The sequence below is a fragment of the Furipterus horrens genome, unplaced genomic scaffold (assembly GCF_987537825.1).
Source record: "Furipterus horrens unplaced genomic scaffold, mFurHor1.1.pri manual_scaffold_2, whole genome shotgun sequence".
Taxonomy (NCBI): domain Eukaryota; kingdom Metazoa; phylum Chordata; class Mammalia; order Chiroptera; family Furipteridae; genus Furipterus; species Furipterus horrens.
In genome coordinates this window covers 211,448,557-211,520,645 of record NW_028327172.1, presented here as the reverse complement: position 1 = coordinate 211,520,645, position 72,089 = coordinate 211,448,557, and positions in this window count along the sequence as shown.

Sequence of the window (72,089 nt, the reverse complement as noted above, 5' to 3'; positions counted from 1 at the left end):
TGATACACTGTCATTTGGGGTTTGATATTTCAGGGTGAAGACTCAGCATTCCAATTCAAATAGTTCTTGCATTTTAGAGTTAAGCAGAATAGAACAGACCATCTAGTCTAATGTCTTTTATATATGACCAAGTTTACCCCTTGCAACATCTTTCATGTATAAGTCATCAAGCGAGAGATTTTCTCTTCCAACTGGATCCAATAGTCCCCATCACAGACTCATGAAGTTTTAGCGCTAGTCTGCAGTTTGTTGATATCTGGTCGTACTTCTTGTGCAGCTGAAGAAACGGAGAGGTCAATGACACTTGAAGGTCACATAGAAATTTACCTGCAGATTTGGGAGCGGGAGTCTGCTAGTCAAGGATTTTTTCTAGATTATCTCATTTCCTCCCATGATGTGCTAAGCAAGCCCTGTGCTGTGAAATATGAACAAATGAGGCAGAGAAGTAAAATATTGTCCTTCTTCTGGGAGAAGTTATGATCTCAGATGACAAGATGTCTTAGGAGACAAGATTGTCTCTAAGTGCAAAAAACAAAAACAAAAAACAAAACACTAAGAGCGACTAATATCCTGTGTTCTCTCCCTTGTTCCCTCCTTAGATATCCATCTTCCATGCACTCAGAGATCCTTCATCTCAGCTCTAGTCTTTATGTCCCAGAATTGTAGTTGTTCAGCTAACTTTCCTGTTTATCACTTGTTTTTATATTATTTCCGTTTTGCAAACCAGTGCCTCATGTTTTAAGCTTCAGGATTCGAAGCTGCCAACAATACAGAAACATCAGAAATTCAGAATGCTTTGAGTAGAAAGAAATGAAGAAGCAGCTTACACAGTTTGATATGCTCTAACATGCCTTCCTCACCCTGGCCTCTGCTTGCCCTTGCCTTCTCTCTTAAATTTACAATGACATTTTAATTAAAAAGTTGATAAAAATCAAATAGACATAGTAAGTCCAAGAACATTTAACATTTGCAGACAAAGGCTGCATTTTTACTCGGATGGAACCTCTCAGATTGCATGATTCATTTGTAGGAGTTAAAGGCAGGCGTTGCCGGGGAAGAGACTCTCATAAGAAAATGATGAGTGAAGTCACCCTTTTTGGAGAATAACAAGAGTTGCAGCTGAGGGAGGGGAGAGCCTGCCCCTCACCACAGCAAATGCCCTATGAGTGACCACAGCAGGGTGAGGCCGAAGTCAGTGATATTGGTAGAAATCACTCATCTCTGGGGATAACAGGAGGCATTAGGTCCAGTCTCAGCACCAGCTGGGCCTTGTTGGGCTAAACTAACAGTATCAGTCTTGAGCGCGTGTTAACAAGACCTACCTATGTTAACAATAGCCAAGGCAGCAAGGGTAGAAACTGCAGAAAAAAGGGCTGCCAATGGGGTCCTCAGGAAGGGATGGATCTTGGCTGTGGCAGGAAACCAGTAAGACCCACAGAAAGAAATTGTCAACAAACATCCAAAATTTAATAGAGAAAGGCAGGGAACACACGGCGAAGGTGGCATCGTCAATCCCAGAAATTTTGCTGCAGGCAGGGAGGAAGGACTTGGAGTGGCATATATGTTTGTGATTGTCACCCACTCCCTTGACCATCTCTTGAGCTTATGTACCCAGGAGACTCGAGCGTTATAAAAGAGAGGGTGGGAGTGAAGAAAGAGGTTAAGACAGAAGGAAGGAAGGGTGGATTACTATGTGGGATGTCCCATCTACGGAGCCCTGTGATTGGTTAAAATAAAACAGCAACAATGTTTCCCACATGTCTGTTCTAGGCACAGTGCTAGACACAGAGGACACGGATACAGTGGAGCAAAGCCACGTGGGTCTGTGCACAGCTTCTTCTTAGCTCTTATGTTATATTACAGTTGTCTATGTGCACGTCTTTCAAAGTAGACTGAGTTCCTCTAAGGTAAATGCTTGTCTTCTGCCCTTTTTACAGCCTCTTTTTTTCTTACTGTTCAGAAATCTGTGAGGCTGGAGGACAGGCACTGTTTTCTCTGCTTTGCAGACAAAAAACCCGGACACTTCCAGTGGACTCAGTGACTTTGTCCAAATCACTCGGCTTCTTAGTGGCAGAACCAGGACTTCAACTTAGTCTTCTCAATTCTCTGTTCTGCCACTTGTGACCTGACAAGGACAAATAGGTGGTGTCACCTTGTTCTACATGTGACCAGCCACTTCTGAACTCAGAGCAGGGGTCAGTAGCTGAATTAGAAGAGTCTAAATACCTCGAGGGTCCTTGGTGAGGCTGAATTTGATGACAGCTTTTAAGAAACGGGCATAAATTTGGGAAGAAGAGTGTTGGAAGCATGCTGAGAAGGTGGTGTGACACGGAGAAAGGGACAGACAAAGGAAGAGCCACAGGAATGTGGCAGATTATGTTAATTATTTGCCTTCTCTGAGTGACCAAGCATGGAGCAGTGGGAAAGACGTGGGACCAGGTGCCAGAACAGCTCAGCACAACCAGCTGAACACACATTTTAGAGCTTGCAAAATAAAATCACATATATGATGGGCTTCAAGCACGTTTGAATTACTTATTATTATTATTATTATTGTTGTTGTTGTTGTTATTTCAAGGTCAGGGAAGTGTAAATTTCAGAGTGGAGATTTTGTTAATGGTCATGTTCCAAGGTCAACTAGCAGAGACACAATAGGCCTAAGACTACAGACCTGAAACCTGTTTAACTTGCTGACCATGCCACATCTGGTTTTAGTCCTTGTTCTCTCACCTTGGACAAAATGTGAGCTTAACTCTCTCTCAGATGTAGGTAATAATGCCATCCTATATGCCCATGGCATTGCTTACAAAATAGATATTGACAGTGAAGGTGGAAGTGCTTTGTAAAATCCAATCCAATACACAGAACTAGAGGGTATTAATATGTTTCCCTTTCTGTTCATGACCTTCAACTTTACTTCATGGAGGGTCCATTTTTATTGAATTTATTGGGGTTACATTGGTTCATAAAATTATATCGGTCTAAGGTGCACAATTCCATAATACATCATCCGTGTACTATATTGTGCGTTCACTACCCCAGGTCGCGTCTCTTTCCATCACCATTTATCCCCCCTTTTACCCTCTCGTCTGGGGCCACGGTTTTCCTCTGCAGACAACGTGGGACTGGTGAAAGGAATGAGCTGAACCTGCGTTCCCCGTTAGTACAATGCGTCCCTCCGTTCCAGCGCAGGAGGCTCTGGCTGATTGCAGGGCTGTTCTCAAATCGGAAATGTCAGGATGTCAATGTGAAAAGTCAGATCTCATGGGCCAAGCTCCTCTTTTGGCAGGGAAGGGCATACAGGTTGGCAGTGGCGAAATGCAACGTGCCCAAGGTCACGCAGATGGTTAATGGAAAAGCCATGTCTAATAAACCATCTGTGTTTTTCTTTTTGAGACCTTTAGCCTCTCTTTAGGACTTTTCTGTCCACATCCCTGTATTCAAACAAAGAAGAAAAAAAAAAGGGTACTCAGACCTCTTGTTTTAAACTCTCAACTTTTGTACAGGTCCAGGTGCAGGCACGGGGTGGCAGGGAGAGAACACTGATTAATCCTATCACCTCTTGGGAGAGTATAAGGATGTTTTTTTGTTTTGTGAGTGTCAGCATTTTGTAAGTGTAACAGGCTTCTTGCTGCTTCTAGGAAAGGAGAAAACTAGGGAGAGTTACAATAGGAAGGAGACGAGAGTCAGGAAGCTGCTAGCATAAAGGAGTAGGTGAACCTAGTAACAGCAATAACAGATAACATCTGTCGGACACTTAGTGTGTGTCTTGGTGTGTGTTTACATCAGCTTAGCTAATCCTTGTGCAAACCTATGAGGCAGTTATTCTTGTTTTCTTTACAGAAAGAGGCTTAGCCTGAGGGAGGTAGACTTTGGGTAGCATGACAAAGCCATAAAAGGAAAAGGTGGGATTTGAACTTGAGTCCTCCAGTGCCAGAGCTTTGATGCCTGTGTATTACACTATGCTGAGGTCAAGAAAGGGGGAAGCATTTCTGTTGGGGTGTCCAGAATTTTCAGGTTCAAGACATCAAGATGCTAGTAGCTGTTAGGGGCAGAGGTAGCCAGGTAGCCACGTAGAGGATGATCCAGAGGCTTCAGGGGTTCACTCAGTCTTTCATTTGATAGGCACTATCCTCTGGGTTAGAGAATTTGGGCAAGAGAGATACAGCTCCCACCCGTGTTTGACTTTTCTTGATATTTGGCTTTTTGTTACTTATGGCAAGAATTCTGAGATGACCCCAATTGACCTTCATCCTTGCTTCGTCTCCTCTCCTTTGAATATGGGTAGAACCTGTTAATATAATAATGCGAGGTTAGAAAGTGGGGAGAGATAATACTGACTCTTCTGAAGGTTCTTGGGTGCGGATAAAAGGGAAGGAAAAGAGTGATGGTTAGAAGGGTGGATACTGGATACAGGATGTATCTAGAGATACAGAAGGCAGAAGAACCTCAATGAAACAAAATTCCTGATGAAGGTGAGAGCCTAAGAACACAGGCTGAGGTTAAAGAAGAGACTGTCCATGAACCGAAGCCTGACAGCTTTACCTGCCTTCTTACCACTAAGTATGATGGAAGCTGGGGAGGCTCTCATCCAACCAAAAGAATGAGACTTTGCAAGCCACTTAACATTGTGATAAAATATTCAGGATGAATATTGATGTGTATGCTCTTATCTTTCTGCTCATTAGCCTCTAACTGAACCTTAACTGGGGGGCGATTGCCTGAGAGACATTCAGCCTCCCGGTATAGTTCTCTTTCTCCTGGGCATGTGCTGGCTTGCTCTCCCTTCTCCCCTTGCAGTTAGGCATGGGGTGTGACTTGCTTGGGCCAAGGAAAAGTCAGTGTTTCACTTCTGGGAGAAACTTTAGAGCCACTTCTCACAATTGCTGTGTCACCTCCTCTCTGCTACCGTCACCTGCAATGGTGTAGAGAGGGATGCTCTGATGACCAGGGCTTCAGGGTAGGAACAGTGCAAAGCAGTCCTCAGCTAATCTATGGTGAGAATTACTGTGAAGGAAAAATAGGATCCTGTTATTTTCACCTGTTAAAATGTGAGGATTGTTTATTACTGCAGCATAGTCATGACCATCCTGGCAAATATTATACACACATGAATAGTATTGGGCTCCCCATTAGTGAGACATCCCAATACTTATTGAAGGACACCATGTTAAGAGAAGAGCTGCAAAAACAGAAATAAGATGAGAAAAGCAGTAGCAGGAAAAACAACCGTGGGTCGGCCCCTCCCTCTGGGTATCCATGGCAATTATAGAGTGCTACACTGGCTTTTCCAAGAAGTCACTGTTCTCTAACAGCAGGGACTGTCTATCCAATTTCCCATATCATTTCTCTGCAGTGTGTCCTCAGGATGGAAGAACACCCCACTGGCTGGGTGTCTGATGCACTCCCTCACTCCCTCTGCCCCGAAGGGAAGTTGAATTATAAAATAGGGCCAGCCTTCTCTTGGGCCGTCATGCAACAATGGCATCTGGAGGTGAGTGCTGGAAAATGTCTTGGGGCTTTGGGAAATGTTTTCAATTCAGCATTCTGTGATTATTGTCCAAAGATTCCTGATAGTTCTTTAGGAGTCACTGAATGCAAAAGAAAAAAAAGAAAGAAAGAAAGAAAGAAAACAAGAAACAGCCTTGCATTTGGATGCTTCAGACTAACTAGTAAACAAACAAATGTTGAGAAAATAATTTGTGGACTTAGTAAGGATAATGCCTACAATTACAATTATAAACCATGTCGTCATTGTGGTCGTCGTCGGCGGCAGTCGTCCGTCTTGAGAGACAATGGTGTAGCTTCTTAAGAGTCTATCTGCACCGCCGAGAATGGCTGTGCAGTCCAACTCGGGAGTGACACGGTATCTGTCTCCTCCCGTGTTGAATCGACATCTTGCGATGACACTGGAGTGTCCTCTCCAGTGAAGCTGAAGCTACAGAGCCTGGGCAGGGTGATATGGAGGGTCTGCTGTTGCCCAAGCAGCAGATCCCCCCTCTCTTCGCAGCTGAAGGGTCCAAGGGAAAGACGGAGTCAATACAGCTTGGCTTCAGGTGCGCCGCAGGAGTTGCCGGTGTTGACTACAACGTCAAACCGCCTTAGGGACTCCGGCTCCGGATTTTCTGTCGGGGTTTACTCCCTTAGCCTTTCCCCTGAAGAGGTATGCCGCAAGGCAGCGGAGGTTTTTTGGAGTCAGAGTTTTCCTTCTCTGATGTGCCCTGACTGGAAGATCGAACCAGCGACACTTAGCTCGCAGGCCGAAGCTCAATGCACTGAGCCAAACCAGCCAAGGGTATAAATCATGTAGAATATTAATAATTAGTGTAGTCATATGTATTCACATGTATTAGGGCTCAGATTCATTTAGTAGAAGACTACCTGGGTGTCTGACAACTGGATTTAATTTGAGCTCCTCCTGTAGCCTGGGTAGGGTTTTTCAAGATGATCTCATTCCCATTTTCTTCAAATGGGTCAAATTCCTTAGTTAGCGTCTTTCTGACAGGCTCCCTTGCTTTGTGTGTAGCATCATCTCAGTCCTACATTTGGCATGAATCCTACTCTTCAGCTGAGCAGCACACCTTGAATGCTCCTGAAAAAGCAGAGGCAGTTTTCAGATTTCATGCCTGTGTCCCTCCTGGGTCACCTTTCCTTATGCCTCTTCTCTCTCTCACTATCCATCAAGATTTATCTCAAGCATCATGTTCTTGGAGCATGTTCTGTGACCCTTCTCTCGGAGCCTGAATTTCTTAGCGTTCCCCTGTCCTCACTCTTAACCTGTCATTACTCCTTGTAGCTTCATCTTCACACCACAGTGCGTACCAACAACCGCAGGAGTCTCAAGAAAGAACGCCCAGCAATGAACTTTATGAATGTTCTTTATTGAGTTACTGCAGCACCTCCAACACCGTTGAGCATAGTCTACATTATCCTGTTTTTCTTACAAAACCTTTAAGCATGGAGTGCGTATGAGCTTAATGAGGCGAGGCATGTTCAGTACCGGTCAGCTGCACCAGGTCTCAGCCAGTTCAAGGCAGCACTGCAGCGCAGTCTAGGTCTGTCTTCTGTTCTCTTACTTAATGAATAGGACTGAGTTCTACTTTGTTGAGGCCAATTATCAGATAAAGCTGAATCAGCATGACCTTCAGGGTGTTGTCTCCACGATACTCTCGTGCGTACCCCTGTGATTGATCAAATCTGTGCTACATTTGCTAACACCCTGAAACTTTTCCTTTTCTTAATTAAATTTGAGGATTAACTTGAATTGACCCCAGAAGGATGGGTACTAGCACCATGATGTATCACACGGGGCTATTTTCCTGCTTGTCTCTATAAAGTCTTTATAATTGCCTTTGAAATCCTCAGCGACCTGGTCTCTATGTATGGATTTGGGATCTCAGCTGCTTACAACAGTCGTCGTCGGCAGCCGTCCGTCTCGAGAGACGATGGTGTAGCTTCTTAAGAGTCTATCTGCACCACCGAGAATGGCTGTGCAGTCCGACTCGGGAGTGACACGGTATCTGTCTCCTCCCGTGTTGAATCGACATCTTGCGATGACGCTGGAGTGTCCTCTCCAGTGAAGCTGAAGCTACAGAGCCTGGGCAGGGTGATATGGAGGGTCTGCTGTTGCCCATGCAGCAGACCCCCCCTCTCTTCGCAGCTGAAGGGTCCAAGGGAAAGACAGAGTCAATACAGCTTGGCTTCAGGTGCGCCGCAGGAGTTGCCGGTGTTGACTACAATGTCAAACCGCCTTAGGGACTCCGGCTCCGGATTTTCTGTCGGGGTTTACTCCCTTAGCCTTTCCCCTGAAGAGGTATGCCGCAAGGCAGCGGAGGTTTTTTGGAGTCAGAGTTTTCCTTCTCTGATGTGCCCTGACTAGGAATCGAACCAGCGACACTTAGCTCGCAGGCCGACGCTCAATCCACGGAGCCAAACCTGTAGCGCTTGTTTGAATACAGATTACTGAACCCAGGGTTTCACGGTCAGGAGTGTGAGCTGGGGTCTGAATATTTGCATGCCTCTCCTGTTCCCAGGTGATGCCACTGCTATTGGTCCACAGACCATGGGTCACCTATTGAAAACCAAAGGGAGCTCACCCCGTGGTCCATCCCACAGAAGCTGGCTTAGATGCTGCTTGCTCCTCCCACTTGGAGAAGGTAGCAGCCACTCCCCACTTCCTCATCCAGGCTGGCTTGTTTTCCTAGAAATTGAGAGCGTGTTTTAGAACATGTGCAGATAATTCTATTCATCGCTTCACACTGTTATTATCTAAATCCGGGCATTATTTACTTCTTAAATGAGAAAATAAATATTCTTATTGCTAACTCCAATTTTACTTGGGCTATCTATTAAAATGTCCTAAGTGAAAAAGGCCTGCCTGCATGTGAGCTTCTGCAAAGTTCCATTTCATTCTCTGTTCTCGTGCCTCCTATTAAATCAGGGAGAGTTTCTCTCTAAGATGGGTGTTGTGGTCCCCTTCCCTCCAGCCTCGTTGAAGTCCTTATACCGTCAACGGAGCCCTTGAATTCCCACCTTATCAGCCTCTCTTTTCTTACCACGCGCTCTTCAGCATGTAGGCATGCTCAAGTGTCTCCCATTCTTAAAATAATAAAACCCTGAAGATGCTCTTCTTGGCCACTTCAACCGCAAGACTGAAGACAACTTTTGACAACCAGATTCTCCACAGCCCGTGAATTGCTGACACTTCTGAGGGGCCGCACAGTTACCGAGCGGAGTGCCGGTGCTTTCAGACATGGCGATGTTAACCTCCTTCTTCTGGGAGGAAACAGAAAGAGGGCCAGCTTAGCAAATGGTGGGGGAATATAAAGAAGCATGCTATTGCTCACATAATCCATGGTGATCTACAGAACATGCTTAAAGGTATTGACAGGGGTTTCAAGAAGAGAATAACATCTATCTATGCTCTCTTCCCCTTTGCAGGACTTCTCAAGAAAAAGTCTCTCTTGCATACATCTAAAATGTGTTCGGTTTTAAAAATAAACACACAAAAATGCATTTGTGAGGTTTGCTTGAGGCCAGGCATCGCTTGTGCATATTACAGGCATAGAAACAGAAGGTACTTACTGAGGGAAATGTGAAGGGATGTGAAGGTGCTTCTGTCCAGGCAGCCACATCAATTGTTCTTCCCCATCCCCTGCGCCTCTTATTTAGGCTATCAGAAGGAGTTACAACCTACTGTCTCCAGTTCTTCATGTCCGGTGTTGAATGGGCTGTAATATATTCTCTACCCACAAAAGCATCACTGACAGCCTTGAGACAGTCAGAAATAATTCCTTAACTTTCAGACTTAGTAGATTTACGTCAACCTCTCATTTTACCTAGTTGACGTATTCCATTCAACCCATTGACTATTCTTTCTCTCTCTCTCTTTTTTAGAAAGCAATATTTTCTGCTTTCTTTGCCTTTTCTCTTTTGACCTTGGTCTTGGCTCTTCTGTTTGGCTTCAGACCTTGTGATCTGCTTCTCCCCCTTGCCTGTCATTGAGATGTTTGTACTTCACTGGATTTTGTCCCTTATTGCTCTGTATGAACTTCCTGGACCAACTCTTGAGGCTTTCACTCCATCAGTAAATTTCCTCCCAGTCCTGATCACTCTCTAGGTCAATGGTTCACCCTAAGAGACTTTTTGAAATGTTGTGAGAATAGTTCTGATATCATCATGAGTGGGGGAAGGAACGTACTGGTTATTCTGAAGTCAGGAACCAGGGAGGATAGGCATCCTACAAAGCAATGGGTGGTCCCTCTCACACCATGAAGAATTGTTCCATAATCTGCATGATCTTCAATGTCCATTCTGGCATTGATGGAAGTAAAAAACCTGACTGTAAGCGTGTGAACCCAGAATGTATGTCACTTTCCATTATTCCATAGTATTTTTTTGTTAATTTTTATTATATTTTAGATTTCCAGGAATGCCAGAAATGTACAAGTCAATAAACTTGTTATCTTTCAGGACTTTACTGTGAGTAGTTGATCAGATCATCATTTTGAAAAATTAGATTAATGATAGCAATATTATTTATATGATTTGAGTCTCCAATGTAACACACCCACATTAGTCTGCATTCAAAGAGATTCTGCTTCTTTATATCAGTGGGTCTCATTATTCCTCATTTCACAATGACAATATGAAACAAAAATCAATATTCAGCTGGAAATCATGCTAACACTGTCCCCACCCCCAGCCTATTATTCTTGCCTTTTCTCCACATGACTGGTCTTGAGCAAGAGAGGAGGGGAGATACATAGTAAAAATTCATAAGTATTAGAGTCACCGAAGTGGTACTCATTAATTGCCAGGCATTGTTTTAAGAAGCTGGCATATTTTAACTCAATCTTCATGCTAACTCGAAAAGAAGTCACTATTATTTCCCCCATTTTATAGTTGCACACAATGCAGAGATTAAGTAAGTCTCAAGGGAACAGAGTTGGTAGATATAGATCTGTGATTTGGGAGTCCACGTCCTTAAGTGATCATGCTACACTAAGAAAGGCAGCACCATTGGGCTTGGGCAGGAGCTTACAATACAGAAGATTTGTGAAAATGGGGAGGAAGGTAAATGTCAGCATTCCAGAAAGTCCTAGAGAGATAATACATCACATCAAAGAAGGGTCTATAAAGTCAACTTATTTTAATTGCAGTTGGCTGTGGACGTAGAGAGCCAGGGTATTACTAATGATTACCATGTAAAGCTACAGTCCACCTGAGCTGAGCTTCTTGCTACATAGCTAAGAGCTTGGTCAAATAAAAAGTGTGCCTAGCACTGTGTTTCACACCCTCAAGGACTCTCTGCAGCACCTTTTACCCAGTCTCCATTTTGCATCTTTTGTGTTGATGTATAATCCCCTATTCTGCTGCTGACTGAGCTTCTCTTTCCTAGCTCCGAAGGATTGATAACTTGGTTATGAGTTTATCAGAGTTGGTTTTTCTTTTAGGCTCTGCCCTCTATAGTCCAAAGGTCTACTTTTCCCATCCCAGATTTCCTGGACCCCAGTCAACATGCAGACCTCTTAACTTCCCTTTAACTGGGCTAGGCAAAGAATACCACCAGAACTGCTTCTACAGCCACCAGAATGAGAAATGCTGGAGTGAGCATCTCTTAAGATTGTTTTCTTGCTCTAATAATGAACACTTTATTTTTTTTTTCAGTTTGAAAATGGTCCCATAAATTAATTTAATAGTGTTTGTGACAATATGTAATAAATACCATAGGAAAGCATAATTCATTCTGGGTGTGTTAGCTCATTAAAATGAATGCTTGCTAGATTCTCGAGTAAGCTTTGGAAACATGGTGCTAACTCATGTAAATTGCCATGACAAATGTGCTTCAGGACCAATAAAGTGCTTCCTGATTCATTAATAGTCAGATCCAACATCTCCCCGTTTGTTCCTAAGAAAAGTCGAGTGGAGATCGATGAAAGAGAAATTGCTCCCAGACTTCTGCCAGCCTTCAGGCATTCTGATTAGCATGTGTGGCTTGGTGGCTGTGTTTTGGGAAGCTGTGCACCTGTGATATTGCCCTCGAGTATTTGATCCTGCAAGCTCAGGAAGGCCTCCGAGCTCAGCACATTCTTCCTGCCAGCCTCCTTCTGGCTCGAAACAAGCTTTACTGGGCTCTGAAGGTAGCTGCCAGATTAAGCTCAGCACAGGTGAGTGGCAATGGAGTCAGTCCAAACAGTAAACAAGCATATCTCCCGTCTCAGAAGCATGCAGGAGCCACGGGCATAAATATGCAATAAAGCTGCCCTGAGGGGGCGGGGTCAGGCTCATGCTCCATAGTGTATTTCTGTCCCACACAGCCTCCGAGACCCAGGCGCGGTCCTGATCGTGGCTGATGGGGTTTGTCCAGGAAAAAAGCTACCTACCTCTCCAATTACTTAGTAGAAACGTGATTTGGAATCATACGAATGACCGGGAAAGAGGTTAGAGGCATTAAACTATACCTTTGTTAGCACTTATGCTCCCCAATTTTGCTTTTTAACTTTACTTTATGCAAACTGCTTCAGAAATAAAAGATTGAATGACTCGTTCACCAAAACCATATTGTCCTGGGAAATCACATCTCTAGGACCTCAGCTGGCTGCGAAAGGTCTTCTTTCTTACCTTTTAATACTTTTACAATGTACAAAATTGACTTTCTTTATTGAACCTACTATGGATGTTGCCTAAATCTGTATAGCAGTTTAAAGTGGAACACACAGGCTCATGAGCATTCTTTGATTAAATTCTTGTGAAAAAAAAAAATTGAGAAGGTGTATTGCCCAGTGTACAAGTGAGAGAAATGCTGCTCAGTATGGCTAGGGAAAGTGCCCACTGTGAGAGAGCGAGCAGGTAATAGACAAGGACATTATTAACTCACGGCTTCTCATTTTAAATCTCAGCTCATGTTATTCTATTAAAATGCCTTTTGGCAAGGAGAGGAGAGTTTCCTCTTTCCTTTGGTACTTCCTCCTCTTCTTGAGAGTAGACCCTGATGAGCAGAATCTGTTCACCTTGTTGTTGGCTCATCTCATTCTGTCTTTGAAGAAGTCAGTCAGGTATACGCCAGATGACAGTCAACGAATGGCCAACTTTGCTGCCTATTTGGTGCCGAATTTGCTGTATATCTGGGAGAATCAAGGGAACTTCAGCTTGAGTTAGTCAAGTTATTTTATTGAGTGCTTGTTATGCTTCAGGTATTAGAATTTTTGGAGTAAACAGACTTTTATGAATATATACATCCATCCGTGATCTACCTCCCTATCCTATTATTTATTCTTCCATCCTACTGTGCATCCTACTATCCATCCATCCATTTACCCAATCATTAATTAGTTTAATAAGTGCTAAATCACATGCAGTAGGGATTCCTCCAAAGAAAGAAAACAAAGGAGGGTAAAAATAAACCTTAAAAAACAACACAAATAAAATCCTCTGGGTTAAATATATTAAAATTAAGACTAAAAGTATCTTTAAATTTTTAAATTAACTTTAGAAAGAGGGGATGGCGTGGAGAGAGAGAGAGAGAGAGAGAGAGAGATTGATCTGCTGTTCCACTTACTTACGTAGTCATTGGTTGATTCTTGTACGTGCCCTAACAGGAGATGAAACCTGCAACCTTGGTGTATTGAGACAACACTCTTACCAACTGAGTTACCCAGCAGCCAGGGCCAAGAGTTATCTTCTTGAAAATATATTGCCCCCATTCATGCTTTCTTCATCCAATAGGGGCCAATTACTCATATACTATATCCATAGTGTATGTTGAGTTGGTAAAGTGATCACAGCTAGAATTTCCTTGTCATATTGGACTGCTTTCTTCACATTACTGTATTCTATATTTCATGCCAATGAGTACAGCTGTCCACCAGTATACTGCTCAAAGGTTTCTTTCCTTCTTTTCTGAAGATACAGTCTCAGACAAAAAGGAAATACTTGAACAGTCTTAAGAGGCTTTCTTAAATGCAGATGTACTGCTATTTCTAGTTATGACCCAGCACTCAGCCCGTACCAGTATGCTTCCTATTCAGCACAACGGAAGCTTTAACAAAAATAAAATATGCCTCATAAAATGCAGGTGTAAAATCAATTGCAGCAAGTCAAGTTTAAAGGAGAAAAACACTCCACCAAGATTTATTGGCATTGATATTTTATTTTTATTAGAGTTATACTTTAGTTCCACCACTTTGTTTCTGTTATTAAAAAATTGTATAAAAATAAGTCTTTTCGCAAATGTTCTGGTTAAGCAAGGAATTGGCACAACTCTGTAAATTCATTGTTGTAAATACAAAATAGTTACAAAACATCTAGGAGGCAACTAGAAAGATCTAATATTATTGAGTTCTGACTAAGAATCAGGCATGAAGTACATACCCATGATTGAATTTATTATCTTCATGGCTGTTATTTAAGTTGTGCATCACTGTTACCCATCGTGCAGTTTAGCAGTTGGGGCATGTGTAAATTATGTCACCAATCCAAGGGAACTGAGCCAGTCAGTGGCAGAGCAGGAATAAAAACCAGCTTGTCTGACTCCTGCAATTGTTATTCTCATTAAGGAATCTTCGATTCATCAAAACTCACTCTTTACCTAATATGAAAATAAATAAAAGCTTCCATTTCCCCTTTCTCTTAGGTTTTTTTCTTCAGCCAGTAAAGAACCATTTAGGGATTGGTTAAAACATTAGATATCAAAGTAATCTACCAGCTTCCTTGAATCTAGAAAAGTGTTAATACAGTCATTTCAAGGAGTAAGTGAAATGAGAGAGTTGATGGGACCCTAGACATGCTATTTGGAAAGACAAATTGAAAACAACAACAACATGATTTCTTGGCTACAATAGTAACCCATTCACACTTAGATTAATGTGGCAAGGGATTGTAGAAGGCAGAAAAAGTTTGGTTGAGACTATAGGTCAGTTTGTCAAAAGAAAGGGACCAGGTCTGGAGCAGGTCTGCCCTGAGCCAATTGGTAGTGTGTGGGTTCTTCACTTTGTGCAGGAAAGATTTCACAATACGAGTCCAGGTGATTTTAAAAATCCATGTATTAAGCTGGGGACAGTGAAACAAAGGAAGGGCTTAGGATAGAAGAAGCCACAGGAGAGAGCCTAGGCAGTCTGCTCTGGCTCTCTGGAAATGTCAGAGAAAAAGAGGGCCTTGGAGACAGGTGCAGAGGATAAGCCTGGGAGAAGCTGCCACTGCCTGCTGCTCCCTTGGTTGCAAGTCTTAGGAGGACCCTTAGAGTTTAGAAGGAAGTAAAATGTTCATGCTCAAGAAAAGGCATGAGCGTGTTCCAGAGACAGCCCATGCTGGTACTCTTTGTTTTGAGGATCTTTACCTCTTCTGTGGGTCAGGAATCCTAGAGGAGGTCTTAGGAGAGCATCTTAACAGAATATTTATTAGTTTTTCTGGTGTGCCCTTCACTATGTTGATTTATGAAATTCAGTGTATAGGGGCGTTTGGGATCCTTCTCTGGTCAGCTTCACTGCTTTATTTTTATCTTGGGTCTGTCTGGCTTTAATTGAGTTTCTGTTATTTTCCCCCCTGACTTCATCTGTCCTTCGGTTTGTCTGGCACAAACTGGGTCTCTGTTACCTATCTTCCTGACCAGTGTGACTTAAGCTATGTATTCTCTGGTCAGGCAGGAGAGTTATAAACCATTTGCTCTCAAGTGTCCTTGGTCAGGGAAGATAAGGCCTTGCTACCCATTAGCCAGCTGTAAGTTGCTCAAGCTGTTTGGCCTTGTTTAATTATCTTGTCTCCGTGTTCCTATTGCATTGCCCAGGAATTTTTGTAGCTTTTTATTATTCTGCCTCAGACTGAAAAGACTGAAGAAAAGAGGGGGAATGAATCTAACTTCCGAGTGTTTATTTTGATGTTACCCTTCAGGCAGTAGCGAAATAAAAGGTAATAAGCCAACAGATAAACAAACCTCATTTTCCTCAGCAGGCAGGGGACAGAGCCCAATCTCACTTATGTTTGACTCCAACTTAAGGTCATGTTCTTCACCACGACAGAACTGTGACTATCAGCTCTTCCTGAGTAAAGGGGTGGGCTATTAAAGCAAGCGCACACCCAGAAAAGCAAAGTTCTTAACAGGATACCCTCCAGTTTTAGTCACAAGGAGATGGAGATTTTAAGCAACTCATCAAAGCACGGTATATATACAGTGGCCAAAAACAAGTGGAGAAATTAGGGTGGGGAGTCAGATGATAAGTGACTTACCAAATATGAACACAGGTGATAGATAGCAGATGTTCAAACTCAAAAGGAGGTACCAAATCCAGACTAATTGAGGTTGATGAAGATAAGAGGCAGTAAGAAAAAGAAGGGGTTTCTGGTGGAAGCCATTTGTGAATGACCTCTGGCTTGGCTCCTCTGAGGTTCCCTGTGCAGCTCATAAAGAAGCAGGTCTCAAAGTCTCATATCATATACCAAGGGCCGAAGACATTCCATGCAACCCAAGTTCCAATAACCAGTTCTTCCCTCCTCATTCATCTGACCAACCTGGAGGGATGGTCAACATGAGGCCAAATCCATTCACCTTGAATGTGCTACAAAGGATACAGAGTGCATGCTGATCAAAAACAGGTGAATGTACTTTTCTCTAAGGAATGAGAACTTTTGGTCTGAACAGTACAAGCTGAGCTCAATTACTACAGGAGAACCTAGAGTGAGGGAGAAATTTATGAAATGACTGTGCGTCCCAGAAATGTACTAGTGGACTCTGTTTTTCTTATCTCTAACATTAAGGAAGCTAGAGCTCTGAATTTTGTCAGTCCAGTTCATTGAAGGTTTTAATGGAGAAAATGATTAAGGCTGAATTTTATGAATGTTTGGACCTATTTGTTTTGAAAAAATTGAAACAACTTTGTTTATTGAATTTAGATGGGTGGCTAAATTAGGGAAAAAATTTGCAAAAAGTTCATTAATATGATTTTTTTTTGGATTAAAGAGTATAAGGGATCTGACGACTTTGAACAACCCAAATCTTTAAGCCTCCAGTCCCAGTTTTACACTGCGATGGCACAGACCCGAACTTGCCAACTTGATGCTATAAAATGAAAATGTATATTTCAACTCTGATTTGTTTGAGGAGCTTCAGGCACGCAGGAGCAAACTGGACATGTGGCTGGAGCAGATGGAGACTGAAGAATGCACCTAATTCCCATTGCTAAACTGCCCTGAAGTCATTGGAATCCCAGCTGTCAAAGAATTGTAGAGCTATTCAGGGGAAATGAAAACCCAGTGTCAGAAACAATTCATAGATCTGATGGACATGAATCATGTCTTCTGTTTCTGTGTCTGCCTCTAGACTCCAGCTCTCAGGATGTCTCAGTCATTTAGCATCTGCCTCATCTTTGAGGTTGAAGTTCCAGAAAATTGTATTGGACCAAAAACAAAATATGGCCACCAAGAAGTTGGCATAGCACAGGAAGTTGGGAGATGTGTACAAAAATCCAAGAAATATCCAACAACTTGTTGTTATGTGACCAGATTCTGGAATGTTGGATGTATCAGACTTTGTGAGAATGTATTCCCTTTCAGGAAAGGACTAGAACTGGGCCTCAGAGTCACCTTCCAGAATACAGGCTTGGAATTAACATGGAAATGGCACCTCACAAAATATGTCACTTTCAACAATTGTATCCTGATTGACTCTATCAAAATCAGTCAATTATTATTATTCAGCCTACAACAGCACACTTTTTTAAAGAATAAGATTGGTTTGGTTTATTTAGACTTTGTATTACTGTGACAAAACTTATTTGTTTCATTAGCTAAGAGTCTAATACTTTCCATTGTTGTTGATCAAAATTTCATGAAGGTTTTTGATCAAAAGAGCTACCACTGACTAAAGAAAGTCCATTTGTGGGAAATTGCTATGATTTGGTTGAACAGCCAAGACATCTGACCATCACTACTGAAGAAGTCAAAATGATGACAAGTCTCTATTTGCACTTTCTCATATTGCCACCTATTGAGAGCCTTTGGGCTACCCAGATGTTGCAGCATTTCCTTCTGTGTTCTGAATCTGTTTTATTTTTTCTTTCGTCTTTATTTGCTTTTATCTTAGAAAGATCTCTATTTTCTATCTAGTTTGGTTTCAGTTTCCTTAGTCAGAGACCTGACGAAACTTATTTGGTTTTCTAATAACACGTTCTAGTTCAAAACAAAGGCCATTCAGAGGCCATCATCAGAATCTTAGTCACTTTGAAACAGTCACTGTGTTGCCATGGAAATGTGTCATCCTAGCGTGGAAGAACAACCTGGATGTCATAGACTGCTTCGTTGTTTTAACTACAATGGTGCCAACGGAGTGAGTTACAGCATCTTATATAATGCAAACATCATTCTTTTTCTCTTTGCAAGTCGGGGAAGCCATTGATCATATTTCATCTCTATCTCCTAGTGAGATTTAAATTACACTAGCAGGAAAAATTTATTACTCCAAATGATGAAGATTGTTGGAGGTAAGGAGTGATCATTCAGAATCAGCATTAATGACGGTCGGAACTTAGACACAGGGAGATGAAATTCTAAGCCCCTGGTGTGTTCTGAAATGTTAAATAACTTCCTTTCGTCCATGGGTGCCTTTCTGAGAGGGTCCAGGATGGATGACTGAGGAATAAAAAAATGGAAATCACTTTTAAAATTAGCACAAGCCTGAACTGGAAAAGAGAGAAAGAAAAAGCAAGAGATACACCCTAATGAATATTGAAAACAAACCAGAAGGTAGATTTATTATTTACTGTTGAGGCTTGCTGACCATTCTGTCAAAGTTATCACAGATTGAAGTACAGATATAAGATTTTTCTAAATGGGTTCATGAGACAGGTAGGTACTTAAAAAATGTCATGTGACACTCAAGAGCACAGAGCTTGAAATTGATAATTATGTTCTGCTCCTCTGCAACTGCAATTAACCAATTTTAAAACATCATGTTGGACGAATGCAGACATACTTCACAGAGTTGGCCAATACTCAAACCATGGGCACAGTATGGGCACAAGTGGAAGAGGGCAGAACCCCCATCTCTGGCTGACTTTTCTCACTTTGCTGCTGATCCAAGTCTTGAGTTCATTCATTTTTAAGAGATTACCTGGATCCCTTGCACCAAAGAGCTAAAAATATTGGGTTAGAGCTCTGATTTACTTGGTGAGTGTTAGATACCTACTCCTTGATGAGTTACTGAGGCCACAAGTTAGGTATCCTGATAAAGATGTTCACTGCAATGTTACATGTCATTGGTAACTGGGGGGTGAAAAATAGTATCTCCAGAAACATGATATGAGAGGTAACTCATTGGGTAGCAAACACTCTTGTTCTTCATGTAATTGAAGATGATTTCCCCTCTTCTTCGGTTGTTATTAAGATCTACCTCTAGAAAACTATGTCAAACACTATGGTGTTGTCCTTGTGTGCTCTGCAAAGTTCAAGAAGCAGGAGTCCTGCCTGTCTTGTTCATTATTAAAAATCCCCACCTAGAATAGAGCCTGGCACTGTGGAGCCTCAATAAACATCTTTTGAATGAGTAAGTTGATAAACAGCTGTCTGTATTCTAGTTTTCTACTATTTTCTCCATTTTGATTCATTTACTTACTAGTATTTTACCTTGCTGCTTTTTAAATAATTTTGAAAATTACCTCAATTCAAAAGGACAAGAAAGGGAATTACTGGGGTTTACATGTGACGATAAAGAATATGTTTCTTTGCATCCCGAGTTAAGAATCATTAAGAGTGAGACGCAGGAGAAAGTCTGGTGTGGAATGTGACTTTAGGGTTACCACCCAATTACCTTGTTTATGTCTCACCTCTGAATGCTGCAGATTTGCCAGCTTAGCCGTTGCCACAGATGGGCCACCACAGGCATGCCCTGGAGAGGGCAGAGCAGAGCCTTCCCAATTTCTTCTCCCATGGTCACTGCTCGGATAACTCACTCCTGTTCTGGAAGCAGTGAGAGTCAGAGGTGGGATCGACACTCTTGTCTAGTACAGGTTCCTTTACATGGAAACCCAAGCCTATGAGGATGGAAATGTCTCCCTAACAGGTCTAAAGAAAGCAATGGAGAAAATAGAGAATCCGCTGGGGAAAAATAATAAGACAAAACCAAGTTTTGAGCTTGTACTCTTTTGAAGTATAAACCTTTTCCTCTCTGCACCCTCCCCCAATTTCACGCCATGTCAGCAACTACTTTGTTCTCTATTTTGGCTTTGTACTCTCAGGGTCTTAATTTCCTTGCTCTTTTCCTGGGATGAGTGACACTTAAAAATTATAAACAAACTGGCCAAGGCATTAAATCCATCATTTCCAATTCAAACATCCGTTATCCTAATGTAGCTATAATTTTAAATAGTTTCAAGACCATGGAGATGAGAGGAAGTCTATGGTCATCATTGGGGGGGTGGGGGTGGGGCGGGGCTGGGGGGAACCTATCCTGTGGATATGAGAACCTCTAAACCCTTTTTCTTTTTTCTGATATTTACAATGGGGGGGCATAGTTATAAAATGAAGATTATGTCAACTCAATCAACAGAGGGTCATGTATAGTACGTTTACCCCAAATAGAGTAAAATGAAGATAGACTCATATAAATATTTTTAAAAATATACTTAAGAGCACAAGGTAGGACCATCAAAAGATGGCCCAGAGTCAACTGCCTGATGGCCAATGTATGAGGACAGAGAAGGGAACTAAAAACACCCACTTTCTTGTACAAAAATTCCACCTGTTATAAAATAACCACGAACAGGAGCACACACTACAATTTATGAGATATTGAAAAGACCCATGAAAGACTTCATTATTTTTAAACTCTAACTACTTAATTAAAGATTTTTCCTGAAAGGTAGAAGAAAAATTATATACGAGTCAATCAAGTACATGAACAAACATCTAATGAATACTATTCTCTCACAGACTTTAAAGTCCACAAAACATATCTTTTCTAAGTACCAGGGAGGGTCAAATAAACAGCTAGTTAAGCAAGAAATGAAAACAGCTACAAGTTAGGTATAGAAGATGATAGATACAAGAGTTCTGTAAATTTTGCTTCAGATTTTTTTCTGAAAAGATAAATACAAAAATCATAAATTAAAATGTTCAAAATTTTAATAAAAAAATGTTTATCTTTAGAAGCTGATATTAAGTGCTAAATTCTCCAAAATTCAGCAGTCCTCATCTGGAAATTAGATATTACTTAACATGAGATCAAAGGGCTCTTAGAAAATGCAGGCAATAATGTCAACTAACCTCTAGAGGGCGCCCTATAATCCAGATCTATTCATGAAGTCACAGCAGATATCACAGAGGGAACTACTTTTGTTTTTTTTTGTTTTTTGTTTTTTTTAGTTGTTTACACAGATGAAAAGATTTTCACTTGGCGAGACTCATGGCTAACTTGCTTTTGTAAATGACACAAAAATTTTGACCGACCTTCAGGCATCATTTGTTATGTTCCAAATTTTAATTCAGTTTATTTGGCATCTCTGCCGTGTGCTTCAGGCTGTCCCATGACCTTGGTACCCAGAAGCAAACAGGGCACCGGGCACAGAAGTAGGTGACCAAGGAATGCGTGTTGATTTGAATTAATCCTCTCTTTTAGTTCAAATGGTGTTTGGAAAATGTTTTCAGCACAGGCTGAAGCTGACAATAATAACATATTTGACTTTTTTTTTTTGTAGCTTATAATAAAACCCACACAATTTCTTGCGTATTAACTTACGCCTTAAAATATTAGCAAATCAGGTTTTATTATCATTTACATAGTTGAGATGATGAAATTCAAGGGACTTGATGTAATAAAGCGGAGATTCCAATGTAGCTCTTTTGATTTCCATCTTAGTGACCTTGCCATCGACTCATTGATGCTTCTGACTACCCAGAGGAAGTGACAAGTTGCTCCCCTTTCTGAAGTCTCTCCGTGGATAGAATCATAGAACCTTAGAGAGGGAGAAAAGGCATCAGATACGATCTCAGCTAACTTACTATGAGGGGAACTAGGTAAGGAACTCCAGGGGTCAGCTCCTGGAAAGACTAAGGGCCTCGTGCCAAACTGTTCAGCTAAGCCGGTGCCAGAAGCAGAGATCATAACCAGAAAAGAGAGTGGTTTTCTTCGTTGACAAACCAAGCGAGTTAAATGTAACTGCTAGGATGGTACTCACGTCAGGACATACCTGTAGAGAACTGAGAATCAAGTATAAATGAGAAACCATCATGGGTGAACACAAGAGGAAGTGGTCAAGAAAGAATCTGGTGGACATGGACTTGATGGGGTCAAACTGCAAAGTCCTAGTTAATTTTCCCCGTGCTGTTTTGATCTTAATGATGCAGCATTCCAGACCAGAGGAGGAAGAAGATGGAAATTGTTACTCTGATAAACAAGATCCATTGCTTCCTACTCATCAGCTGAGACCTGGCAGTAAACTTGGGGCGTCATTGCCGAGAGAAATGTATGTCTTGAAAAAGTGACACATCTCTCCAGTTGGTAATAAGCATAGATGGGCGGGGCTGTTTCTAGGCAAAGCCTTAGAGTGATGTGGGATATTAGGGCTGAAATGGACAACGGGCACAGAGAAGAAAGGATGAGTCCCCGATGGTAAGTGATGCTAATCTTGCAATACAGTAGGGAAGAGCCTCTAATGCCTGGGTTGGAACCTTGTCTCTCTCACTAGCTCTGTGTTTTGAAAAAATATTGTGATATTATTCCAATTGAGTTAATAGGTAGTACTTACTTCATGGGTTATTATGAAAAAAAAAGAAGTTTTAGCTTAAACTAGGACTTTTTAAACTTTACAAAGTCTTAGTTTAAATTTTAAAATATTTATATAATACAATATTCCCTCACTTATCGCGGATATTATGTTCTAGACCCCCCTGCGAAGTGGGAACCTTACATTTATTCTACACTCTTAAACCTACGTAACTTTAACAACACACGTATACAGTACCACAGAATCCTGCGATATAGAGAAAAATCCGTGATAAATAATTAAATATGATATTTTTTAAAATCCCGCGATACAGTGAGGCCGCGATAAGTGAACCGTGATATAGCGAGGGACTACTGTATATGTGATTCATTCAGACCAGAAATCCCCAATAAGTTTAGTTATTTTTATAGGACAGGGACCAGGGTGGATGAAAGCGACCTGGGAACGTGTAGTAACTTGCATCAGCAGAAAACCAGACTGGGCGTCACACTCCTAGGATATGGATAGCTTTCTCTTCAGGGTCAACAAGAAAAATCTGGGTGTTTTAGCATGACTTTAAGACTCTATAATATATTAGTGAGTTTTCTACCCATATCTTTTGTTTACCTCTACAACTGACTGTCCCAAGGAAAGGCTGGCACATGTTCTAATTTACCCACTAGTTCAACCAAGAGTTACTGAGCATCTCTCCTGCACCACAGATTGTTCCAAGCATTGAGATCCAGGAGACAGTATTCACTGTCCTCCAGGAGCTGCCATTCTAACAGGATTCACTTGAGTAGTTACCGACACTCATGTTTATGTTTCCTGGCTGTTGTGGAATTATTGGAGCGTGGGGAAGGGGTTTCATTGTTCCTCTGTCTGAGTGGTGATTCCAAGCCTTTTCAGACACTGGTTTCCTTTGGATATTTTTGGGAAAAGCTGAGGTCCATCCTGGTCCCTGCTACCTGTTCAGTTGCCAGAAAGGGACCCATGAAAGGGAGTCCAGATATCTCTATGCCCCTCCGTGAGCTGAGCACAGGGCCCTCACTCCTCCCAGCTGGGGGCCACGTCCGGCTGCCCTGAGTCCTGCTCTTGGTTTCTGGTGCCCTGTCCTGAAAGCGCCCACCAGTCATAGCACAGATTGGGATGCACTTCCTCAGGCCCCAACGAACCCATCTGCACCTTGATCCCACTCTGCTCTCTCAAAATGACTGTCTTCTGGAGCTCCTTGTGGGCCGCCGGCAGAATCTTCTCCTCTTCGTCGTGTTTTTCTCCAGCGATGGGTGCCTTCATAATTTCTCTGCCATGAGCCACATCTGGCACTCTAGCAGGACCTAATAAATATTTGTCAGATGGATGGATCCAGGCAGTGTGCAAGATGATCTGAGGGGTATGTGGATAAACAATTTATGTTTTAATAAATTAATGCTTAGTGTTCAAAACAGATGGAACTTGAATAAATAGATGAGTGATTTTTTTTTTTTTTTTAAAGACCAACAGCTTTAACAGTGGTACAAAACTGATCAAAGTCTGGGAAACAAGGACCCCGTGGCTAATAATACAAGTCTGTAGTTTGGCTGCGTCTTAATCCTGGTTCAGAGACAAACAAGCTGAGTGACCTTGGGACCCTGGGAAAGAAAGGGCTGTCTGGACCTCAGTTTTCATATTTAAACATCGGGCTAATAATAGTACCTACCTCACAGGGCTTTTGTGATGAGTAAATGAAATGGAAAATGCATCATCCACAAAATGCTAAACCCTGAAGAAGACACTTGCGAATGTTCGGTGAACCATGATTATTATTAATTATTGTTAGAATAACACAACTATTACCTTGACCACGACTACTTCATATTTTAAGCACTATTGAATGGAGGGCCCAGGCTGCTGCTTTATTCTCAAGGAAGTGCAGAGGAGCTGGGGCAGACCCAATGGTGTACAGGTGGGTCCCATCTGTAGACATGTTGAGAGGAACCTGGGACACGGAAAAGAAACTGAGGCCTGTGCAGCCGTCCTGTAGCTTAGCTAATAATGAGCTGTCTGCTAGGCAGTGGAAGGAGGAGACTGAACCCTCTTCTGATACCTCCAAGACTACTTTGCTGTGCCAATACATTTTAATTGATAAACTTCATTCTTAAAAAAAGAATGACCTGGCTTTCCTGAATCTTACATAGACAAGTGCTCAATCCATATTCAGTGATAAGCAGAAATTCTGCAGAGCAATAAGAATACACATACATAAGGTGAAGTTTTGTTTAATTATAAAACCTGAAGTTGGTTAGTCATTCCATTGCAATCTAACCTGACCTAAACAAGGCAATGCATATATACCATAGAAGCGTTTCTCTTCTTAAAATGTCTCATTGCCATTCACAGGCACAGGTAAATATAGATATTTGTTTTTATGGCCTTTAGTTCTGAAACATAAAAGGTTTTATATTTCTAACCCAAAGACAGTTTTTTCACAGTGTTTCTGTGTATCTCACATTCTGCTTTCCAGCCATGTTTGGGGAGGAAAACTGCAGCGATTTCAGGAAAGCCTAAAGTGTTTTTCAATTACCCTGAGTGAGTTCCGGAGACGGGCGAGGCTGCATTCAGCTCCTCTGAACTTATACAATCGCTCAGCGTGACAGCAGTTACTCTGGCTGGGATTTCAGCCTCTCGGTGGCTTTTGAATTCTCTGTGGTTGCTCTCATTTCGTTTTGCGTTGCTATTGTTTATTGCCCTGAGTTTCCGTGGAGTTTACCTAGACTAATTTTGTAGCAATCACGTGTTGTTTGGTTGAAGTTTTCCCAATCTTAGAGTTTCATTATGCAGAAGAGGCACAGCCTCCACTCCCTCTCAGTGACCTTAGGGTGGATTTGGACAAAGGGCTCTGAGCAGATGAAATAGGGGGGTACCTTTCACGCATATTCCTCCGCTGGCAGGGTGGCTTTGTGGGTGTTCAGCCTGTACAGTCACAGAGATCTCCCCCCTTAGGAGCACCCTGTCTTTTGTTTAATGCTGTGTTGTCACCATGAAACGTTTAGTCATTTTTAACAATCCCTTATGAGTTATAAAGTCATGGACTGCCCCCACACCCAGCTTGAGGCCACCCGATGCTCCATCTGCTTGAAATGTCACTGCCTCCTTCTTCCCTTCCTGGGGAGCCCTTCAGAGCTCCTGGGTCATTCTCTCTGCACAACTTTCTCTTCCTTCTCCAGGCAGATTTAGTCACTTAGTGTCTTTGTGTTCCCATGGCAACACATGCACTCACGCACAGTTCTGGAATTGCACTTTTGATTCTGCACTACATGTGCACATGTGACTTTCTATCCATTTCAACCTTGAGCTCCAGGGCAGGGATCAGGTCTGAGCTGATCCTTTTGTTCCTCTGGAGAAGTTCCTGATACTGACAGTGCTCCCGCAATGTGTGATAATGAGAAAAGCTTCCACAAGATTCACACATAGTGCTTCCCATTTCCCCTGGGCATGGCTCTCTCTGCACAAGATACCGCTCTACCTCCCTTCCGAGTACATGCAGGACCCTGTCCACCTTGTAATGCCCAACGAAAGGCCCCTCCTTCTGGAGAGCCTTCCTTGAATGTAAAAGAAAAGGGGAATCATTTTCTCCTCTGAGGTCTCTCAGCACTTAACACATTGAATTGTGAGTGTTCGATACAATCTGCTTCCCCCACTTAACTGAGGGCTCCTTGAGGCTCATGTTTTATTTAATTTTGTAACCCCAACTCTCACGCGATAACCAGAACAAAATAACAACAAAGAGGAAAGAAGCAAACCAGTACAAAGAAAGCCAAGAAGAAAAGAAAAAGAAACAAATCATATAGCTGCACGATACCCAAGAAGGTGACATGATAGAGGAAAATTCCAAGTGGACGATTCAGTTTTATTACCTGACAGAGCATAGGCTGCTTACGTGCCTTTTTCTTTATCCTGCAGGGATCAGAAGAAGAATAGGAGACCCCTAAGCTAACTGATTTTTTTAGTGCAAACTTGACTTGTCTAGTGGTATCAGTTTTATGGGTCCAGTTACACTAGAACCCACACTTTTTCTCCAGATAGGCAATAGAAGTTTTAAACTTTAAGGTAAAGAAGTAGCTCCCTTAAAGTCCCACAAGTGTCCTGATTGTGTGTTCTTGATGCCTTGTTGAAGATCACTTGACTATATCTGTGTGGGTTTATTTCTAGGTTATATTGTGTTCCGTTGGTCTATGTGTCTGTTTTTATGCCAGTACCATATTCTCTGAATTATGGTAGCTTTTTAATACATTTCAAAATCAAAAACTCGCATGCCCTTCATTTTGTTCTTCTTGCTCAACATCCCTTTGGCTAGTCGGGATCTTTTGTGGTTCTATAAGAATTTTACAGTTGTTTTTTTCTATTTCTTTAATAAAAGAAATGACATAAAAGTATATATTTTAAGCACCACTTCACATACTTCCTCCAATAACCCTATTTTGTAGGCACTGCTATTGCCGTGTTTTTGGTAAGGAAACTGAACTTGGAAAAGCTGAAGGTCAGATTCAGTGTTATTTGGCTGATAAGCAAGATTAGAACGAAACAAATGCCGTTCTGTCCCCAACACACATTTTTGTGTTTTTGGCTGGGAGATGGGGTGGGGGGTGTTACTTTCATTAATAGAGTGAACTTCTTTCATGTGAAAGATTCAGAAGGCAAAAACCCATTTGCAGTGAATAGGTGCCAACTAATTCCAAAAATAATCTTTTATAAGTCTCTGCTTGCTAGCGAGTGTTAACTGTTTAGTAGCAGTCATTTTTAACAAGTCCATAACATCGCCATTACATGAATTATCCATGGCTTATAAAATGATTATTTAGTCAGTGGAAAATTAAATCTGTCACTGTTTTCCAAATCTGAGCTAGGACATTCATCAGAAGAACTGTTAAATTTTTAATCAACTGTACCGTGGCTGATGTAGCTAGAAGCCTAAATTGCTCTTTCCCTGTCATTCCCCTTGCTGCAGAATGTAGTGCGGAATTACCATCTCTACAATGCTAATTGATTTTTTTCCTTGCTGAGCTTTAGGACAGAGGCACGTGCCATCCAGCATTGAAATAAAAAAGTTGTCTGAGCTTCAAAGACACACTTTGCATATACTGAGTGGTGATTTACTATTTTAAACATTTTAGATTTTCCTCCCTCTGACTCAACCCCTTAGACTGCGGTGGACCTCAGACTGAGACCACATTCTGTATATTCAGACCCAAGCATTACAATTAAACAATTATATACTGTGTTAAAGGATGGTAAGTGTTATGAAAACAACAGTGTAACAAAGGGTGACCTCCACTTGTATATCCATAACGCAGCCCAATAAAAGGGTGGATTTTCTAAATGCACAGGAGGAAATAAAGCTTCATATGAATATATTGTTCTTGCAGCCATGAGGTAATTTAGACAGTTTCTTACTTTCTTTATAAATCTTCCTTTTTTCAATGCACTTTACATTCCTCTGATTGACAATCAAGGGGTAATTTTATATTTTTCTTTAGGGAAACTCATTTATTTAAACTTTTCTTTGCATTCATTTAAAAAAAAGTACCTTCACCGGTAAATAGAGGCAAACAAGGGGAGGCAGGGCCCTGAGAAGCTTACTTCTCAGCCTGCAGCTCTGTGTCAGGAGCACAGCTGGGGGCAGGGATCAGAAGATCCAGCGCTTGCCCCAGGCCCAAGCTGGCATCACGCTGTGGGTTTCTGCACTGGTCTCAGCCCTTCCGGGCTTTCTTGGGCCTGACTCATCACGGACAGTAACGTGGTTATCTAGATCAGTGCTAGCAGACTCTCGTCGGCAGCCATCCGTCTCGAGAGACGATGGTGTAGCTTCTTAAGAGTCTATCTGCACCGCCGAGAATGGCTGTGCAGTCTGACTCGGGAGTGACACAGTATCTGTCTCCTCCCATGTTGAATCGACATCTTGCGATGACGCTGGAGTGTCCTCTCCAGTGAAGCTGAAGCTACAGAGCCTGGGCAGGGTGATATGGAGGGTCTGCTGTTGCCCATGCAGCAGACCCCCCCTCTCTTCGCAGCTGAAGGGTCCAAGGGAAAGACGGAGTCAATACAGCTTGGCTTCAGGTGCGCCGCAGGAGTTGCCGGTGTTGACTCCAACGTCAAACCGCCTTAGGGACTCCGGCTCCGGATTTTCTGTCGGGGTTTACTCCCTTAGCCTTTCCCCTGAAGAGGTATGCCGCAAAGCAGCGGAGGTTTTTTGGAGTCAGAGTTTTCCTTCTCTGTAGCAGACTCTACTGTGCATGTAACTCACCTGGGGATCTTGGTAAAACGCAGATTCTAATTCAGTTGGTCTCCAGGGCAGCTTGAGATTCTGCGCTTCTAACATCCTCCCAGGCGACGTTCCGGGAGCCACACATTGAGAAACGGAGGTCTGCGCTAAACATCTGGAATGGACCCATCGAAGACGGGAATCTTGGCAGCAGTCCTGGGCCTGGATCGCCACGTCTCGGCGGGGTCCGTACGGCTTCCAGCAGGCCTGCCTCCGCGGGAGCACCCGTGGAGAGAGGACGTGCCCAGAATGAATGCGGTAGAGCGTGGCAGAGGCAGCATGGGGGGGGTAGGCAAGCAGATTAGACAGGAAGCTCATGCTGACATCAGAGAGGAAAAACAGAGGCGACTGTTTCCACTTTTCCTTCCAATGTGCTCTGGTGTGGGGCTCCGTCCGCTGGGAGGAAGGAGTGCCTTTTGCTCATCCTCATGATGGGGTCACAGTATGAGACCAAGATGCACCTGATGAAAGCTCCTCATGGTTTGGTCCCAACATTTTTGCTCCCACCAGAGTCTGGAGATAAACATTCACTGTCTCCCTAACACACTCTGTATGTGGAAACCTTCTGTACTTTTCAGTCGCTGTTCCCGCTAACTAGAATGTTCTTCTGTTCCCTGCCTGATGAGGTCTTGTGCATCTTTCTAGATAGGATGCAAATGAGAAGCGTGCTCTATCTTCTGCTGGGCCATTCCCCACCAGGGCAGAAGTAATACTCCCTCCAGTGGCTGGTGCTGCTGTGGTAGCATCTGCATGACTCTTCTCGCTCCTGTTCTCACCCATTCCACCCACCCTCCCACCACAATCCATTCCGAGGTCTGAAACATGCAAATCGGAGGATACAAATCCTCCCTAAACACTTCCTGGCCCACAAGTGGCCACTCAAACACCTTAATAAATGTCAATTTTCCTACCTTGGTCTGTAAGTGCCCATGTGACAAGTCCCTGCCTGCGTGGGGACCCTTTCCCATACTCGAGTCCCCTCCCACACAGAGGCCCCGGTTCCACCATCTCCCAACTCAGCCATAAGCTCTTCTTCCTCCTTCCTCAGGAGCTTCCCTTGCCTGGCCTTGGTCTCTCCTCATTACAGTCTCGTCTTATTCCACCAAACCTAAAGCCATGTGGTCACGGGCTCTCTCTGGGTATTGGCATGTGTTGCTCCCATCACAGTCTTTATGAGGACCTATTGCTTTCTTATGTGTTTACTGTCTGTCTTCTTCCACCAAAATAACTAGTCCCACGAGAGAGGAGACTCTGCCCAATGTCTAAATAGTGTTTGCTGCTTGGAAGACTTTCAGTAAACATTGGTTGTATCAGTAAATACTGAAAGTATTTTTTAAAAAAATGACATCCCCTTTAGACAGACAGATCTGGGTTTCAGAGCCAGCTCTGTCTTATGCAAGCTAGCTACAAACAGCCTTTAAGCCTCGGTTTTCTGTTTTGTAAGATGGGAATAATACCAGTATCACCCTTCAGAGCTGCTGGGGAAAGTAAAACGTGATAGGACACATGATGTGTAGCAGCACAACATGGCATGAGGCATGAGCCCAGTCAATACAGCTATGGTTTTCATTACTAGCAACAGCCCTTTCTTAACACAGGAGGAACAGCCAGGATGGGTGGGAGCCAGGGTGTGTGAACCCACATGGGAACCATGGTCTTCTCTCCTAGCTCTAGGAGACAGCGCAAGAGAAGAGTGTTTATTTAGCGAAAGTTAGTAATTATCTGATTAATGGCCATCCCACAGAGGGCTTCTGTTCCAAGACGGTGGGTTTAAGTGTTTCTGGACTCAAGGGGAAGATTCTAACCTGCTGCTATGTGAATAGGGAAATATTTAAAATTGGATGTATGGAGTGGGAAGGTAATTATGTGTGTGGCAAACATATGGCAGAGGCTATATTTCTCCTGCTGAAAGAAACAAGTCCAAATATGTAACATACACACATTCCCTTCCTTATAAATACACAGATTGAACGATGCTGCAGCAACATTTTGTTAAGTACCAGAATCCCGGAGAAATCGCTCGGAGCACGTTATCAGAGGAACAGATGGCGGTGTCCCTCCTGGTCTGAAGGTATTTCTGGCTGTCATGTGGTTATTCTATAAATAAACCCCACTGAGAGGCAATGGAAGGTAAGCAATCAGTGGTACTCTCTGACTTTACAAAAGAAAGCACTGGGGAAAAAAAATGAAGGAATGGCTATTTTGAAAATGAACATCACAGAACCTGAGGGCTGGAAGGGGCCTTGAAAAGCCATCAGTACCATCTGCTCTTCCTAGGTGAGACCTCATTCAGTTAGATTCAGCTTGACATTCCGTTCCAAGTTCTTCTGAGGATGACTCCAAGATTCAATCATAGCATCTGTGGCATTGTTCAAAAATCCTGACCTCCGGGACTCCCCCTGAGCTTCTTCCTCCCATCACCTGCTCCCCTGAGACTTTTTTCAGGGCAGGAAGCCCACAGTCTGGTCAGTGTTTCTGCTGGTTCTCCTGGAGCCTGAGGTGGGGACCCCTGAAGGAAGGTACTATTCTCCAGGTACCAATTATTCCCCAGGCAATTTGCATTTAATATGCTTTGTTTTGCTCTTCATGTTTATTATTTTTATTTCACAATTGAAGCTTTGTAGTTCAAGATGTGAACTATTCAACCAAGGTTACAAAGGGAGAAATGGGAAATCATAGGGAGCATGCCTTAGGTTCCCTACCTCTTTGTTATGTCAGCAGAGCTGTGCCGTGACCTCATCCTTTCTTTCTAATTCTTCCACTTAATACTTCCACACAAGGTCCATGCCCAGAACCAAAGGCACGACCATTTACTCTCCAAAGCAGAGCAAAAGAACTCTGCCATGCACGGGCAATGAACAGCTCTAGAATATCTTTCTTTCCATTCATTTATGCACTCACTCACTCACTCACTCACTCATTCACTCACTCACTCATTCACTCACTCGCTCACTCACTTATTCACTCATTCACTGACTCGCTCACTTGCTCACTCACTCATTCACTCACTCACTCACTCGCTCACTCGCTCATTCACTCATTCATTCACTTGCTCACTCACTAACTCGCTCACTCATTCACTCACTCATTGACTCACTCATTCACTCGCTTGCTCACTCACTCATTCACTCATTCATTCACTTGCTCGCTCACTCACTCACTCACTCACTTGCTCACTCACTCACTCATTCATTCACTTACTCACTCACTCAGTCACTCACTCGCTCGCTCACTCACTCACTCACTCATTCACTCACTCACTCACTCATTCATTCACTCACTCACTCGCTCAATCATTCATTCACTCACTCACTCATTCACTTGCTCACTTGCTCACTTACTCACTTACTCGCTCACTCACTCACTCATTCATTCACTCACTCACTCAGTCATTCACTCACTCACTTGCTCACTCACTCGCTCACTCGCTCACTCACTCACTTACTCACTCACTCACTCATTTACTCACTCATTCACTCACTCATTCACTCACTCGCTCACTCACTCACTCATTCATTCACTCACTCAGTCATTCACTCACTCGCTCACTCACTCGCTCACTCGCTCACTCACTCACTCGCTCACTCACTCACTTGCTCACTTACTCATTTGTTATTCGTCAACATGATAACGAGAGTGAAAGACCTAAGCCAGCTGGCTGAAGCCAGAAACCACTTGTCATTCTTTCAATGTCTCTATCTTTATTTTTATCTAATCTTGTTTAGTTACTTGAGCTTCTGAACTATAGTTTCCAGTCCCATGAAAGAGAGAAATTACCTGCCATGGAACTGGTCATGGTTAGAACAGACTGCTGCTTGTGAAGTGCTTGGACCTTTTGTCATTACTAACACTTACCCTTTGTGCAAAGAATAAGGTCGGGTGGGCGAGGGCTCTTCTCACATTACAAACCCCCTTGGAATGGAAAAGAAGCTTTCCAGATTCCTAGGGCTGGATCTGGAAGAATTTCTCACAGTTTAAGCTCTGTTGGCCTCACTCATTGATGTGTGCTCAGAACCAGAACGGGAACGGGGCCAGTTCAAAGCAGGTGCTTCACAGGTTTCTGGTGAATTCACATAATGATAAATGTAAACTGAAAACAATACCACTTTTTTTCAGAAAATTATCTCCTCCTTTTAGTTTTTATAAAATAGATGTTTTCATTCAGAAATATTAACTCTGCCTTTCTTATTCACTTTGTGAACATTTTTTGACCCTGGCATTCACATTTGTTCTAGAAACACAGACTCTGGGAGGAGAAAGGTATCAGGACCCTACCTGAGAGGAGTCCCAGGAGCCTGAGATGAAGCGCTCTGGGTCCCGGTTTCCTTATCTGTAAAACTTTGCAAATTGAATAACTAACTTCTAAAAGCTTGAAAAACATTCTTAAGAAATGTCCCTCTTTTTTCTATTAAAATAACTTATGTTCCTGGTAGAAAAATAAGAAACTGCAGGAAAAATAATTCTTCTGAAAAGACCACATTTCTATTTCTATGTGCTCATTTTTTTGTCCTTTGTCCCTGCATTTTAAAAAGAACGCCTTAAATATGAGGAATCTTAAGCCTTTGTAAAGGGTACAGATTAAAAATATTTTCTCCATATACTTCAGCTGTCGTTTCTTTAAAATTATTATTATTTTTTTTTACAAATTTTTCTGTAGTCAACTTTATCAGTCTTTTCTCTATTGCCTCTGGTGCCCGAGTCATAGTTAGAACGTCCCTACTCTGAAGTTAAAAGTCAACCATATAGTAAATGTATGGTTCCAGTTTTTCATATTGAGATTCTTAGTTCATTTGGAATTTATTCTTGTGTATGCTATAAGGTAGGAATCTAGTTTTATTTTTTTTCCAAATGACGACCCATTTCTTCCAGTTCCATGTGTTTAAAACTCCATCTTTGTCTGGAGTTTGTCTTAATCACTGTGTTCTCAGACATCTGCTTTCTGCTGTAGAGATTTAATTATTAATAGAAGTGAGATCTTAGATTTTGCCTTTGTATTTGCCCAAAGAATACTGTTACAGTACAGAGCTTTTATAATTTGCTTGCCAATGAAGTTTGTTTCTCCTGAATACCTCACATAAAATAGCAGCCTACCAAATGGAATGCTGTCGGCTGCCACAGCTCTTCCTACAAATCATGGCTTGGGACTTTGGGACAAAGGTGTGGTGATGGGAGAGGCGTCTCCACCAGCCTTTCACTGAACATTCTTTGCTGCTGTTCATAGTGGATGCTGAACTCTCTACTTTCATAATAGGATACCAAGGCCCTTTCTGTATGACAACATTTACCACCCTTTTCCCCACCGAACAGTAGCCTATAGGGTGTAGATGATGAACAAAAGATATCCTGTCTACCTTGTTAATGAGTGTATCTTCAGGGTCTAGTACCGTGCCTGACACACAGTTGGCAGTAAATTAAATCTTTGTTTAATGATTATGAGAACGACACAGTAAAGAAATGAGTGGTGCACTACTCTTAAATCACTTCAAATTTGGTGTTAAAGCCTCTATAATACCAGGTTATTAGACACATCCATTTATTAAAGTATTTAAATAAAAAAATTAATATTTATGCATGTATGCTTCCACTATGAATCAATTATGTGTGGGTCTTTGCACTGTGGGTCATGTATTGCACCAGGACATTTCACTCTGTTAGTTCACTTTCTCTTTGTTACAACCCCAGGGAGTAGATATGATGAGCCTGTGGGTGAGGGGAATTCAGAAAGTTTCAACGATTTATGAAGGACGAGTCAACCACAAAATTAAGCCAGGTGTTTGGGCTTCAAATCCATTCACCTTGAGCAACAAGTATTGCTCAGGCATTAGGATTTTGTTTTTTCCCAACTATAGAACCTAGGAAAGATGATGAGGGTCACTACTATTCATTACCATCCCTTGCACTGGCTGATGTGTGATAATTTCCTGGTATTTACCAACTATTTCTTAATAAGGTGTCAGAAGTTTGCCTTGCCTCCCATTATTATTAACATACCCTGATCTGTATCAGGTAATAAATAATTCAGACTGAATTTGGCAAGAGCAAATGTTTGTCCTTTCTCATTTTCTGTTTTCTTGGGAGGAAATTATTTTCCCTCTTTGATTGTTTACTGAACAAAAATTCATTTACATTATTTTCTAAGCCAGCTGTGTGGCCTGGCCTATATTTCTCCATTGCTTCTGTGAATAAATTGTGCAGAACTTACTTGCTCAGGAGCAGGAGATCCTGCTAAGAAAATGTTCAGTTAGACTCGTACGATAAGCACAGTAATCTGACGTCTGGGTCAGATTTAGGAAATCAATTTTCCCCTGCTTCAAAGGAAATGTTTTTTTATCTGAAAGAGAAACTATCATGTACAACTTGGAAAATGGAATTCTTCATTCAGAACCACTCTAGGTTTTCAGACGGGTCCAGAGTTGTATTGAATACACGGAAAGATAAGTCAAAGGCAGTTTCAAATAACGGATGATAACATTTTCTTAGTTGGGGCTTACTGAGCCCATCCTCATAACAACATGAAAAAAAAAAAAAGCAACAAGAAAACCATGCACTTGTCTAAAGCAGTTCATTGTTGACACAATGTGGTCCTGCATTTGGAGGCAGCTGTGATGCGGGGAGAGGAAGACGGAGAGTTGGATTTGGAGACAGACCTCTTAGGCTCAGTTTCCAAGCAAATGACTTAGTCACTTGACTGAACCATGCATCTTACCCTCTCTGAACCTGCAACGTGTTGACGCTTCAATGAGATTCACCTACAAAAGCTTTCTGTGTGATCTAAAACACTATGCAATGCAGCACGTTTTATTCCTACCATTTCTCTTGTATATTTTTCTTCCTACTGACTTTGTAAGGTGGGTAAAGTTAGTAACACCTACGGAGTCTTACCTGAGACAAGAGCCAAGTGAACCTTCTGCTTCTATGCGTTTGTAAGGAAGAAGCAGCAATGGGAGAGCGAGGGAGCTCAGGTCGCCCTGGTCAGCCCTTCAACAACTTTTAACGCATGTGTTTCTGTGCCGAGTCCACTTCTGGGTGCTGGGAAAACATGGGGCTGAGTATGGTTCAGGAACTATCAAAGAATTAAATCCTAATCCCTCCCTGCAAGGCACTCACAGTTTATTGGGAAGGAAAGGTATCTGCACAACAAAAAGGATCCTTGCCAATCTGACCCATCTAAGAGGCTCTCAGAACAACGGACATTGTATTACTTAGGTTTTTCAGATTTTTGGCCGAAGTTTCATTTGCTTTAACTTGTCCTAAGATCAAATTCTCTCCTGAGTTTTTCTGCCACCTATACCAACTGGCCAGGAATTATGGGGTCAACTTTATTTTCATACAACAGAGAGAAAGAGAGAGCAAAGCAAACTGTCACTTCACTTGCGGTCCACTGTGTGGGGATGTGCGTCTTCTGCTGTTCCCTGGGGTCGTCCTCAGTACCCTTTGCCTCCCTGAGGTATAGCCAGGGACATTTGTTTCTTGGTTACCGCTCTCTGGGTTATACTCACGCTTCTAAAGCACAGGAGCCTTGTGAGGCCAGCTGCTTAGAGGGCGTTTCTTGTCTTCTGCCTGGGAGTATCTAGACCTCTCCAATGTGGTGGCCACTCAGGGGCTAGAGCGCTGGCAGTGTGGCCAGTCCAAACAGAGACACACTGTAAGTGGAAGATATACACTTGACCACAAAATCTTAACATATGAAAAGGAATATGAAATATTTCCTCAATAAGTTGTATATTAATTGTTTGGATAGATTAGGCTAAGTAAGATGTAGTATTAAAATTATGTTGTTTTTTTTTAACTCTTTTAAGTATGGCATTTAAAAATTATAATTACAGGTATTATTTTCATACTACTTCTATTGGATATTGCAAAATTAGTCTTTGACGTTTTGCGATAATTTGCCAAACTACTTTCTCCATGATAATTTCCCTTTGTGGTCTTTGGTGGTTTCCATTGCTAGCTACCTTCGGTTTAGGCCATCGTAATTCATCAAGTATTGTCCCCTGAAGGAGAAAGAGGTCAGACTCTAGATCCCTTTCCTTCCAGGAGGTTCCTCTGTAATATGTAAGTTTACTGACCCTGACTCAGTGCTAGCTAGCTGTGCATGTCAAAGAGAATTCAGAGCATTTATCTGCTTTCCATTTAAGAAAATTAGAATTACTCTAGTGATTCAGAGAGGAGACCAAGAGACAAGTTGGGGCCTCCACCCAGACCGGGGTGAAGCTGGTAGTGCTTAAAGGGCATAATTTATAATATAACGTGACAAACCACTTAATTTGCTTTGTTTTTACCACCTGTAAAGTGGATGTAGCATTCCATACTTATTTGGTTGGTTGAGAAATCATATAACATTGAGACACCGCCTTCCTCCCCAACCCCCCGCCCCCCCCCAAAAAAAATGATACAGGAGATTAAACAATCAAGTGCGTTCAGGACAGACTTGCTTCGAGAACCCACCCGGAGACCACTATGGGAGCAGGCAATGGGTTTATTGAGGGAACAAAGTGGGGGGGGAGGGAGAGGCAACTCCTGGACAGCCTTGAGGGTCCCTAGGAGCAAGGGAAGTGGGGGGGTGGAGGGGCATGGAGACTCCCGGTCCCCCTCTTGGGCCCGTAGGAATCAATCCCCTGCCTGGACTTCTGCACGTGCGCTTTTTAAACTTGCCAACTGCACGTTTCAGTGAGGTTACGTTTGTCAGTAGATCCTCTGCATCTCACTGCTTCTCCCCCTAACCAGGTTAGTTAACATATCCTGTCGGGCTAAGTCATTAACATACCCTGTGGGAGCCCTGGCCAGGGCCAAGTTGGTTAGCACATCCTGCTGCAGTTTTGCCCAAAGGCCAGGTGTACACTCTAGCTGCCTCCGTGTTCTGACAGCGTCCTCTGTACATCAGCTCATCTCAGGGAGAAAAAGAAAAAGAATCAGCTGGTGGGGTACAATCAGTAGAGATGAGGCACCCAGAAGCCTAAGAAACATGTAAGAGCTTCAGGCGTAACCTGTGCATGGCATGTCCAAGCGCTGACAATGCGTTTACTGCCCTAGGGGCTGAAACAAATGCTCTAGCGACCCCACAGCCAGACCTCCGCTCTCCAATAAAGCATTTCCCCTGTAACGAAGTCCCTAAATCTTTAGAAAAATCTTAGTATGGATTATAGCAAACTTCTCAGTAAATCTTTCTCAGCAAAGATTTTGAAGCACCACTGGGGTGAATTTTAAACATAGTCTAATTAACATATCCCTTCCCGAAGCTTAGAGAAACGCAGGGAGGCACTCAGAACCCTACTTGAATGAGAAAGGTTGAAACCTGGATTCTTTTTCACTGTGAGTGCAGGCTGTCCGCAAAAGGGGTAACTCATGGGGCTCAAAGCCACTGCCCGGGAGGACTTCCGGGCTGGGCTGGTGATTCTCTTACGAAATCATTCTGAAAATGCTAGGCTACTTTTCATTGTAAAAAGAGACATTGGTGCTGTGTAGCTCCCCACTAACTACAAAGTATTGAGACATTAAAGGGGTTCCTAATCATGAATGGGAATGGGAACTAGGAAGAGGCGTTGGCTTGATTATGGTTTGGCTGTGTATACCAGGAGACACGACATCTGAGGTCTGCCTTCCGTGAGCGTTGAACATTGGGAGGGGTGGTGGTAGTGGTGGTGGGGTTCAAAACCCTGGGCCGAGGTGACCATGGTCTCAAGGTCAGAACAATCTGCTCTCCCACTGAAGCCTCTACAATCCTAAAATTAAACTGAAAGTACATGTCCACCAACAAATACGTTTTAAAAAAATCTATCTATAATCGGTTTATTCATAGTAGAAAAACAAACAAATAAATATTTATCAACAGGTTGATGGATACAGAAGTGTGGCATAGTCATTCGGTGGAATATAACTGAGCTCTAAAAAGTAATAAACTACTGATAAATGCTGTAACATAGATAAAACTAAAAAACCCTTAAATGTGGGCAAAAGAAGCTAGAAAATGATGTATTATATTATTCTATTTATTTAACGTTTTAGAATCACAGAAACTAAAATATGGTGACGTGTATCAGAACCATAGTTGTGTCCATGGGGTCAAATTTGACTGGCATGTGCCACTTGTAGGGCATTTCTGGGACGATGAAAATATTCTGTATTGTTACTGGGCTATTGTTTGCATAAATGTATATACTTCTCAAAACTCATCAAAATGTACACAACATATGCATTTTATTGTATAAATTATACTCCTATTCTTTAAAAGGTAGAACAAAAATTTTTCCCAATTTTTAATGCATTCTCTTTATATCACAGCCATTGAGAGTTTATTGGTTGAATCTGATTTCAAGATTTATCTTCTCTTCCCCATAATTTTTTATGAAATTTCTGTCTCTTCATCTTTTTCCCAAGAAATTAGAGAAAAAGAAAAGTAGCCCAAACATGAGCAGTCTTTTCTAACCAGAGGAGAGAACAATTCTTCTTCATTAGCTATCTAGATTCAAAGACTGTTTTAATATGATTGATCTATAATGGTTCCCTTAGCAACTAGCAACTAATATCTGTAATAAAATGTGTAGTTTGAGAAAAAAGTCTTGCATCAGTCTGGTCATTTTTCCCAAAGGGAAAATGCACCTTTCATTTCAAATAGAATAAAGGTAAAAATAACCTAGTTTTAAAATAGAGAGCGAGCCCTGGCCAGTGTGGCTCAGCTGGTTGGAGCATTGTTGTGGGGTCCGTTCTCATCCAGGGCACACTCCTTGCTGTGGGTTCGGTCCTGGCTGGGGTGTGCATGATCCCTGGCCCAGGTGCATAGGGAAGGCAACCAATCAATGCTTCTCTTTTATGTTGATGTTTCTCTCTCCCTTCCTCTCTCTAAAAGCAAAGACAAAAAATGTCCATGAGTGAGTATTAGAGAGAGAGAGAGAGAGAGAGAGAGAGAAACAGAGAGAGAGAGAGAGAAACAGAGAGGGGGATAAACTGGTCTCAGCACATAGATTCCTTGAGAGTCGGTCAGCACTGGCTTGTGTGTGTTAATTAATCAATGACATTTAAATAAGATGCATGAGGACCAAGCCAATCTGGATGCGGACCATGAAAAGTGATTTATGTGCCACCCACTTTATTATTTTTCCAATTCTGAGAAATGTAAGTAATCTTGTCTCAGTTGGTATAAAAATGATCTCAAATAAACACCAAAGGCACATGAGGACTCTAATAATATTAATTAATGATAATACTTATGCTTCAGTTTCCTGACTTTGATAGGCTCTTTTCTTTGTGACTTGCAGTCATAAAATGATGATGACGACGATGATGATGATGATAATGATAATGATAATGATGTTGGTGATAATGGTGGTGGTGGTGGCGATGCAAGGGCTTACGGGAATGTTAGCCATCAAAGAGACATGGGTAGCCAATTTAGAGCTCACAATAATTTCACACTAGAACTTCCACCTTGTGTCTGAACTTTTCTCCATTCTTCTCCATTCATATTATCCTATACCATCGAGATAATGTCCTCCGCCTGATTCAGAAGCCCAATCTTGTCTCCTACAGTTCTTTTTTTAAATGCAATCTTCCCACCATCACATGGTCGACGCATGCCTATTATAATAGGAGGTTTCTACTGGGCATGAAAAAGCAAGCACCTGATTATAAAGGAACCATGTGTTATTTCTGTATGTATTTTCTTTCTCTTTTCCAATGTTAATTGAGTGCATCAAAGCACAAGACACTACATTCGACAGGTACAAAAGAACATACTCATAAATAATTCTGATGCATTTATATATATGAAATAAAAAGATAGATATAATGAAGTTATATAAAAACTATGAAATCCTGAGCAACAAAGTTTGCTCAGATAGCTGTATTATTGGACATTGGTTCTCCAAAGTTCAAAAGATGGCAGTAAAAGTTTTTATTTTAAGAGCAATCATTGAAAGAACCAACTGACCTTGCTACTTTCTGCCTCAAGTCAGAAAATAAATAGTAAAAGTATATCTCAGTGGTTTGCAAGTGATTCAGAACAGGATGCTCAGCTCTTAGAGAGCTATCGATTGGGCTAGAGGAAATGAGTTGGCTATGGCATGAGATACAGGCCAATGCCCAGGACTGGAGGTCAGGGAAGGGTGCCAAGATCACTGCGTTTTTTTGACAGAAATCCAACCTCAGCTCTAAAGGCCTGCTCTTATTTGGAATCTAGGTTTTGCAGTTTTTGCAGAAGTCTTATCTTGATATTCAATATTTTTCATTTAATCTTTGAATCTTTCAAGATTCTTAATATTGATATAAGACATGCCTTGATTATAGTCTTGAAACCCACATTTTTAGGTTAAAGTTCGTTCGTTGCTCTTAGACTGAATATTCCTTCAGACTGATAATCAACACTATTCAGAGACACTATTTTCAGAAACATCTCTCACTCTGAAAAATAAGCAAGTTCGCAAAGTGTGTTACTCAAAAAAACATTTTAATGGTTCAAGACTAACAAATCCATTAGCCACTCACATCAGACTGCTTCAGATAAAGTGTGTTGGAAAGGATCGTGTTCGAACGGGAAACCAACAGACATCAGTTCTATTCTGGGCTTGACTTCTGTGTGACCTTGAGCAATTCACTCAAGTTTTCTGCAGTTCAGTTTGCTCAGGTTTCAAAAAATTGCAATGATAATACAAGAATGTTGTGAAGAGTCATCAGGTTAGCAAGATGCTTTGGATCCCTGAGCTGTACTAATGTAGAAATAGAGGGTATCTAAGACTTGCCTGACAGCAATACATCTTATGTGCTGTGACTGTATTCTCCCCTTTTCCTCTCATTACTGCTTGAAGTCCCATAAATTATTCTTTTCAAACACTGTATTGTTCTATTTGAATTGTTGCTTGGTTACAAATGATGGAACAAATGTATATTCTGCTGAAATCATTTCAACGCAACAAACACAGGAAAGATCGATGTGGTACTTAGAGAGAGCAAGTTATTAGTTTGATGATAATCCAAAATTTCTCTAATATTAAAACGGTCTCCTGGCTTCTTTCTCCTTTTTCTAACCATATAGAGTCTATAGCTGTTTTACTAACACTGCCTCCTATTTGCCAGGTGATTACTAGCTGCCAGGCATTTTGCTGAACACTTTGCATTATCTCACTAAGTTCTCACAAGCCCACAAGGTATGTGTACTAGGGTCCTCATTTTACAGACCAGAAAGCAGAGTGAGGATTAGCAAAAAGTCACAGTCTCTCGAGTTGTCAAGGACATCACTGTCATTCAAGCTCAGGTCTCTTTGCTTCTTGCCACTAACTTATACCTTCCCCAAATGTGTGATTGTCAAACACGAGTAAACTTTTGAATATTTCCCATGCTTGTTAAAGATGCAGCTTCCTGTGACCCACAGCAGAGAGTCCTGATGCTGTGGCTTGTTTACTGCACATTCGAGACACATCCAGGAACTGAAGGCGAGAGGCTTTGCTGAGGACTCACTGAGGACTGAGGGTCGGAATAAAGACTTCGTGGGAAGTCCGTAGAGGTGCCTGCTTTTTCTAGGTTGAAATAAGTAGCTGGGTGCGGCAAACCTTACGATACTCGGTTATTGGCTGATTAAGCAAGGATGACTAGAGATTGACAACATGCAACTGTGCTTACATGTATCAGAGCAAGTGTTTCTTGGGGACTACTTAACCACAACCCAACTCTTATTTCCATTAGCCAGTGACTGTGAGGGGAGACTGTAATAAAAATCGCTGTAAGTCAGGCTCTCTTAACCTCAACACTGTTGACATTTGGGAGTAGATAATTTTTGTGTGTCGGGGGCAAGATTGTTCTGTACATTGTGGGATGTTTAAGCCTCTACTAATAGTGAGAAGCCTGCCTTCCCTAGTTGTGAAAACAAAAAATGTCAGATGTCCCTTGAGGAACAAATCACCTCTGCTGGAGAACTGCTCTTCTAGGTTATATTGGATCCCTCCAGACATAGAGGAGTTCCCATTGTGGAAGCTTATTTTCCCCATAGCATTTCCTACTTAAAAGGTATCTGTAGAGAATCCAGAGTTCAATAAGGCCTGTTCTTTGCTTTCAAGACATTGAGATTCTACTAGAGAAAATACCATATTTGTATATGTAACAATAATTAATATAAAGTATTGAGGTCTATAAAAAATGTTCCCAGAGCTGTGTAGATCCAATGGCAGGTGACCACCCCAGACACCTGGAGAAACCCTGCATTTATGGACGTGGGTAGAAACAAAGAACCAAGAAGAGAGAAAAGACCAACCAGAAATGAAGACTGAGAACCACAGCTGGGAAAAGTTGTGGAAGCCAAGTGTTGGGTTTTAGGGAGAGGAGTTCACTAACAGGGCCACATGCTGCACAGAGGGGGGAAAGAGAGAACATGCAACAGCCAGGGGCCTGAGGGACAGAGGGACAAGACTCCCTGACTGTAACTGGAGCCCTTTGAGCTGAGGGGCAGCAGGCAGATGGCCGCCAGTGAGAAATGATGGAAGATGAGAAAGCAAAGACAGGAGAGAAAACCACTTTGGAAGAGTGTTGTTTAAAAAAAAATGAAAGTTAGCGCCTGAGGATAAAGCAGAAGAAAGGAAAATTTGAGCTGATGTATTCACAGAAATTTTCCAGAACAAGAAGGGCTGGGTTAAAACAGAATAAAGGTGTAAAAAGCTATGTGGCTTCAGTTAGTGAAGGACCTTTGAAGATTCCAATGCACACAAAGGGACGGCAAGAAGTAATTGGCCAGGACTCTGGCTTTAGTTGCTTTCAAAACACTGGGGAAAAAAAAAAGTCACCGACATGGATTTCCTCTTTTTGGCTGGCACTTCTTTGAGAGATCATAGCAATAAGAGGCCTTTCTCTTATGTCCAGTAGGAGCCAGATGGCTCTTTAAAACATTGTCCCTTTTCAGGTCTGCAGTTGGTGCTGTGCTCAGAAAAGTTTATCAACTGCCTCTCTGGAACAAAATGAAACAGAGTGGACCCAAGACACTCATATGCGCAGTGTGTGCTGATTTCAGAGGGACAAATACTTCCCCAGCACTCATTTTTAAAAAACGGAATGTATTGGGGTGACATTTGTTGATAAAATGACATAGGCTTCAAGTGTACAATTTTGTGATACATGATCAGTACATTGCATTGTGTGTCCACCACTTGAAGTCAAATCTGCTGTCACCGTGCACTCAACCCTCTCTGCGCGTTACTACCCCCACTTCCTTTTCCTCTAGTAACCACCACACTGTTGTCTGAGTCATGGGTTTTTGTTTGTTCGCTCTTCTTATTTGTGCCTTTGTTACTTTCCGGTTTACAGCGCGCATTCGAGGGAAATCCTATGTCCTTAACTTTCTCGGTCTGACTTGTTTCATTGAGCGTGATATTCTCAAGGCCCATCCGTGTTGTGACAAATGGCAGTACTTCAACTTTCCTAATGGCTGAGTAGCATTCTGCAGTATTGGTGAACCACATCTTCTTTATCCAATAATCTATCGAAGGTCACGTTGGTTGTTTCTATGTCTTGGCCGCCATGAATAATTGCTCATTTTAAGATGCCATCAAAAGCCACTGAACAGGGATTGGGACAAGGTGAACTCCATGGCTGTTGCTCGCTGGTATGAGCCCGTGTGGACTGGCTTCAGCACACGGGTGTGGCCTCAGTCCCCTCTAAGTCACGCTTCCTGGAATGCCATCTTCCGCCATGCACACCTTGACTAAAATATTTGGGCAGAACTACAGCTTTCAAGTGAAGGTCTCTTCAAGCGCCCACTTGTCTCAAGGTAATAGTTTCTGTTTTTGTGACTTTCTGCAGCTCCCCTTCGAAGGCACAGGAATGGCACACTTAGCAAGCACCATGCCAACTTGAAACCCGTAGAACAAATGGGATCCACCAAAGAGCTTTAGCACAACAGAAAGGAAACTAACTGGGAAGAGGTGGTGGAAGTAAATGGCTCACGCAAGCAGAATTTAAATGGGTGGCTTTTGCGGTTTGGTTATTCAGAGGAGACTTTGATTTCACGCACTTGGACAGGCAGCGGTGATGCAGAGTGGCGCTTCTGGCCCTGCGAGAGCGACCTGCAACCCGGGCGACGGTGTAAGAGGGAACCGTTTCTATTCCCTGAGCAGCAGAGTGTGGACGGGCAGAGTGCAGGACTGTATTCACGCCTTCTAGAGGTCCTCACATTGAATTCCACTGAAGTCCCACCGGGAGACAGAGATTTGTACCAAACTTCCGACATACAGAGAGTGGTCTTGGGGAAAACGTCACACGCCCTTGTCTCCTGTTTCTTGTTCATGACAGGGATTCCAGGAATAAATCTCCTTTGCTCACCAGCGCCATGGATTTAAGATCCAAGTGGCTATGCACATATCATTCGATTACCCACTAAAACCTTTGTAAAATATTTTAAAAATAACCTATTTTTATGTTATCAAAATGTGTAAAATAAAAATAATCAAGAGGCACCGATGTAATTTTGTCTTTTTCTTCCTAGCCTTTTTTTTTTTAGAATTAGTTTTCTACTATATCATCTCTCCCCGAGGTGTTTCGAACACTGAGGTTTGCCTTCAGCTTATATCCTACTTATGAAAAGAAGTATTAGAGGGTGGATGTCGGTGAGAGAAATCAGCTCACTAGCATACCCCACCTTCCACCTTTTCAGGCCTCATTACAGGTATGAATAGAGGCTGGTGTAAAAAGTCATTATATTTAATTCTTTCGTTTGAACTCAAGGAAGGTGTGTGGGTGGGAGAACTCTCTGGGAACTAGAGCCGACCTCGTTGTTTGCTAATAACTGGAGGATGCCGAGTTACCTCATTAGGCCCATGCAGGTTTAATGATGCTGTACTGAGGGAAGGTCCCTGCAGAGGGTGAAAAATGGTTTTCCTTGAAGATTTCTAAGGCATTTGTCACCTCTTCTGTGTAACCGCCTCATTTGTTTTTGACCTTCTTTTCATAGCACAGGGCTGTCCTTAAACGTCTGCATTTTCAGTCTATCACGACTCCTCCGGTACAACTCACTGTGGATCGTTCTTGCTGAAGTGCCGATGTCCGGTTCTCACTGTTTACCCCTTAGAGCACCTCTCCCAGTGGCCCATAATGGTGACCATCTCTGGCATTTTCGAGACTTGACACTTTATCTGGCCTTTTCACAAACACCCCCACATTGCTGGGAAGGAGGCAGGAGAGGGTTTGATTGGGGAGGGCCACTCAAAGGGAAAGAAAGCCTTTGGAACGTTGCCCAGCATTTTGGAGGGAAGGTCAGTCCGCCCTTGTCTTGAACTTTTCCCAACATCGTGCTCTGCTTTTCTCTCCCCTTGTTTAGCAGAAAAGGATCCGCCATCTATTTACACACTCCCCTTTTTCACAGAAGGTTTTCGGGTGGGCTGTTGTAGCTGAGGTTTAGCAGGACAAAGCTGAAATTGTTTTATGTGTCATCTATGAAATTATTTCCTATGTGTCTGAGTCCTTCCCTTACCGTTGATGCCAGAAGATGGGTCAGGTATTTATGGCTCAACTAACATTCTTGGTGCCATGATGGTCCACGTGGCTTAATCTCGGAGGAGCGGGGCTTCTAAGGGCCGAACTATCCACAAGCTCGCAGAAGAGATAACCAGATCTGTCCTTGGGCGAAAAAGGCCTCCGAATTTGAGCTGAAAGTCACATCCTCTAATCTCCGATGTTAGTAAACCAATGTGCTATTAAGGTATTAGGACTGGAGTGGGCTGAAGTGGAATTGGATTGGGAAAGATATTTTAATGGACAGTGGGATTTGTACATTTTTATACAATAAAATAAATAACTTTCTCCCTTGGGTGGAGTCAGAGACATTGCAGCTTTTCCTCCCATGATCTGTTCAGGCATCAGGATGTCAATATATTTTTTTCTAATATTCTACAAGACATTTGCTGTCTCATCCTAGACCAGTCTAGGAGGACTTTACTGAAAATTGTGTGTGTCGGGGCCTGGGGAGGGTGCTGAGGGATTCAGGTTCCAGTAATGATGCTATTATCCCGCCCCAAATGAGCTTCAGGGAGGCCTTCCTCATGTTCACAGTGGTTCAGAGGAAAGATGGAATTTCAATCCAATTCCTCTGCTATCAGGCTTTCTAACTCGAAATCTAATTTTCAGTCCTCTCCATTGCCGTTGCTACCTGCATACAGAGTGCCAGTAAAGGTTTGTTGAACTGCATTGAATGGAGCTGGAGGCCAGAGGGAGTGTTAGGTCTGCCTTCCCAATCAAGACAATTTTCTCTGGCCCAGATCCCCAGCTCTCTGTTCTGCCTCTGAGTTCATTTGATAAGAGACTTGATTTGGGCTTGTTTTAGCAGATAAGTTCAGTTAATATTTGTTTTAGGAAAGTGGGATTAGTGAAGATAGGCGGGGAATGAATTATACATTCTCTGAGCAGCTGAAGGTCGTTAGGGAAACATACAGCTGCCAGCGATTTCCGAGTGAGCCGCGCTCAAAGGGGGCCGGGGGCGATTTCCAAGTGTTCCAGTTTCCATTTATTGGCGTCACTCTGGAAGCGATGAACCGGGACAATGAGGTTCTTACTCCAAATGGAAGAGAACTTTTTAGACGAGATGGGGACACATCTCTATGTAAACTTGGAGAATGCAATTCTGAAGGCTGGGAGGGTCGCAGGAGGTGAGTTGCCTTGTTTTGTTGAGTCGATATGTGTGACTAAGAATCCAAGAAGGAGAGAGTGAGGTTGGAAGAACCGACTCAACTGATGAAACAGACCCTGGCAAGAGCAGCCATTCTAATGCAGAATCCACAAAGCGTTCCCGTCTTCCGGGAACATTTTGAATAAGATTGGCAATGAAAATTTTAGAGGGACAGAGAATCCCTTGTAGAATGAAACTTGAGGTTGAGATTGGGCCATAGTAATAGCTAATACAGCATCTCTCATCCTGTGGTCCCACGTGCCAGGCACTGCACTAAGCCCTTTGCGTGCATTAGCACCTTAAATCCCCCCCAACATCCCTATGTGCCAGAGACAGTCACACAAAGTTTAGAGATTGGGAAACTAAAAACCTTTGATTTGTTTGTCCGATTCATAAGCCCAAAGTGGAGGATCCAAATGCAAACCCAGTTGATGTTGAGCTGTTTCATATTAGAGTGCTTCACGGCATATCTTAAGCTTCTTTGGAAGAGAGAACCAGGGAGCAAGCATGCTTGTTTTCTGAGTGGTCCTGCAAGGAGATGAATTTGAAGCACTAAAATTTGGAAGTTTTATGGGTCTCTGGGGTCTTTTTCTATCTCAGGGAAAACAATGTAATGGAGAGGAATTATCCATCCCTCCTCAGCCAATGGGGCTGAGATTAAGGACCATCTTCTTTCTCTATTTAGGATTGACCTCTACAGAGACAGGGCAAACAGGGACCAGGAGGTACGGCCGACCAGGTGTCCCAGTGGAAGTGTGGTGGCAAAGAAAAGGGCAGCAGAAGGAAGGTAGTCTGGGAGTCACATCATACATCCTATTGGTGCCGTTGCTCTGGTGAAGCCTAACAAGACAGCTCAGGATATAGGATTTTTCCAGTATCCAGGGGAAAAGACAGAGCAATTTCCAGCTGGTCCGGGATGCCTATATATTATTCACTTCATGTTACCTCTCAGTAATCAATGCTACTTCATAACTGAAGAAGAGGGGACTGCAGATCCGAGGTCTTCACGAAATCATGTGAGACCTAAATCTGGCAGCCATGCCCTCCTCAGAGAGAAAGACACGCCCTGCCAATGTCCAAGGCAAGAGAGTGGTCTACGGTTTATTCAGCACGTACTGAGCATCAAGCACGCTCACGTATGTTACCTTTTTTAATCCTCACAAAATACACCCTTGTTTCCACTTCTGGATGAGGACATTGAGGTTCAGGAATGCGGCACAAGCAAGGTCACAGAGCGGGTAAATGAATGTGGTCACTTCTGCCTAAATGCAGAACTCACGTTCTCACCATGACAACAAGCTCACTCCCTTAAATGGGGCCAAAGAACGGGCTGGAAGGCACTCCCAGACCCCTTTCCAAAACTCCTAGTAGGAGAGATCTGAGGGGCCTGAAAATGTGTGAGACGGTGGGGTTCTGCTTAGGACCCTGATTCTAGTCTCGCATCGCCCGTCCTGTCTGCCCCTCTTTATCACCAGCGCCATATGCCTCTGTGGTACACAGGAGGCTGGGAAGATGCCAGGCCCTGGCGGGCAATGTTTGTTTTACAGCCAAGCGCACCTGCTTCCTGCAGCTTGCCAGACCCTTTAGCTACTGGCTGCTGGGCTGGATGATTATCTCTGTCCCTTCAGACCCCGCGCCTGCATTTCTTTCGCATGGAATAAATAGCTCCTCTCTGTCTCTCTCTCCCCCGCTACCTCCCTCTTTCTCTCTCTCTCCCTGTGCCCTTTCCTTTCCTCTTTCTTTTTGGTTGCACTTTCCTCTCATTTCACAAAGATTAAAAAACAAAACAAAACACCAAAACCTCTTCTGAATGCTTTTGCTGACACTTGAAAACAGGACCCGTTTCACGCCTAAGCTTGTGCCTCTGGCCTCCCCATCTTCATCCTGCATTTGGTACCCCGACCAATCCCTACCCATCCATTTTTCTTTGTTGCTTTTTCTTTCTGCAGGATTTTTACCGAGCCCCAAACACAGGTGTTTGTTCTGACTGATACTCCGCTGTTTGTTATGCAAATAGGATTTCACTTTCAACATGATTTTAATTTGATGGATGTTCTGGTTGTTTGTCACGCCAGCAAGAGCTTGCTAGCAGAATACTTTTATCCAGCTCTGGTAGCTCCCACATTCCCACAGTTACTGGAGTCATTTAGCCTTGTTACGTAAGACCCAGGATTTAGGTGAATTAAAACCACTTTGATTATATTTGTTAAATCTATCATCTATAACATTTTCATATACCATATAAATGCATCTTTATCATGGATTTTTTTTCAATGGCTAAAAATAGCAATGATTAAATCAAATTTTAATATATATATGTACACATTCATACATATAGCTACATCTGTATGCACACACACATATATATATATATATATCTACAATGCTATAGTCCCTGGCTGGTTTGGCTCAGTGGATTGAGCGTCGGCCTGCGAGCTAAGTGTCGCTGGTTCGATCTTCCAGTCAGGGCACATCAGAGAAGGAAAACTCTGACTCCAAAAAACCTCCGCTGCCTTGCGGCATACCTCTTCAGGGGAAAGGCTAAGGGAGTAAACCCCGACAGAAAATCCGGAGCCGGAGTCCCTAAGGCGGTTTGACGTTGTAGTCAACACCGGCAACTCCTGCGGCGCACCTGAAGCCAAGCTGTATTGACTCCGTCTTTCCCTTGGACCCTTCAGCTGCGAAGAGAGGGGGGGTCTGCTGCATGGGCAACAGCAGACCCTCCATATCACCCTGCCCAGGCTCTGTAGCTTCAGCTTCACTGGAGAGGACACTCCAGCGTCATCGCAAGATGTCGATTCAACACGGGAGGAGACAGATACTGTGTCACTCCCGAGTCGGACTGCACAGCCATTCTCGGCGGTGCAGATGGACTCTTAAGAAGCTATACCATCGTCTCTCGAGACGGACGGCTGCCGACGACAATGCTATACTCCTGAAATTACTTTTTATTTATATTCATAACTTTTCAGTGTGGCTCAGTTTGTTTGGCGTTGTCCCATAAAGCAAAAGGTCGCCAGTTTGAGTCCTGGTCAGGGCACACGCCTGGGTTGTGGGTTTGGTCCCTGGTCAGGGTACATAGGAGAGGCAACCAATTGATTTTCCTCTCTCCCATCGATGTTTCTCTTCTTCTCTTTCTTCCTAAATAAATACATCAATTGATATTAAAATAAACAAACAAGAGAAAGAAACAAAAACAAGAGATCTAGATCCCGGTGCTGAGTTTCAGATGCTGAGAGGAACGTCAGCAGTAAAGATCTGGGGTTGTCAAAATGCCGTGTGCCTGTAGGGAGAGGTGGAAGGAGTCCACAAACAGCTGTCACGCAGGGCGCAGCAGGAGCAGCGCTATGCAGGGGACGTTAGAGGTCAGCCCCGGGGGACGAAGGAGGAGACCTCATTATCTCAGGATAATTCACACTGAGGTACGCCCGCTGCAAGTGAATCTACAAAATGAAAATACATATTTTGGGGAAAATAATAAAAGCAAGCTTGACTGGGATAATGCATGATAAATGAAACTGACAAGTATGATAAGTTCTTGCTGTGTTATATTTAAAAATCTAAGCTACAAATGCAATCATGATCTAATTCTTCGATTGAGCAAAGAATGGATCAAGTTTGTTTCATTGTTTTGAAGGTGGGTGCCTTTTATTCGAAACATATGTGATCAGGATAAAGTATTTTTTACTTTCCGACAGTTTTTCATACCATAACCTTAAAGAAAGTGCTGTTTCAAAAAGTATTTGAGAAGGGGTGGGCTGGGTGGTGGAGAGAAACGGGGGGAAAATGGGACAACTGTAATTGAAAAACCAAAAAATAAAAAAATAATAAAAAAATAAATAAAAGTAAAAAATAAAAAGTAGTTAGTACTTTAATCAGGCTTCTAACAGTCCTTTGTAATCTTTCGATAATCAGATTAGTCACTCTTGAAATACTTGAAGGTTATCTTTGCGGTTTGTCCTTTTCTCAGTTGTTAACTGATTAAACTCTGCCATCTTCACACCTATCAGCGGCTTTACAGAAAAACTGGGACCTTCTCCAAGATTACTCCTTTTCTTCATGTTGTTTACGATGACAAATTTTGTACAATGTTGAAAAGGACAGGTGATAGTAAGCATCCTCCTTTCATTTCTGAATTTATTGGGAACGCTTCTAATGTGCCACCATCTGTTACAATCCTTAGGGTTCTGAAATACGCCTCTTATCAAAGTGAAGAGTTTATTCTAGTCCTAGTCTGTAAAGTTTTTTAATAATTAAAGGATGTTTAGCTACATCAAATAATTTTTCCTTCCTCTTTATTAAAATATAGAGGATGGCGCTGGTTAACAAGATTTCACAGGTTTCAGGTGCACTATTCGACAACACATCATCCGTACACTATATGATCTCCCCTCCAAGTCAAGTCTCTGACCATCACCATTTGTAAGCCCCCTTTTGCTCTCCTTCACCTCCCCCAAAGTCCCCTCCCCCAGCAATCCCCACACTGTTGTCTACGTCCATGAGTTCTTTCTCTTTTTCTTCTTTGCTCAACACCCCCACCGCTGCCACCCAGCGTCCTCCCCACCTCAACGGCTATTAGCCTGCTCTCTATGAGTCTGTCTCTCTTTTGCGTTTTAGTTCATTTTATTCATTAGATTCCATATTTGAGTGAAATCATATGGTACTTCTCTTTCTCTGACTGGCTTATATACTCTGAATACTTTGTATTTTATTCCCCACATGGAAACCATATCAAAGCAACAGATACATTTATAGCACCTGACAATCATTGAAGGTCTCACCAACCAAAACACTTATACAGTATATCAAGGTGAATGCCAGTGTTAAAAGGAAGATAAGTGAGATTCGTGACTCATTGTAAAGGTGATTATTTCATTAGTGAACGTTTTTTCTATTGTTTTGACTTTTGCTTTCCTTGAAACTATGTAACTGTGGGAACAAAAACAGGAAGAACCGAATAAATTGTGAGATCTTTGGTCAAGAATCGTGTCTAGGGGCTGCTTGGTGGATTGACAGCAAAAGGGAAGGGAGTGTTTAAAATCCAAAGACAAAGGAACTAAATCAGGAATCAGAAAGGCAGGGTAAGTACCTTATTGCACAGATCCTGCGGGAGGCTGACACTTTCTGATCTTGGTTCCTGCTGGGGCTGATGTAGAAATGATGGGCGCCCTGGGATTATCATGATACAGATTAGCATGCAGGAGGTGTTAGGAGGGAGTGCTCTAAGGGTCAATACCCGTGGCAGGGAAAAGAACGAAGCTGGATTGGGTGGCGTGAGGTTACAAATTGCAACACTGTCTCATCAGAAGCCTCAGCCGAACTTCGGAGGCTGGGATGACCCTTCAGAGTTGGGGTGGCGGGGATCCAATTACACCCTCATGTTGAGCAGCCGTAGGCAGGAAAGGCGATGGGAGTTTGGGCAGGTGTCCTCTTCGGTGGAGGCAATCTCTATAGAGGGCCAGTAGGTGAGGTGGTCTGCCCGGGTAGTCCTTGGAGCTTGGGGTGACAATAATAACATACTTATTAAAGGCTTACTCTTTACTGTGGTATGTAGTCACTTTTTCAGGTACTTCACTGGAATTCTTATTTTTAATTGTTTGTTTTTATTGTATTTTTCTATTACCATTTATCCCCTTTATACTCTCTTCCACCTCCCACAATCATCACACTGTTGTTCCCGTCCGTGAGTTCTTTCTTTATTACAGTTAAAGTTCATTTATTTTTCAAATTAAATCACTTCTATTGTTGCTCTATTACAGTTGTCCCAATGTCCCCCCCCTTTATCCTCTGCCCATCCCACTCCCCGTTCCCACAGTCAGTTCCCACACAGTTGTCCACGTCCGTGGGTCATTCGTACATGTTCTTTGTCTAGCTTCTTCCCCTTCTTTTTTTCTTGACCCACCCCATCCCCCTCAACCCCCCTCCATCTCGGGAGTTGTTATCTCCTCTCCATCTATGACTCTGTCTCTACTTTGTTTGTTAGTTTTCTTTGTTCTTTAGATTCCACATATGAGTGAGATCATATGGTATTTGTCTCTCTCTGACTGGCTTATTTCACTTAACATAATGCTCTCCAGGTCCATGCATGCTGTCACAAAGGGTAAAAGTTTCTTCTTTTTTTACGGCCAAGTAGTATTCCATTGTTTAAATGTATGATAACTGTTTTATCCACTCATCTACTGTGTTAGATTGTGAACTGGCCCTGGCTGGTTTAGCTCAGTGGATTGAGCGTCGGCCTGCGAGCTAAGTGTCGCTGGTTCGATCTTCCAGTCAGGGTACATCAGAGAAGGAAAACTCTGACTCCAAAAAACCTCCGCTGCCTTGCGGCATACCTCTTCAGGGGAAAGGCTAAGGGAGTAAACCCCGACAGAAAATCCGGAGCCGGAGTCCCTAAGGCGGTTTGACGTTGTAGTCAACACCGGCAACTCCTGCGGCGCACCTGAAGCCAAGCTGTATTGACTCCGTCTTTCCCTTGGACCCTTCAGCTGCGAAGAGAGGGGGGGTCTGCTGCATGGGCAACAGCAGACCCTCCATATCACCCTGCCCAGGCTCTGTAGCTTCAGCGTCATCGCAAGATGTCGATTCAACACGGGAGGAGACAGATACGATGTCACTCCCGAGTCGGACTGCACAGCCATTCTCGGCGGTGCAGATAGACTCTTGAGAAGCTACACCATCGTCTCTCGAGACGGACGGCTGCCGACGACGACTGACGGACATCTTAGCTCCTTGCAAATCTTAGCGATTGTAAATAACTACAATGAACATAGAGATGCATATATTTTTTTTCAAATTAGTCTTTCAGGTTTCTTTGGTTAGGTTTTCATAAAACAACTTATAACAAACTTATCTGAAAGATGTTATTTTATCCTCACTTTAACAATGATGAAACTGAAGTTTAATTAATAAACGGAATAACTCTCAGCTTGTTGTTTATAGTCCAATGCGCTTCCCAAATCATCCTCATTTATCAAACAACTCCTGTGGAAAGTTCTGCTGATCACCAAAGAACACCACATTCCTCATCTAGCACATTGCCCTCCCGCTCTTCCCTCTTTTTTTTTTAAGTTCACTGTGCCTTACACAGCACATTTCTCTATTGTTTCCTATAAGTAAGGGATACCTGTTGCTCTGTATTACAGAGGGAAACATGAGGTTCACTTTTTCATTCCTTCGCTGTGTGAAAGAGTAGATAATCAACATTATTATAAAGCAGGAAGTGTGTGAAGCTTAGGAAGTGTCAGTAATGAGCAAGTCAGACAAAGTAATTTCCTTTCCAAGCTTGTAGCCCAACTATTTACAGTTTGGTTGACTGTTAAAGTCATAGACATAGCATTGGGGCTGGCACTTTGACCTTCAGAATCCAGAATCCCCATGCTTACCCCGAGGCCCTCTAATTCGTGGGTCTTTATTCCCACCTCCTCTTACCTGGACACAAAATAAGGGGCTGCTCCTGGGAAAGCCACCTTGGTCCCTCCAGTCTCCCCACGTGGAAGGTCTCCCAAGGCAAAGTCATCCACCCCTCAGTTCTTCTGACCAGATGCTTGTGTCTCATACCTTCATGCTTAATGCATTTCTGCTTAGTGTATTTCATTGTCAGCCACAAATATTGACAAAGGAAGAAACAAAACTGATGGGAAGTAAATAGCCTCATCTATAATAAGCCTGGAAATGTATGATTTGGATTTTGAGTAGGTAACGGCAATGCAATGCCTGCCCCCAGGCAGAAGCATGAATCAAAATACCTTCAGCACTTCTATTCTCTCCTGGGTGCTGTTTCTCCTTCCAAAGGCAGAGCACCCACTGAAGTGAGGAACAACCCAGGGATGAATGTAGGTGATATAGATGTTTTGAAAGACCTGAAACAAGTTAATACAGAATTGCTGTCTACAGAATGGATTTCCACAGTCATGGCTGTCCTTAGTGAGTGCTCTACAATGAAGCCTCTTCTTTCCCATTTGAGGTTCTCTTGGCTGATGGGAATCAAGTGGCTCTATAAGTAGGTTTCTTAATCTCTATGAATACGTTTCAGTTGTGACAATTGTATATCTCTTTCCTTTGCAACTACCTAAGCTAAATATATAAAAACTACCAATTCTTACACAGAAAATGCAAGAATATAGATATCCTATAGGAAAATGGGAAGTAACCACTAAATCTAATACATTGTGTAACCATGGCTCTGCCATCATTTATGAATACCTTGTTTTAATGCTTTATATTAATGATTTTCATATACACTAAGTATTTTTAGAATAACAGTATAAAGGATGAGTTATGCCATTCCTGAGTTTCCCGCTATCTACAAAGTTTCTGTAAAGCATTCCATACACAATTTTATTTACTCTTCTAAACCTGAAATCAGATTCAAGTTACTCAAGAGCATGTTGATTTTAGAGGCAGAATCTGAATTTGAGCACAGGTTGCATTTGACTAACGATTGCTATGTTCCCTAATTCCACCGGCTCGCCAGAATTTCTATTGGTATGTAGATAGTTAAGCATTGTTATGTGCATCTGTGTCACCTGGTCTTCCTGAGCATGGGACAGGGCTCTCTGCAGTTGGGTGGTAACAACCATTTCTTGAGCTTTTACATTGTCAGGTATTGGGCATGACACTGGGAAGGAAAGATAAAATAGATACAGATTCTCTCTGCAAAGGGTTTATAATTTTTAAGGAAATCATACTTTACCATTTACAACTGCTATGGCTATATATTCATATATGTGACTTAGAAGAATATTACTGAGTTTTATCATCTCAACCACATTGTGAGGAAAAGAAGAGCAGGTATCATGCACCTTTTTGGAGTCCAGTTTCCCCATTTGTCAGATGGATTTCCGGTTGATACGGTATCTGATACAGGATTGCTAAGTGCTAGTATAAGAAGCAAACCTTACTCCTGGCCCCGTATAATCTCATTAGACATACGCAAAAATTGCTATCATAAAGTCAAAAATACAATGTAAAGGGCCTCTAAAGTGCTTATGGGAGTTGGAAGGAAGTTAAGGAAGGAAGGCATAAAGCGAAAGTATAAAATTTTGTAGCAGGTCTTTTATGCATGAAGCATCTTGTATATTTCAGGGGTTTTTTTTTTTTTTTTTTTCAGAGAGAAAGGGATTATACAAAGAAGTAAACCATTTTGTTCATGATTTCATAGCTAGTAAATGATACAGCCAGAAATGAAATTCAAGCTCTTTTAAACCCTCAAACCTGGGTTCATTTTACCACACAGCACACCCAATCCCAGAGAAGGGCGTTCAGCTGAAGAGAAGATTATTTCTGGGGTTCAGGGAGTATTGTAGTATCAGCTCTTAGGACAAAGACTGAATTCCTCTTTTTTTTCCCTAAATGTATGTCATTGTGCAGATTGATGGCAGGCAGCAGTGAAAATCAAGGGATTAACTTTATATAATTATGAAAGCTTTGGTCTTTTTCTTTTTCGGTTCTGCTAATATCATGGATAATTGGATCTGACTCTGGATAGAATAAACAATAAAGACAACTGTTCTAACAGAGATGACTAATATTCTGTTGCTAAATATAAATGTTAACAAAGAAAACCACTTCCTTTCATTTGGGGAATCGATGCTTGCCACACGAAAGCTTTAGTACAATTCAAAGTAGAGGTTTATTTATAGGTAAAAATAGAGTGTTCACAAAAGCAAAGTACAAAAGTCGTGGTAGTCTCTAGTTTTATTCTGGATATTTCTGTCTCCTTTCCTTCTGGGTGCATGGAAGAACAGAACTTGTAATGCCTTTGAAGTGAAGTGGAGTGACTATGTGAACCTTTCTGGCCAATAGATTGTGAGCAGAGGTGATAAGGAACAAGCATTTTATCACTAATGGGAGAGCTTCCAGTTCTCCGTGGTGTGTTGGCTGATAATGTTTGAATGCTTGCTACTCCACCAGCCCATTTTTTGGATGATTCCAATGAGAAAAGCCTCCACTTACACCCTCTGTCCTTCCTGACCTTCAGTGGACCTATCGTGGGAACAAGAAATGCATGTTTGCTATTTAAATATTGAGCTTTTGGGGCCATTTTTCTTGCAGCTGATCCTACACTAGCCTGACTGATACAAGAGTAGTCATGGGACACACTCCGTAAAAGTGTTGGTATTCTCTTCCACAATCTTTTTTGGAGGAACTTTTAGGGGTGCTTCTTGAAGTCAAAAATAGCAATTTCTTCAGAAGGAGAGTATTTCCTCTTTCCTTTTTAATTTTAAAAGGTTATTTATTTATTTATTGCTTTTCTCTTCCTCTTCTATTTTTTTAGATCACTTCTATATCTGTTTCTAACACAGCAGAGTTAGAAATAGAGTAATAAATCTGAAGGCATTATTTGAGAATATTTGATTTTGGACTTTGGATTCTGGATGGGGATAAACTTGGGACAACAAAATCTGTGTTTATACTATGTGTGGAAAGCATGCTAGTCAAAGATGCCATGTAACACATGCTCAATTTAATATTTTAATTTCAAATGGAATCACCTGGGCCAAAAGCCATATCAGTCAATGAAATTACCATTACTCCTGAGTTTAAGATATCATTCAGTAACTTTCTTAATTCTGGATTTTGCCATCCTTAGAAGCACTGACCTTAACTTCACCATTTTTTATAAAATAGACCACAAATGATGGTTTTATATAATTGAAAAGCAATAGTTCAAAATTGAAAAGAGAAATGACATAAAACAAGAACTCCAAAGAGTTGAACATGAAAATTGTAAAAACTGCAAGAAAACATTGTATTCTTTTCTCTCAAATCTCTGAAACAAAGAAAAGGTGCTTTGTTTTCTACGGTTTCTAAGCCTATATAATATGTATATAAACCAAACCACTTAGTTTTTAACAAACAGAGGAAATGGCACCAGGGATTGAAAAGCCAGACTGAGAGCCCTTCAGAGAAATGAAATGCTAGGGTAATGACTCACAGGAGAAACGATTCTTTAAAAAGAAACTCTGGCAAACTTCAGGATTTGAAAATAACTTTCCCTAGATCGAGGACAGCAATATTCAATACTGATGGAAAACTAAAAAAAAAAAAAAAAATCTGTTAAGGTTATCTGTTCAGCACCATTTATTTGCCAACAGTTTCAGATGGATAATTCCTTGGAATGCACAACCACATATATAAATACCTGTATAAACTCTCGGTCTCTTCTCTCTCTCTCTCTCTCCATCTCTCTGCCACTCTCTTTCCCTACTATTATCTAGCTCTTAACTTTTATTTCATATGTATTATCCCTTGTTTTAACTGTCTATTAAATACATCTATTATATTTATTATTATAAACTTCATTCTGACTTGTTATTTAATAATTTTTGTTTTCCTATTGTGTTTTATACATGCACTTAAGGTCTTTTGCATACAAAATGTACAAAAGAACACTTTTAACAGTACATGTATATTTAATTTTAAATAATTTAAAATAAATTTTTCTTATATCTTGAAGCTATTAATATTCTTGCACTTATTTTCTAATATTTACCTTTTAGCCAAGATTATCTATAAATAATCAGTTATAAGATCTTGGTTGCAAATGAGAAACATTAGACCTGGAACATCTATTTCCTTTTTGAGCTCCTATGGACATCCTGAGACCAGAGTGGCATTCAGGGCCACCCTCTTGTGCTTTTTGACTCAGGTTGAGTTTCCAATCTTTGGAAAATTATTGTCTCTCTCATTTGAAAAATAAAAATAGTACCCAAGTTATAAAGTTACTTAATTTTAAACACATGGCTAGAAAACATAAGAGTTCAATAAATGTTGGTTATAATGACCATCCTCCACCTCCTCCTTCTCTTGTTCCTCTTATATCATCTGTAACCTCTACATCATTGACTCTTTCATATTCTTTAGGTTCTGAGAGAGAGAGAGACATATTCTCCCCAAAGTAGTGCTACTCAATCTCCCTCTGTTGTCTACCACTGATGATCTCTCCTGTTATCTTGCTAGGAAATTCTGGGAGAATCTGGACAGAAGTTGTTTTCAAACGTTAATTATTGTCAGCACCATGGAGAGCACCACAGACCGCAACACTGCAGTAAAGTTTAGTTGTGTTACATCAATTCACCTCACTCATCCTATTTGTCTTCTCTCTTTGCTCAATCCTACGTATCCTTTCACACAGATTCCCTCAAGTTTGCCTCATTGAGATGACAGATTAAAGTTGAATGTCATCCCTAATAAATTTAATTGCTCTTGTTTGGTTTTATTGTTTATATCTTACTTTTTAAACACTAATTTTGTTTGATCATGACTTATCAAATAAAAAATTATGTACAATTTTTGGTCAAAACACTAAATAATTGGGTATTTATAAAGGTTATTTAATTCAAACAATAGATATTACTTGTGTTAAGTTCTAAGGAAAGAGAGAGACAGAGAGACAGAGAAACAGAGAGAGAGAGAGAGAGAGAGAAAAGCAGAAGGAGGAGGAGGAGGAGGAGAGCAAGGAGAAAAGGAGATGTAGAGATAGGGAGAGAGCCAAGGAGAGAGGGAGGGAAAGAGAGGAAGAGGGAGAAAAATAAAAGACACAACCTTCACTGACAGCAGTAACCTTTATTGTAAAGAGAAGATTGACATATGTGGGATTACTATTATATTGATAGTCTGTGATTAGTGCTATGAGAAAAACAATGACATTACTAAATATGAATCCTTTGCAATTGCATATAATTAAAAAACTTGTAGATTGTTTTTACATATGCTTAAAACTTAATTTTAATATTGCATGTAAAATGCCATATTCTATTAATAAGATTTGGTCCTCAGGCCTAAGTCTTACTATCAATATTTCCCGATAAATGCATTCTTTTTATTATGCCTCCATTCTACGACATTTTATCCATATTTTAGCTTCAATTTTTTTGCTTTTTAGTTTATCATCAGTGTCCCCTGCCAAAAACTGGAGAATAGTGTCAACCTTGGCTTGTGAAAATTTGTGTAATAAAATCTGTGTTAAAAAAAAAAAAATAAGCAAACAAAACTGTTTACCTTCCAAGACCACATAATTTAATAAATACACTTTTAATTAGTGTCTACAATGTGCTGGGAACTCTAACAAGCACAAAAATACTGAGTGGAACAAGATAGAGCTCCTCATCTCTAAGACAAATAATATTATCTACCTTCTATTATAGAAGGAAGCACAGAGCATGCATGAGGAAAGACACAGCAGAAATTATAATTCAGTGCAGATGGCACTGTGCACTTGTATAACCCTGAGACTGACTAGCTTTTTGATTTTGTGTCCCAGAGACCTCACTTATCTCAACCCAGTCCTGGCTCTGGTGACAGTGATGCCAATTCTTATATATTGCCACCTGGAATATAAGTGCATATGAATCATCTAAAAAGGCAGATAAAGGAGGTTCTACCTTAGGCTGGGGAAAGGCAGAGAAAGCCTCCTTGTAGAAACTATATGAGGAAGCATCATATAGAGGTAGAGACTTTCTGGGCAGAGGGACCAGCATGTGAGCAGGCTAGAGGCTATACAAAAGTGAGCATGTTAAGGAACTAGAAAAAATGGAGAGTAGAAAGGAAGGTGGAAATTGGGTGACAGGGCTTCTTCCCACATTATCTTCCTTTCCTCTGGAATGACCCACATGAAGCGCTCTGTCTCCATACTTATGCACCATCCTGACTCAAACATAGAAACACAGACCATGAATCAGCCTAGAATCAATAATCTGACATTCTTCTGCCCGAGGTGAGTTTGGAACATACTTTTTCATGACTTTCTATATCCTGGGTCTCAAACATACCACCTCGTAACAGTTTCCACTTTTGTCTATATTTCCTGACTGATGAATCTCCCTCTTCACTAGACAGGACTTCCAGAGTCCTATTCAATCTTCAGCGCCTACTGGATCTGGGCATATGAGTATTTAGGGAGACAAGACAGCTGCTCGGAGAACACACAAACACGCAGAGGCCTGGTGGGCACAGAGCCCCATTTTTCAGCTCCGATCCTGTCTTTAGGCAGTTGAAGAGCCCAGTTCATTTCTTCAGGTTTCCTTGTTCGGTGGAATAAGAAGCGAACTATGTTACCTGTGCTTTCTCTTCCTAATCGAGTATTATCCAGTTTTATAAAAATCGAATTCCATTAAAATGGAAAACATGAGCTCTTAGTCATGTACCCAGAGGGCTCCCATTCTCAAGTTCACACTGCAGGCTGAGCTGGAGGCAGAACCGGAAGTGGCGTCTCAGCCCTCCCCCTCCCCCCCCAGACTGAGCCACTTCCGACTGCGCCACGTGCCCTGTCACTGGCTCGCTTGATTCAGGAACATTTTGAAAAGTCAGATCAAATTCTGGAAGTGTTTTGCAATTTTTTTTTTTCTGAAACTTAACAGGACAGTTCAAGTTCCAGCGTACTAGAATCGCATATTAAATTAACTTATAATTTCTTCATTTATTAATATGTACTTATATTTATTTGTTAAGTGCCCTCTAAATACTGGTCATTGAGCTAGCTACAGAGACTGAAGTGAAGAGTAAGTTAAGACAGCATCTTCATCTCCCTACTTCTAAAGGCCTTTGAGTTTGAGAGTTGTGAAGCCTACAAAAAACAAATCACATTTATGATATGCCACTTGTGGAATCAAAGGTCATAGGGTAATGTGGGAGCCTGTTTCTAATACAGAAATAAAAGAAGGACTCTCTGAGAAGAGGGCCAGATAAGGTAAGAGTGGGGATCTACCATAATCAAATTTTAAGGCTAAGACTGTTAGGCTTTACCAAAATTAATCATTTGTGCTTAGAAGAGTGTTCTAAATAGACTTTGCTCAACCTCTTCCTTCTTGGAAGCTCAAAATCAATTGAGACACAAACATATGAGTCAAATAGGGATGAAAATAGCTTTATGGTTGGTTAAGGTCGATTACAGTGTGTGGCTTTGACTTGCAGTCTAAATCAGGCTTTCTGTTCTCCCCCCCCCGTCAAGTTCCAGCTTTAGGAAGAGTAGGGTTCACCAATCAGCTGTCTGCCCAGCCTGCCAAATGGAGGTCATGATCTGTTATTTCCAAGAATCCAAAGAGGCTGACCATGGGCACAGAGGTGAGTCTCCTGACCTGCCTTTGGAAGGTGTCTCTGGACCCTTAATCATATGAATCTCCAATGTGGATGAAGGGCTGGGGGAAAGAACGTCTCTATTCTGTGGGTTCACTAGGGAAAAGGGGCCTCTCCAGGAAGTCAGACAAATCCCTCCTCATTCTATAGAGAGGGCCGACCAAGAGGCGGAAAAAGAGAGTGCCTCTGCCTGATACTTGTGAGAGGGCCAGAGCCGCTACTCACGGCATCGCAGCACCAGACTGAGGCGGGGTCTTGTGCTCTGGAAATTGTTAGAAATCTTGATTCACTGAAGATAAGAGTCACTCCTCGCACTCTATTCTGTCATTTTCATTCATTCATTTAACAAAATACTTACACACCTCCTAGAATACAAAAGGCCTATTGTAGGCATAGAGATACAAAGGTAAGTAAGATCCAGACCATGCTGTAAGAACCTCACATAATACGGGGTGAGAATAGACACTGATGATATTCATCGAGGTGAAAGATCTTCAAGGAGGAGTCAACATGTTCTTTTGTTTAAAAAAACGAAGAAAGGATAGAGGATGGACACACACTACCTCCATCCTGAAGCAAGTTTAATTTAATGGGGGGAAGCATAGGTTATTTGTGGGATCTTGATCCAAACAACCTGGGTTCAAGTCCCAGCACTACCCTTACTAAATTGATCATCATGGGTAAGGCACTAACTTCCCTGTTTTTTCTCATCTTTGAATTAAAAAAAAAGTAATATTAATATTTTTCATAAGGTTTTCCAAACATCAAATATGATAGAACATATCAGGTACTTGGCAAAGACCTTGTTTATAACATGCACTCAATGCATGTAGTATTAAAAAAAAAAAAGAGTGAATAAAATGGAAGAGAAACTTACCATGAGAATTGACCATTGCATGCAGGTGCTTGGCCTGAATGCTCTGCCCCTCCTCTGTATTTATCATTCTTATATTGTGCTGTTTTTCTTCCTGTAAAGATCACTGGGGAAAGGCAGGTTTGATGGACTTGCATTTAGGGTTAGTGAGGCGAAGGAAAGCTGAGGCTGGGGCACCTTCTTGTGTAGTGAGTTTGGGGGAAGGTTGACCCCCAAGGTCCAGAGCAAGGCAAGAAATAGAAGTCCATGCATACTCTCTTTTTGATCAGTGATTATGTCTTAATTTAGTAGAGATTACAGTGTTGCAGTGATCTCATGTGACTTGTTCAGGTTGGAGATCTGATGACAATAATTTCCTTTCTCATTTTCATTGTTTTGGTTAATAACTAAACTTTCTTTACATTAAGAATGTGTAGTGGAATAGCTATTAATTTTATGTAATTCATATCAAATGAAGTTTATTTATTCACTTTTATTATCTGTAGTTCTAAACACACAATTTTGTTAAAAAAATTTTTCCTTTATTTTCAACTTCTCTGTGTTAAATTTTCTACTCTTTGGTTTGTACTACAATTTTAATTTGTATTCATTCTAAATGATTTAAAAGGTAAAAAGTAAAATATAAAGGCTACAAAATTTTAATAAATGTTTATAAAAATGTAAATTAAAGTAAATGTAAACAATCAAAAGTTAGAAATTTTTTTATTTTTAAAAATTATTTCTAAAATACTAAAAAAAAACGTAAAATTAAAATAAAATTTCAAATTATATTGACTTTAGGTTAAAATGTAAAAAATACATTTAAATTATTTACATAAAGCTGAAATATTTTATTTGATTATTTGCAAATTTAATTAAATCTTATTCATTTTTTAGCAATACTATTCATTATTCTAGTATATAATGTCCATTTTAGTTACCCATATAAAGAATCAGTATCATGCTTCCTGCCTGTTATACCTACAAACAAACAGACAAAATGGTCAGAGCAAGGTGAACTATTTAATGTAGGAAAACATTCCTTAGCTGTTCCAGGGAACTGACGTGAAAAACTTACTGGCTCATGTCTAGCTCTGGAACCAGGAGATAAAACATGAACACAAAGCAGGAGAGTAAACGCTTTGTGCTACATTGTCACGCACAAATCCGTTGCATTTGTACTGTCTGCAAAGCAGGATCCACAAGTTAATTAATTCCTTCTCTTGCCTAAGTTGCCCTCCTGCTCAAGTCCTGCAGCCTCCATCTCTGACAATGGCAACGGCACCCCTGTAAACCTTTATGGTATTCACATGTATTTACCGTTGGTTTCGGGGACAGAGGGCAAAAGATGTGGAGAAGCATTTTCCTGGGGCTTGAGCACTTACAGAAGTAGAGGTTCAGGGGTCACGCCGTGCCAGAGCTGAGTGCTGAAGGCCGAGAAGCAGAGGTGATTGTATATTCTTGAATAAATGCATTTTCTAATGTTTGTAATATGCAGACGCTTCTAAAACATGGGGCTCAGATGGAGGCCCTTGTTGGCTAGCTTTAAGAGCAGTGCTACAGAGGGACAGGTTGGATTGTGGCCGAGTTCAAGAGGAAATTAAAGATGAGCACTTAGGGACCGGAAGTAAGGAAGACATGCTGTTGGTAATCAGAGTGGTCCCAAGGCTATTTGACATGAGTATCAGTTAGGTGACTGCACCTAACTGAGGATACTGCTTAAAATAATGCTACAGAAGCTGCCCTCCCCCAAACACACACACACACACTCTCTCTCTCTCCAGCAGTTACAGAGTTGCCTTGCCTGTGAATGGATTATATATACTCTGCTGTATAAAAGACAGGAAAATGATACCTTATTCCTTCACACTCTGACCTCAGTGAAACATACAAGTACCTGTGAAAAGTCCCTCCAATGCCAATCACTAACGTCCCCTTGGAGATTGCCTGAGTCTGCAGTCTCTCAGAATCACCATATTTCAGAGACCTTCCGTTTTCAGACTTTGAGGCTGATTTGCCAAGTCATTAAGGTAGAGTTTGGAATTGCTGAACAACGCACAGCACTCGCCTTCTGTCGCTGAGATCTCTCCAGACAGATTTTCCAGGCTGCTCCCAGGAAATAAACTAGATTGGCTCTGGGCTCAGAGGGCCTTCTACTCAGGACTACAGTCTGGGGGCCCTCCAGCCAGAGGGGCCACTCCTACACCGTTATGGTCCGTGGATCAATCAGAGAAGACATCCTGACCAGGGCTCTTCTAATAATTTATCATTGGAAAATCATTTCTTCATTAAGCTCCTTCTACCTGTCCGGCGCATTTTTTATGGCCAGTGAACAAACCAAACCTCTGTCCTCAAGGAGCTTACATTCTTTTGGGACAGTATATTGTGGGAAATTATCAGTAGCAGACCATGATATGCCTGCTTATCAGATAAATAGAGAAGGTTGAAGGATAAGATGTGCTGAGTGATGCTTGCTATTTCGGTCAGTTGTGCAGGGAAGACCTTCCTGCTAATGGGACATTTAAACAGAGACCTGAGTGAAGTCGAGTGTACAGATTAGGAAAGTACCTGGAGCAGGAACATGCGGGCAGAGAGAAATGTAAGCAAGAAGACAGGGATGTGCTAGGGATGTCTCATGTGTCAGAGGAACAGCACAGGAATCTGGGGTGGCAGAAGAAGGGTGAGCAAGGTGGGGGCAGTGCGGAATGACATCTGAGAGGCTGGGGTCCAGGTCAATGTGAAGACTTTGCGTTCGCTTGGAGGGGGCTGCTAATTCACAGGAGTGTGATGCGGTTTATTTATAGAGTGAGTGTCTATGGCGACTATATGAAGAGACCCCAAGGAGCAGGGGTGGAAGCAGAGAGAGCCGGTAAGATACTGTGACCACAACCACCTAGACAAGAGATGATAAAAATAGACACCACTTAACTTTTACCACAGGTTACGATCTCAGCATCTTCCAAAGTACTTTGCATGTGTGTTAATTTACAGGTACTCCCAATAGCTCTATGAGGTAAGCAGCAATACTATATCTATTTTGCAGGTGAGAAAACTGAGGTGCACAGAGTTTAACTAATTGGCCCAAGGACTCACTGGTCATGATGAGTTGGACCAGGGTCATGGCCTTAGGGGTGGATGGATACAGGATATGTCCTGAAGGTAGAGCCAATAGGATGTGCTGATGCAATAGTTTTAATATATCAAGGAATTAGAGCTCTCATTTATGAAACATAAAAAAAAAAAAAGATTGCTGGTTTCAGGGCTAAGATCTTTATATAAATTACCTTATGCAACTTTCACAGGTACTTCATAAATTAGCTACTACTATTCTCTGCAGTTTCTAATTGTGGAAATCAATACTTAACAGAGTGTGAAGAATTTATTCATGGTCATAGCTGGCAAGTGCCTGAGGTCTGTCAGTCTCCATAGGTTAGGGGCACCTCACCTGAACTTCCCTGCTTTTCTCCTGGCCTGCTCAACCATCCTTATATTTATGCAGGACCTTCTGCATCAGTCTCTAATCTCTGGCTCTGTATTTGTCCTTTGCACTTGAGAGCACCCTTGGCTTTAGGTGTTACTTTCTGCAAAGACCTTTCTCCGGTCTTTTTCTTCCTCTTTTGTCTTTAGTCTGCATTTTCTACATCATATTAGACCATATCACAAATCATATGTCATATCCAGTTATATGTGCTATAGTCTGAATTTTGTGTTGTCAAATTTGTATGTTGAAGGTCTTACTCCAGATATGGTGGCATTTAACTATGAGGCCTTTGGGACAATTAGATTTAGTTAAAATCTTGAGGATGGGTCCCATAGTGGCATTAGCAGCCTTACCAAAAAAGAAACCAGAGAGCTCTCTCCCTCCTCCATGTGAAGACACAATGAGAAAGCAGCCATTTGCAAGCTATGAAGAAAACTTTCACTAGAACCCCACCACATGGGCACCTTGACCTTGAACTTTCAACTTCTGTAACTCTGATCAAATAAATTTCTGTTGTTTAAAACACCTACTCTGTGATATTTTGTTGTGGCAGGCTGTGGTATCTAAGACAATATGTATTATATGTAATACATAACATGCTTATATGGGGTGTACTGCATACTGTCATACATTATCTCTGTTTTCTCCTAGTAATATTTTGTAGGTGCATAAAGAAATGAGTGATTCTAACTACAGCCACACCAAACAACTACCACTGTCAATTAAACAGTTCCCCAACCTGGCTTCAGTCTGCTTGATCAGTGCCTCCAGAGACGTTTCCTTTGGGTCCAGCAGAAGGCGCGACCCATTAGCTCCTCAGTCCCGCCGTTCAGCCTATCGACATTTCCTGAGTGAATCCCAAGTCCGCAGCTCCCTTTCCCAGAGACTGTGGGCAAGTCGTTCCCCATCCCCTTGTTTTAGCTGCCTCATCAACACCGAGCACAACTCAGTGTCGTGACAAAAGCAGGTCCTAAAGACCGTCCTCTGAAACAAAATGACAGTTGCTAAGAGAAGGATAAATCAGAAAAGAACTTCCCCGTCTGTAATTCCTCCTGGGAACAAAGTCGTCAGCTCTGTGTCCAGAGCTGCAGGCGGTGGGACAGAGGGCTGGGATGGCCTGCAGTGGCTGAGCTCCGGGTCTGGGAAACGTGGCCAGCCTGGACCTGGGTTTTGTCCTCTCTTTCTCCTGGCTGCTGGTGCAGAGGTGCTGCTGATGGATGTGCGGTGCTCAAGTGCTTGCCCCTTTCCACAGGGGCAGTGCCCCTGAATATTGAACAAGGCAGGCAGCCGTCCTAAATGGGGGTGGAATTGAGTTGGGTGGTATGGGTCAGCCACGGCCTGGAGTGTAAAACTGAAAAGAGAGGTCGGACCATTTTTATTGATTTGGGGCCAATTTTTTCTTACTTTATTTGTTGCTTTAAATCTATGTACTTTGCTTCCAGCAGCTTCCTGTCTGGATAATAGAAAACACTTTCTGTAAGTGGTTAACATGACAGGCTTGCATTTGTACCTGGGCTGCCAGGGGCCACTTGTAACTCCTGTATGTTTACATCTCTGTGTATCCAGCCAGGATTCATTTGTTTATTAACCCATTCATTCATTCATTCATTCACCCAGCTTTGACTGAGTTCCTACTATGTGCATGGAAAAAAAGGTGAATGAAAATATTTGCACTCTGAACAAGCTCCCAGTCTAACAGAATAGGAATGTAAGGAAGGACCCATTGCAGTATAATGTGTGACATGTTTTCATGAGTGACATGCAGAGCCCTCTGTAAAGGATGACCACAACTCAGACTGGCTTAGACTGTCTATCACAGAGGACATTTCAGCTTACATTTCTCCCTTTGATGGCCACTTTTTATCTCAACACTCAATATTTAAGTAAACAAATCACGAAATATCTTGGGGATTTTGTTTCCCCAAATCAGTTGGTGAAACCAGGTTTGAACAAGTTCCCTGGTATATGTACAAAAGTACCTATCTTCTAGGCATCTAGGCTTTTGTGTTTTTTTTTTACCCTGGGAAGTAATTCTTCAAAGTGGCTAAGAGACTGGCTTTGGAGTCACACAGCTAGGATTCAAATTCTGTATTCACCTTTCACAGTCTCTGTCCCATAAGAAAACTGTTTAAACTGTATCAGCCTAAATTCCCTGTCTGTAAGACAGTGTCTTGTAGCAGGAACACCCTCATATGGTAACTGGAAAATAACATTTAATTAATAGTATTTATGACTGTGAAAAAATATTAGAAGCTCCATGAAAGCCTATTGCCTTTGTAAGAGGAGACCATTGGTATATATAAAATACGCTAGCCAAAATACAGAAGGAGGTCAGCGGTTCTCAAACACGGGAAATTTCCTCCAGGAGGGACATTTAGCGTCAGCAGGAGACATTTTTGGTTTCCACAGCTCAGGGAGTGGGATGCCAGTGATCTGGGAGGGGGAAGCCAGTAATGTGAGAACCATCCTACAGTGTACAAGGCAGCCTCCACAGCAAACAGTCATTGGGCCCTAAATGTTAATAGAGTTTAGGTTGAGAACCCTGGATTCGCTAAAGGCATCTTCTTAAGATGGCAGAAGACCTGTTAGAATCAAGAGCTGCTTTGCCTCCAAGCATAGTGGACACACACTTATTCCTTGATTTGGTAATTTTTTATTTAATAAAGGTAGAGCACACCCTCCTGACCCTTCCCTGGGTTCTCAGGGAACTGAGGCTGCAGCCTGTGAAGGAATGACTCGTGCCCACCAAGATCAGAAGAGAGATCGAAACAACATCTTTGAATTATTTCAAGGGAAAAATGAAGACCTAACCTGGAGTCAAAGGCATTCCATGAAAGTGGAGATGACCAAAAAACAGTTAGGAACAGAGATTCCATGGTCATTGTGACCTGGGGGGGGTGGGGGGGGGGCTGGTGTGGAGGGAGATTCTGTGACCTGACTGCACCTCTAGGTTGACCAGCCCAGGACTCAACTCTGCCTGTGTACCCCACCCTCGGCCATAAAGCAAGCCCTCCCCAATTCTTCTAGTGTGCTGTGGACTTGGCTCTCGCTGGTCTCTCCGCCCTTGCCTGCCACAGTGGAGCGAAGCGTTTTGTCAGACGTCACCTCTGGACCACACTTCTGACTTCCCCAGAGCAGATTTGTAACAGCACCTTCCCTCCATTTCATCCCAAATGGACATCTGGCCTGTCTGCGAGCCCTGGATTATGCAATCTGATCTGCTTACTGCTGTTCACAGTGCTGTGAGCCACCTAAGAGCAGGGCCCTTGTCACCTGGGATCTTGGTTTCTCGGCAGCTGAACACAGTTCTGGCGTGAGCTGGATGCTCTGTAAATATTGGTTGAATAAATTAAAGTAATGAAAACTATTTCTGCTTCTAAAATCAGGTCTTTTGCAAGCTGCAAAGAACCTGGCCGGCCTGGAAGAGCAGATAAAAAAAATGAACTAATTGGATAGATCTTGATGTTTATGTATCCACTCACATTGCTGGGTGTCTGCATGTCACTGCTGGTTCAATGTCCTGCCGTTGCCACAAAAGAAAGGAGTATCGGTTATGTTCAAAATCATTAAAAGATGCTTATTTAAAACCTTTGAGGCTGGAATTAAAAACCAAACAGAAACAAAAAAAATGAACAAAAAGAATAGATGTGGAAGTACTGACATGGCTTCCAGAAGGCTAAGTATTTTCAGCACCGCTAACCACGTTGGAATCTTAAGGGAGCTGCCAAATGTCAAGTCTTGGTTCCCATGGCCATGCACCACGTGTTTTCACGAAGGTTGGATAGTAAAAGCTCCTGTGCACTGTAAGCACATAGATTAACCATAATAGTGTAAGATGGGAAACAAAGTTCTACTTAGAATTGAGAAACGGAGGTAATTTGCCTACGGTTTTGTCTGTATGGATTTGGGGAAATCGCCTGGCCTTGCATTTGTAGAATGGGAATAGGAAAACCTGCCTTAAAAGGTCGCTATGGGAATTAAAGCGAAGATGAAGGTTAATACAATTCCTTTTTAATAAGTGGAGGGGGCTCAGAGCCTGACTCCTCATATTAGCTACTTCCTTTATTTTATGTATTCTGGTACATTGATATCAGGGGCTTTGCTGTCTATAGAAGGACTGGCTTTCCCAGAACTAGCCGATTCCTAAGGATAGCAAACAACTTGCCCACTGAACATTCTTTTCAGATGCAAACCAACCAGGTTAGAGTCGCACCCCAACTACCTCTTTTTTTTTTTTTTTAAGGCTCTTCTCCTTTGGGCCACTGCTTGCCTGCTCTAATCACTCCAGGGACCAGACAAGTGGCCAGGCATCAAACAACTAGAGACCACGCCTATGCACCAAAGCTACTGAAATGATTCAAACTATTTGGTTCTAAATCTGCTTTATCTGTTTTGTTTTTCTTTTTTCCCCTGCAGGATCCACAGTGAAGGTTATTGTTCACAGTTTCCTATCCCCACTGCCTCCTGACCAATCTCAATGCATCCCCAAGGGGCACCCCCTCCCACAAGGGACACCCCCTCCCATGACATGGCATGCCCCACTTCTCTTGAGATCTGTGAATATAAAGAATCATTTTTAATACATACATTTAAAATTTTTCATTTATTTTTATTTATTTATTGATAAAGGGGAAGGGAGGGAGAAAGAGAGAGAAAAACATCCATTGGTTGCCCCTTGAACACCCCTGACAGGGGATCTGGCCCTCAACGCAGGCATGTGCCCTGACCAGGAATCAAACCAATGACCTTCTGGTTCGCAGGCCAGTGCTCAATCCACTGAGCCACACCCGCCTGAGCTAAAAGTAACGTTTTAATAGCAGTTGTCTCATAATCTGTTGATGTTACCATGCCTGAATAATGAGGAAAACTATATTAAAATACTGCTCGGTCACTCTGCATCTCAACACCCCCCACTCCAGGCTCACTGAGAGCCCAGTCTGAGAGCCCAGAGTATGACAAGTGCCAGGCAGAAGCCAGGAGCCACATGAGGCACAGCAAATGGGGGAGACTTTTGTTTCTTTTGCCTTTTTTCTCCCGACTTGCCTGAATCACTATGGCTCACGGAATCTATTTCTTTTCACTTTCCTCTTCATTCATGCTTTCATTCCCGATGGGCTTCTTATAGACAGGGCAAGATATCTTGCTATAAGATCATTTTTTTTTTCTGTAACTTTATAGTTTCACCTGTGCCAATGTGAAGTGTAAAACACCTATTACAGAGGCACACCACTCACTTCTGCGATGTCCTGCCCACCCAAGTGGTCCTGATTGGACGCCGCTTCGGAAAGCGGCTCACTTCATGCAAGCTGACAGTCTAACTGTACAGTCCAGAGGGACACGACAGTAAGACGCTAGCAGCAAACACTTAGCTTTGTGGACCTTTCTTATCAGCTATTTCCTTTCTGTTCCTGGTGCATAGGATTTTGGAAAAATCACTCATTCACTTTAATAAGTCATGCTTCCACGCCAGGTGCTGTGCCCAGTACTGAAGACACACATACAAATAAATTACCATTGCAATTCAGACTGGCCGAATGAATAGCTATGCGCACAAA